The sequence below is a fragment of the Pongo abelii genome, chromosome 18 (genome assembly GCF_028885655.2).
Source record: "Pongo abelii isolate AG06213 chromosome 18, NHGRI_mPonAbe1-v2.0_pri, whole genome shotgun sequence".
Lineage (NCBI taxonomy): Eukaryota > Metazoa > Chordata > Mammalia > Primates > Hominidae > Pongo > Pongo abelii.
This window is the reverse complement of record NC_072003.2, coordinates 34744948-34817036: the sequence shown is the minus strand read 5'-3', so window position 1 is coordinate 34817036 and position 72089 is coordinate 34744948. Positions and strand designations below refer to the sequence as shown.

General features: G+C 42.0%; 1 protein-coding gene, 1 long non-coding RNA gene and 2 pseudogenes across 2 annotated transcripts; 3 read left to right on the top strand and 1 right to left on the bottom strand.

Annotated features, from left to right (window-relative positions):
• Positions 1-3626: 3626 nt before the first annotated feature.
• LOC100452151 (complement component 1 Q subcomponent-binding protein, mitochondrial-like) lies at positions 3627-5795 on the bottom strand (annotated as a pseudogene).
• Positions 5796-30364: 24569 nt separating this feature from the next.
• On the top strand, positions 30365-31282 carry PONPYGV1R1801 (vomeronasal 1 receptor ponPygV1R1801). The gene has a single exon (NM_001167377.1). The coding sequence runs from the start codon at positions 30521-30523 to the stop codon at positions 31280-31282; it is 762 nt and encodes a 253-aa protein (NP_001160849.1). The 5' UTR covers positions 30365-30520.
• An 8132-nt stretch (positions 31283-39414) lies between these two features.
• LOC134760440 (uncharacterized) lies at positions 39415-58302 on the top strand. The gene is made up of 7 exons (XR_010137878.1): positions 39415-39700; positions 40159-40245; positions 53156-53237; positions 55538-55710; positions 57356-57429; positions 57582-57722; positions 58233-58302. It is a non-coding gene; the product is annotated as an uncharacterized LOC134760440 (long non-coding RNA).
• On the top strand, positions 47872-48886 carry LOC100452897 (N-lysine methyltransferase KMT5A-like; annotated as a pseudogene).
• Positions 58303-72089: the final 13787 nt, after the last annotated feature.

Here is a 72089-nt window from a genome sequence, read left to right as displayed (position 1 = left end):
TCTCGACCTCCTGGGCTCAAGAGGCCCTTCAATGGCAGCCTCCCAAGTAGCTGGGACTACAGGCATGAATGACTATGCCTGGCTAATTTTTTGCATTGTTTTGTAGAGAAAGGATTTCACCATGTTGCCCAGACTGGTCTAGAACTCCTGGGCTCAAGCAATTTTACTGCCTCTACCATCCAAAGTGCTGGGATTACAGGCAAGAACCACCATGGCCCCATTTTTTAATTGGATTTGCTATTGAGTCGAGTTCCCTATATATTTGGAATATTAACTCTTTAGAGATGCATGGATTGCAAATATTTTCTCCCATCCTGTAGGTTGTCTCTTCACTCTGTGGATTATTTCCATTGCTGTGCAGAAGCTTTTTAGTTTCATGTCATCCCATTTTATTTTTCCTTTTGTTGCTTCTGCCTTTGAGATCCTATCCAAAAATTCAGTGTCCAGACCAGTGTCATGAAGCTTATTCCCTATGTTTTCTTCTAGTAGTTTCATAGTTTCAGGACATTCATGTAAGTCTATAATCTATTTTGAGTTGACTTTTGTGTATGATGTGAGATAAAGGTCTGATTTCATTCTTCCTCATGTGAATATCCAGTTTCCCCAACACCGTTTTTTTGAAGAAACTGTCCTTTCCCTGTTATGTGTTTTTGGCACCTTTGTAGAAAATCAGTGGGATATAAATACATAGATGTATTTGCTGGCTCTCTATTCTGTTGCATTGGCCTATGTGTCTGTTTGTATGCCAGTACCATGCTGTTTGGGTTACTATAGATTTATGATAAATTTTGAAGTGGTTTAGTGTGTTACCTCCAGCTTTATTCTTTTTGCTCAAGATTTCTTGGATTTTAGGAGTCTCTTTTTTTATTGTCTTGTTCCTTAGATCCAGGGACAGACTGGATATTCTGGATCTTTTGTGATTTCATATAAATTTTAGGATTGTTTTTTCTATTTCTGTAAAGCATGTAATTGTTTTTTTTTTTTTTTTGAAGACGGAGTCTCGCTCTGGCGCCAGCGTTCAGTGGTGCCATCTTGGCTTACTACAACCTCCTCCTCCCAGGTTCCAGCAATTCTCCTGCCTCAGCCTCTCAAGTAGCTGGGATTACAGGCAAGTGCCACCACGCCCGGCTATTTTTTTTTGTGTGTTTTTAGTAGAGACGCTGTTTCACTGTGTTAACCAGGATGATCTCGATCTCCTGACCTTGTGATCAACCCGCCTCGGTCTCCCAAAGTGCTGCGATTACAGGCTTAAGCACCACCCCCAGCCATATTTTTCTTTTTAGAGTCTCACTCTGTCTCACAGGCTGGAGTGTGGTGGCACAATCTCGCCTCACTGCAATCTCTGCCTCCTGGGTCGAAGTGATTCTTGTGCCTCAGCCTCCAAGAAGCTGGGACTACAGATGTGCACCACAACATCCAGATAATTCTTGTATTTTTAGTGGAGATGGGGTTTAACCATGATGGCCAGGCTGGTCTCAAACTCTGGCCTCAAGTGATCCACCCACCTCAACCTCCCAAAATGCTGGGATTACAGGCGTGAGCCACCTGGCCTCCTTGGTAATTTTTGTTTTTTGAGACAGAGTCTAACCCTGTTGCCCAGGTTGGAGTACAGTGTCATGATCACGGCTCACTGCAGCCTCAATCTCCAGGCTCAAGTGATCTTCCCTTAACAGCCTCTCAAGTAGCTGAGACCACAGTTGTGCACCACCACACCCAGCTAATTTTTTTTTTTTTTTTATAGAAATAATGTCTTACTATGTTGCTCCGGCTGGTCTTGAACTCTTGGGATCAAGAGATCATTTCCTCCTTGGCCCCCCAAAGTGCTGGGATTATAAGCCTAAGCCACTGCACCCGGCCATCACTGGTATTTTGATAGGGATTACACTGAACCTGTAGATTGCTTTGGTTGTATGACACATTTTATTTTCTTAGAAAGTTTGATCCTTTGAGGTCTTGTTTTCATGATTTGTTGAGTTCTCTATCCAATGACGTGTGAATTATGAGCATTTCTATTTGGCTGGCGAGATCAGCCACTGTTACCCACCCTGTGTGAGTGAATGCTCCGCACCATTTCCTACAATCCTTTCGGATGGTTCTTGCCCCAGCCTCAAGTAGTGTATTCACACATATGCAGTGATTGATACTCTGCTGAAGATGCTGGGAGGACCCTCTGCCAGTCTCTACGGTTCTCTGTCAGCAGCTTTCTCCTCTCTCATTCTCTGTCTTATGAACTCTAGCTGTGCTGGTCTCTGTGGACTCTCAGCTCTGTCTCAACTTGGGGAGGCTGCCAGGCTCTGCCTGGGTTCCCCTCCCTGAGCAGTGGGCTGGAAAATAGGTTAAGGCAAGGAACCTGGAAATTCCTAGGGCTTGTTATAGTAGATAATCAGGCAGACATGAGCAATAGGTAGTCAGGCAGACATGAGAGAGGCTCCCCACCCCCAGGAATGTCAGGTGACCATCAGGTGATGGTCAGGCCATTGTTACACTGTAAGAATTGGGTCAGGTGTGGTGGCTCACTCCTGTAATCCCAGCACTCTGGGAGGCTGAGACAGGCAGATCACCTCATGTCAGGAGTTCGAGACAAGCCTGGCCAACATGGCGAAACCCCATCCGTACTAAATATACAAAAATTAGCTGAGTGTGGTTGTGCATACCTATAATCTCAGCTACTCAGGAGGCTGAGGCAGGAGAATCTCTTGAATCCAGGAGACAGAGGTTGCGGTGAGCCGAAATCATGCCACTGCCCTACAGCCTGAGTGACAGAGCAAGACTCTGTCTCAAAACAAAACAAATAAAATAAAATAAAACTAAAGTAACAATTGGTCTCAGTGGGCCCACGGGAAAGGCAGTCTCCTCATAGATAGAAACACGTGAAGGCGGTGATCCGCAGCTTCCTGATAAGATCTCAGGAGTTGGGCAAATGGGCTCAAGCAAGTAGAGTAATGGAAAATGGCAGAATCAGGGGAGAAGAAACACAATTCCCCAGAAGCATGCCAATGTATAAAACCCCAAGTCAAAGGCTGAATGGTGCACTTGATCTCTCAAGTTGCCACCTGGCTTTCTTCCAAGTGTACTTTACTTCCTTTCACTCCTAATCTAAAACTTGTCTCGGTTTTTTTCTCTGCCTTATGCCCTTCGGTCAAATTCTTTATTCTGAGGAGGCAAGAATTAAGGTTGCTGCAGACCTGGACGGAGTGGCCACTGCTAACAGGCTCACCTCATTTGTATCCACTGCCCTTCATTTTCTGATGTTCATTGTTTTGAAAACTGTCATTGCATGTATTTTGCCTGGCTCTATTGTTTCAAGCAGGAGGTAAGTCTTGTCCTTGTTGCTCCACCTTGGCCACAAGCAGAAGTGCTTTTACACATGTACTTTACTGTTTCTCATTTCTTAAGATAGAAGCTTACTTGGCTCAGTAATTATTCAAACTTTTTGCCTTGATTTTTTTTTTGGAAGAGATAAACCAATTTTATTTTTTATTATGTTTTACAAAAATCTAGAAATAATGGATTTTTACAGAAAAAAAACAAATGATAATAAACGACAGTGCAAAAGAAATTATTTAAATTTGCTATTTTTTCTCCATGATATTAGGATAATCATTTCAAAGCACATGTGTCTGGCTTCAGAGTAGGATTCCTTCACTGGCTAACGCCTGCCATAATACTACAGTTTTCAGTGTTTGTCTGCTTTCCTGGCTCTTGACAAAACTTTTGAGGTCTTCAAGAAAAGTAATGTACTCCTGTTGCTCCAGGGCTGTGCTGAGCTCCACTAACTCATCTGCAAAAGTGTTGTCCACCCCTTGGTCCACAAGGAAATCCACCAGATGGTCATATAAGGCTCAGCCCAGGGAATCTGTGTTGTGTATTATTAGCGTCCTCCCATTCAGACTCGCCAGTGGACTGAAAGCTAACTTCTCTGAGAGAGAAAATGTCACTCTCAGCCTTCTCTTCTTGTCCAACCTCATCCTCTGGATAAGGACAGTCCAACACAAGGGCCTTCTTGCCATCATTCTCTATGACTTCAACCACAAAATTGGGAGTTGATGTCAGTTGAAGCTCCTGTTCTTCAACCTTCTGCCCTTGTGAGAGTTCCTTCTCACCGTCAAATGTTGATGGAATGCTGTGTTAATGAAAGTGACAGTAATCTTTTCCCCGGCAACTTTCCACACTAATTTAGCTTCTGTCCCATTCAATTCCAGCTCCCAGCCTCCAGACATCTTAGGGAGGGTCTTATGCTCCTGGATTTGCCTTTCCTTCTTAATTTCATCACTCAGGAAATCAACAAAAGCTTTGTCTCCTTTTGTGCGCAGCCACGCTGCAGCCACAGCCGCGAGGCCGCAGGAGACTGGACCGCCCTGCAGACCCTGCGCACGCTCTGAGCAGCCAGAAGTTCCAGGCCCGTGGCCCAGGCGCCGCTGCAAGAACTGCTGGAAAGGGTAGTTAGGCACGGCAGCGCGGAGGCAGGCCACGACTGAGCGCAGCACGCCGGGCACGCAGTGCGGCACAGGCGGCGTCGCTGAGGGGCCTGCAAACACTTGCAGAGCCAAAGGATGACCCGGGCCTAAGCCGCCTTGTTAAATTTCTAATCCTAGGTAGTAAGCGACAGGAACACGGATTGTAAAAACTCCACATGCATACATTTATTACTTTTAACCCTGTTGCATTTGCATAATTCTTTAAATCCAAAAATAGATAATCCATCCTGTGAAATGCTTATAGTTTTTTTGTTTGTTTGCGTGTGTGCTAACACAGACCTCATCATTTAAAAAGTTTCCTTAACTGGGCCGGGCGCGGTGGCTCACGCCTGTAATCCCAGGCGGGTGGATCACGAGGTCAGGAGATCGAGATCATCCTGGCTAACACGGTGAAACCCCGTCTCTACTAAAAATACAAAAAATTAGCCGGGCGTGGTGGCGGGTGCCTGTAGTCCCAGCTACTCGGGAGGCTGAAGCAGGAGAATGGCGTGAACCCGGGAGGCGGAGCTTGCAGTGAGCTGAGATCACGCCACTGCACTCCAGCCTGGGTGACAGAGGGAGACTCCAATTCAAAAAAAAAAAAAAGTTTCCTTAACTGGACAAAAATGGATCTCAACATGCGTATTTATACGTTTTTAAACTTTTTCTTGTTGCACCTTTTAAAAATTGCACATTCTTTCAGTGTAATAAGGAGATAGGGGAGAGAGAAATACAGAAATTAAAAAGAGATGACGGCAGATGAAAACAAGAAGGGGGAATAGAAAAGCAGGGAAAATGAGTAGTACATAGGTGACCTTTACAGAAATGGCGTGAACCCCTCACTATTTCTGGATCTTCAGTTAAAGTTTCACCAGCCACCCCGCTGATCTGATCACTGCCTGTGTTAGCTACCCTATAAAATGGTAAAACAATATGTAACAACACCATAGAAGAAACTTAAATGTAAATATAGCTTTTTGGTATTGTTAAAAATGAACAATGTTTGAAACCAGGGTTTCTGGGGACCGTCCAGTTTTTCTCCCGTTGCCATAGAAAATCTACGTCCTAACTCCTGAACAGCTCTAGAATCTTGCTTCCTTTTACCCTAGAACCTGACAACATTTTGGTGTTGGTTTTCTATAGCACTAACCTGGCTGAAGTTATTTTCTGCTTCTCTCTTTCCCAGGCAGTAGGCTTCTCTGTGCCCAGCTGGTAATGGGGCAGAGGCAGAGAGGGTTGTTCTCTTTCCAAAAGGAAATTGTTCTGAAACCAGCGAACTTTTTGTCCTTTTGGTAACACTACTACCTTTCCTGCCCCTCTCTCTAGCTTTAAGCTCATTTTTCCCCTTCCTTTCCCTTCCCTTCCCTTCCCTTCCCTTCCCTTCCCTTCCTTTCCCTTCCCTTCCCTCCCCTCCCCTCCCCTCCCCTCCCCTCCCTTCCCCTCCCCTCCCCTCCCCTCCTTTCCCTTCCCTTCCTTTCTGTTCCCTCCTCTTCCCTTTGACTTTGACTTTTTTTTTTTGGTAACAGGGTCTCACTCTGTGGTCCAGATTGCAGTGCAGTGGCATGAGCACGGCTCACTGCAGCTTCAGTCTCCCAGGATCAGGTGACCCATCCATCTCAGCCTCCTGAGCAGCTGGGAGTACAGGCATCCACCACCATGCCTGGCTGATTTTTGGATTTTTGTTAGAGACAGGGTCTAACCATGTTGCCCTGGCTGGTCTGGAACTCTTGGGCTTAAGCCATCCTCCCACCTTGGTCTCCCAAAGTGCTGAGATTACAAGCATAAGTCACAAAAATGCTTTAATAATTATTAAAAACTGTGCACTGCTCTAAACTCATAAAAGCAATAATATATATGGGACTTCAGAAATTACAAAGGGCTTTCAGGTAGATTCTCATTTGTCCTCTGTGATAACGCTCTGGGAAGTGGTATTGATCACTCTCATGTTACAGATGATAGAGCAGCTGCTCAGGAGGCTGGGCATCTTGCCCAAGTTCATGTAGGAAGTAGGGGTACCTTTAGCTAGATCTTCTCTCCAGAGCCACACCCTTTCTTATAACATGTGCCTAAAAGCAATTTTATCTGTTTACATAAAAGAAAACTACATTTCACTTTTCAGTTCTAATGAACATGATTATATGTAACCTTTAAAAAAAAAAGTAGAAAATGTGAGCCAGGCCTGGTGGCTCACGCCTGGAATCCCATGACTTTGGGTTGAGCAGGTGGATCACTTGAGCCCATGAGTTGGAGATCAGCCTAGGCAACATAGCAAGACCTCATCTCTACCAAAAAAAAAAAAAAAAAAGAAATTTAGCTAGGCGTGGTGGCATCCATCTGTGGTCCCAGCTACTTGGGAGGCTGAGCCAGGAGCATTGCTTGAGCCCAGTAGGTTCTAGGCTGCCATAAGCTGAGATGGTGCCACTGCACTCCATCCTGGGTGACTAAGACCCTGTCTCAAAAAATAAAAATAAATTAAAAATTGTAAAGAAAGGAAATGTATTGCTATCATACAAAGGAGTGAATTATGTGGGTAGGGTAAACTCTAAAAATCAGGTTATTCTAGATTAGCAGTCCCCAGCCTTTTTGGCACCAGGGACGGGTTTTATGAAAGATAATTTTTCCATGGACAGGGGCTGGGGAGGATGGTTTCAGGATGATTCAAGCACATTACATTTATTGTGTGCTTTATTTTCATTATTATTAATACATTGTAATATATAATGAAATAATTATACAACTCAGCATAAAGCAAAATCAGTGGGAGCCCTGAGCTTGTTTTCCTGCAACTAGACAGTCCTATCTGGGGGTGATGGGAGACAGTGACAGAGCATCAGGCATTAGATTCTCCTAAGGAGAACCTTCACAGTTCACAATAGAGTTGGTGCTCCTATGAGAATCTAACGCTGCCACCGATCTGACAGGAGGCAGAGTTCAGGCGGTAATGCTGGCTTACCCAATGCTCACCTCCTGCTGTGTTGCCAGGTTCCTAACAGGCCGTGAACCAGTACCAGTCTGCAGACTGGGGATGGGGGAGGGCGACCCCTGCTCTGGATCATCTCATTCCTTTGCTTTACCTCTTTCTACCCTGCCATGGCGGGATTAATGACATTTTAGTTTGTGAAGGGCTGTCTATCACAGGATGGGCAAGGCAGCAGATATTGCAAATTTGCTGGGTTTGCTACTTTATTAGTGGTTCTGGCATGAGGTTTGAAAGCAACCAGTTTAACAAAGCTAACTGACTTTATGATTTTTTTTTTTCAGATTTCAGCTATTTGTGGTAATTCTTCGTCTTTTTTTTTTTTTTTTTTTTGAGATGGTCTTTTGCTCTTTCACCCAGGCTACAGTGGCACAATCTCAGCTCACTGCAACCTCTGTACCCCAGGTTCAAGCAATTCTTCTGCCTCAGCCTCCCGAGTAGCTGGGGTTACAGGTGACCACCACCACACCTGGCTAATTTTTGTATTTTTAGTAGAGACAGGGTCTCGTTATGTTGGCCAGGCTAGTCTAGACCTCCTGACCTCGTGATCCACCCACCTCAGCCTCCCAAAATGCTAGGATTACCGGCATGAGCCACCACGCCTGGCCAGTCTTCATCCAGAATCGAAAAACTGGAGGTTGTTATTCTGTTGCTGAAGAAGACAGGGGACATCACCTGCATTGACTGGTACAGTGTACTTCTTCCATTACTCTATTTCTATCTTCCACAACCACCAAAGCCAAGGGCTGCCTCCCCATTTTTACAGCACATAGAAACACCAAAAGCCTCAGATTATGCTATTGTGGAAATAGCCAGTGTTTAGGTGAATCACTTTATTGACAAGAAAAGAAGCTAAAAAAGATTATTTTATGCATTTGGAGAATGAAGAATTTGTAATAATCATATTCCAAAGCTGTATCTCTTCCGATGTTAAAACTCAGCAGAAAGCTGCAACAGAAACTTGGGGATAATAGGCTAGGGAACTGCTCAGTAGCATCAGACCCCAGCAAGTAGGCTACTTTGATGGGATTGACTTTATTAAATAGATAATAAGGAAATGTATTCAGTGCATGTGTTACTTGCCGTTGACTACATCTGAAGCCCTAATTGCAGCAAAGGGATCTGAGCATGCAAGAAGAGTGCACTGAATCCACAGCTACTGTGTTCTCCACAGAGCTTTTTTCTTTTGAGACAGGGTCTCTCGCTCTGTTACCCAGGCATGATCATTGCTCACTGCAGCGTTGACCTGCTGGGCTTAAGCAGTTTTCACACCTCGGCCTCCCGAGTACCTAGGACTACAGACACATGCCACCAAACCTGGCTAATTTTTTATTTTTATAGAGACAAGACCTCCCCTGTCGCCCTGGCTGGTCTTGAACTCCTGGGCTCATGAAATCCTCCTACCTCAGCCTCCCAAAGTGCTGGGATTACAGGCGTGAGCTACCACGCCCAGCTAATGTTTGCATTTTTTGTAGAGATGGGGGTCTTGCTATGTTGCCCAGGCTGTTCTCAAATTCCTGGGCTCAAGTGATCTTCCTGCCTCAGCCTCCCAAAGTGCTGGGATTGCAGGTGTGAGCCACTGCACCATGCTCCAGAGAGCTTTTTGAGGAAAGAAGAGACGTCTTTAATTTCTTATTGGAATGCTGTGATGTTTCTTATTTTTTCACTCTTCTAACATTTGTTCTGCTCTCTGCCCCCACTTTTCCTCCAACAGTCTCTTGAGTAGGATTTGTGGAAAGTGTGTCTGGTTTTTCTGTTTTTTAAGTTAGAATTTTATGAGTATTCTCAAGAAATTAGGAGTTATGTGTGTATTTTGGAAGCACAATTTTAAAAACTACAGCTGTCAATAATCTCACTGTAAGTATAGCTTCAAAAAATACTTGCACTCTTAAAGCATTTAGATGAACAAATTAGAGATAAAGGAAAAATTCACATCCCAGAGCTCTGTAATGTCCTAAAAATGGTGCTTTATGTGTGATAGATATCATTCTCAAATGTCGCAGAGTCCTTTCTTGGTCTGAAGGTTGCATTTCCCAGGTATCTTTTTCTTTTCTTTTTTTCTTTTTTTTTTTTTTTTTTTTTTAGACGGAGTTTCGCTCTTGCTTCCCAGGCTGGAGTGCAATGTTGTGATCTTGGTTCACTGGAACCTCTGCCTCCTGGGTTCAAGCAATTCTCCTGCCTCAGCCTACTGAGTAGCTGGGATTACAGGCATGCACCACCACACCTGGCTAATTTTTGTATTTTCAGTAGAGACAGGGTTTCACCATGTTGGCTAGGCTGGTCTTGAACTCCTGACCTCAGGTGATCCGCCTGCCTCGGACTCCCAAAGTGCTGGGATTACAGGCATGAGCCACCACACCCTGCAGCTTGGTGTCTTTTTCATACCATCTTACCCTCAGGAAAAGGGGCACACTCGGGTTCTGGTCAGAACCCTCCTCCTAGCCTCCATTCTGGCCTTGACCTCATTCTCTACAGCTATAAAAGTAATAGGTTGAATAATACTCTGAACAGAGAGATCCTTCAGCTCTGAGTTTTCATGGTTCCAAGAGCACAAATGAAATAAGAGCATAACCTAAATGTTATAGGAACGTGACACTCGACTGTTGTCTAGCCTGTGTGTGTGCATGCGTGTTTTAGTATTCTGGGAAGATGAGAATTACAGTGAATGTGCTTCCAAGCAATGACAAACAATAAAACTGAGTGCAATATGGCTGGCCATCTCTACGGCAACCTCTGTTCACCTGTGTATGCATGTTTTACTTATTTTGGTACACCACACTTTAAAATATAAATGATCTTATGTTGATAATCATGCATTTGTGACCATCAGTTATTTGTGACCGTGCCAACTCTGCCATTATTTTTGCTCTGGAATCTTAAAAAAGCTGTGGAGGAGTTTGGGGGAGAAGACACCAGGAGAGGGATGCCTTATTTTAACTTTTTCTGGAACAAAGAGGTGACTACTTCAGAAAAAGATGACTTCAGTATCTACTTCCTCCCACCACCCCCGTGAGCTTTTCATGGTGATGTAGAAATACCTGAGTTGGCCCTGTCCTTTAAGCACTGACATTAGGCTGGCACTTCTGCTCTGTCACCCAGGCAGGAGCACCAGGGCACAATCACAGCTCACTGCAGCCTCCATCTCCCTGCAGCCTCCATCTCCCAGGCTTAAAGGATCCTCCCACCTCAGCCTCCTGAGTAGCTGGGACTGCAAGCATGCACCACCTTGCCTGGCCAATTTTTAAATATTTTATAGAGATGGAGTCTCACTACTTTGCCCAGGCTGGTCTTGAACGCTTGGGCTCAATTTTCCCACTTTCACCTCCCAAAATGCTAAGATTGCAGGCATGAGCCACTGCACCTGACCATCTTCTGTATTTAAATGAGTCTGGGGGAATCTTTTTGGTGAGAGGCTCTGCTGTCTTATGCTTATTTGGGACAACTCTTTGAAAGCCTCAATTGCTAATGTCTCATCATGATAATTTAAGAACTGCTATGCAGCATCTTCAACAGCAGTTTAATCATCATTAAACCAGACGGCCACGCAAACTCTGACTTGGCAAATCTGAGGCGTCATGAGGTCACAACTAAGACAGTGAGTTATGGATTTAGACTATGGCTGGGTGCCATGACTCATGACTGTAATCCTGATGATTTGGGAGACCAAGGTGGGTGGATCACTTGAGGCTGGGAGTTCAAGCCTTGCTATGTTAGCAAGACTCCATCTCAACAAATAATTTGTTTTAAAAATTAGCCAGGTGTGGTGACACTTACCTGTGGTCCCAGCTACTTAGGAGGCTGAAGTGGGAGAATTAATGCTTGAGCCCAGGAGGTTAATGCTGCAGTGAGACAAGGTTGCGCCACTGCACTCCAGCCTGGGTGACAGAGCAGGACTCTGTCTCTTAAAAAAAACATTAGATTCAGCCACAACATGTGCAAGGCACCAGCATTTGAGAAGTCACTTCTCTCCATGGTCTGGTATTGGTTTTCATCCTGGTGTTAGAAATGCATCAGTGCTCCCTAGGGAAGTAGCAAGCGTCACTGGCAACTGCCCCATGTGCTGTGAAAATGCACATTATAAGAAAGAGCCAGACAGGGCCCGAGTCACTCTGTGACCCATGGGCTGTGATAAAGGTGTCATGGTGGCCACAGGAAGCATGATTGTTTTCTCCTTGTACATTGCAGAGGACTGGAGGTTGAAGGCGTGACTTGTGCTGTTGTCCCAAAAGCTGGAGCTTTCTCAGGGGCTCTTTTCTTGTGATACCTGAACAACCACCCAGAAAATGTGAATTGGTTACTCTCCAAAACTCTTGTGAAAAAGCAATGCTTTGGGCTTGAATGCTCCATCACAGTTTTCATCTCATCAAGAAACCCTAGGCCAAGCTAGTACAACCTTTGGCTGGCAGGCCGCATGTAACCCAGAACAGCTTTAAGTGCAGCCCAATACAAATGTGTAAACTTTCTTAAACATCAGGAGATATTTTTGCATTTTTTTAAAGCTCATCAGCTATCATTAGTGTTAGTGTATTTTATTTGTGGACCAAGACAATTCTTCCAATGTGGCCCAGGAAAGCCAAAATATTGGCCAACCCTACCTAGGCTTTTCCAATTTAGCCCTTCCACATTTCCCACAGCAGGCCAGTCTGTCACACCAATCTCAATGGCCAGCAGGGCTTTTCCTCACAGACTGAGAGCTGTGGTCGCTAAAGTGTTCAAAAGTGATGTTAACATACTCAAGACTCTTTCTTAGGGCTTGAGGGTTCCAGCAAACATCTCTGCTATCTGTCTGCCTGCTTTCCCGCTGTTTCTATTACTCCTGAAATTCTGACATCATAACCCATGGTCAAAGCAACTGACTTCTGTGGCTACTAGAACTTTCTTTTTTCTTCTTCTTCTTTCTTTTCTTTTTTCTTCTCTCTCACTCTTTTTTTTTTTTGGTAGGACGGGGTTTCATCATGTTCCCCAGGCTTGTCTCGAACTCCTGAACTCAGGAAATCCACCTGCCTCAGCGTCCCAATGTTCTAGGGCTACAGGTGCAGGCCACTGAGCTTGGGCCACTACTAGAACTTTCTTCTTGCTTTTCCCACTCTGCATTTCATACTGCTATCGATGAAACTCAGCTTCTTATTTGTAGGCACTCTCAGAGTGAGAATCCATAGGAGGCTTTCATTCTCAGAGTGTATAACCCCATCTTTCCTCTGGTTCTGACATATTTTTCTGTGTTCTTGTTACTGTGGTTATACCCAGAGAAGCAGCATTATGTTTGCATTTGTAAAAATTCCTACTTTTCCCCACAAAGGGATTTCACCATAGTTGGCTATTTTAACAGACAACATGTAGTACATACCATACATTTGTTTTCTGAGTCCTTGAAAATAATTCTCAGCTTCTGATCTGCTATATTGTTCTTCCCAGCTACAGTTTTTGGAAGTATAGCAGAATAACTTGCTACTCTTTTGAAGGTCATAATAATAAAACAAAACACACCTTTTTCTTTCATCACCCAAAGATCCTTAATGCATGCAACAAAGATTGTGAAATGGTCAGGGAATAGTTTGTGATACACAAAGGATGTTTTTGTTTTGTGGCAAAAAGCTGGAACATGAACACATACAACACAACAGGATTGTGACCTACCTACCTTCCTTCCTTCCTTCCTTCCTTCCTTCCCTCCCTTTCTTCATTTCTTCTCTCCCACCCTCCCTCCCTCTTTCCCTCTTTCCTTCCTCTCTCTCTCTATGTGTCTCTCTTCTCCCCCCGCCCCCAGGCTGGAGTGTAGTGGCGCGATCTCGGCTCACTGCAACCTTTGCTCCCAGGTTCAAGCAATTCTCCTGCCTCAGCCTTTTGAGTAGCTGAGACTGCAGGTGTGTGTCACCAAAACTGGCTAATTTTTGTATTTTTAGCAGAGACAGGGTTTCACCATGTTGGCCAGGCTGGTCTCGAACTCCTGACCTCAGGTGATCCACCCACCTCGGTCTCCCAAAGTGCTGGGATTATAGGCATGAGCCACTGCGCCCAGCCTTGACCTGCTTTCTTAATGTGAAACAGTTTAAATTACTTTCAACTTTAGTGTTAAATGGATTTTTTTGAAAAGTTAACAATCCAAGTGTGGTGTGAATGGTATTATTTTAGTAGTTAGATGAATGAGCTACCAGATCCAAGTATTTCCCACTTTACCAAATAAAAGGGCATCCTGTGGAATTCAGCTAAACCAAGACAGACCTTTCAACTGAGCAATAGCGACAAAGGTGTCTAAATATGTGAACTAGTGGCATTTAAAAAATTTAATAATATTATAATAGAAAGATGGTCCCTCTACATTGCCCAGCCTGGTCTTGAACTCCTGGCCTCAAGTAATCCTTCACCCTTGGCCTCTCAAAATGCTGGGATTATAGGTGTGAGCTACCATGACCGAAGGTGGCATTTTTGTCTTCTTCAAGGAAAACATTGAAAGATGAGTTGGATCACTTTGTGAAAGTTTTTGTTCCTTAATGACTAATTTGAAAGTATTTTAGGGAGAGATTGAATGACTTCCCGTGAAATGCCAAGACCGGCTGCTCTGAGAGATGATGAGAGAGAGGCCACTAAGGAAAGTCAGGAAAACAGATGGACACCTGCGGGATTACAACCCTCATCTGCCGGGCATTAATCAAATCTGCAGTGAATATGATTTACCTTATTAGCGTTACAGGGCAGCTGCAACATTTTTATAAATGTTTAGGCTGGACTTTTGAACATTTAGATTTCATTAAGCAGTACAGTATATTAAAATGATTTGGCCAGGCATAGTGGCTCCCGCCTATAATTCCAGCACTTTTGAGGCTGAGGCTGACGGATCGCTTGAGCCTAGGAGTTTGAGACCAGCCTTGGCAACATGGCGAAACCCCATCTCTACTAAAAATAGAAAAATTATTCAGGTGTGATGGTCCTTGCCTATAGTTCCAGCTGCTCAGGAGGCTGAGCTGGGAGAATCACTTGAGCCAGGGAGACTGAGTCTACAGTGAGCCAAGATTATGCCCCTTCACTGTAGCCAGTGAAAAGAGCGAGACCGTATTTTAATATTTCCTTATAAATTGCATTTTCAGGATCAATTCTACATATTACAATTGCTCCAAACATTTTCTTGGGGAAAATGGTGTGAGATGTGTTATATGGCTTCTGTACTTCCATGTATAGACCTATATTGCTAAGTGTATAGATATTTTCTGAAAGTCTGCGGTTCCTAGAAATCTAAGTTTTAGGAAAGCATTTGTGCTCCATTTCTTCTTTATGTTTGCTTATGGAATTAGGATTTTCTTGCTGCAAGTAACATAATATTTGACCTGCAGTGTCCAAGATAATAGAAGTTTGTTTTTTTCAATATCAAGGATTCCAGTGTTGTTTTAATGGCTCAACAATGTCAAGATTCTGGGCCCATTTTGTAAGGATTTTCTTAGCTTACACCTGGTGCCTGAGAGCTTTGATGCTGGATTACCAATGACAGTGTCCATTGCAGCAACAGTGGAGTGAAGATTTATCCAGAAGAAGAGTTTATCCCAAAAATGCCCTGGCAGACACTTTCCTGTATGTCTCACTGGCCGTGATTGGGCCACATGCCCATGTCCTAACAATTACTGGTTGGCTTGCAAAGTGAGTCTCTGTTGCTTAAAGCTTTTGTAATAGAAAGACAGCTGCACCAGCAAGGAAGAAAGGAGAGGAAAGGGCTTCATAAGAAGCCCACTCTCGCATCTTGTGCTCTCATTTGAGCACGTTATTTTTGGGATTAGGAGAGTGGTTATGCACTATTGCATAATCAGTGGCTCAAATGCAGATTTCTCTCCATCAAAGAGCATCTTTTTACTCTCACAGAGATAAGAAATGCTGTGTATAAGTGATGTACTGAGAGAAAAAAAGAGAAAAAGCATGTGTCATTTATAAAATGAATACCAGCATGCTAGAAAGCATTTCTAGGAAAGTAGTGGTATAACTTTGTGCCCCATGCTTCTGAGAGAGTATGTTCTGTGTTGAGTGAACTCATGTTTGCTTTTCTCCTTTCCTTCTTGTTTACCTGGGTGCCCTATACCTTTCTAGCAGTGGCCTTTGAATAGCTCTGGTAGGACACACTCTCACTTGAGTTGTAGACACGGCCCTTCCTAAAGAGGTTTTCCCCCACTGAGTCCACTGCACACACCCATTACCTTCTGGTAGCATCTGTGTGTGGCAGGGGCACTGGACATTAGTTGAAGCATGTCTCATGTCATTTCCCCCAGAGAGATATCCATTTGTGTAGAATAAAATGATTTCACCAACCCTTTCAGGGAAAGGGGTTCTGGGCTGGGAGAGACAGGAAGTCTCTAGGGGCTCCAGTCCTTCTGCTCATTCCTGGCATCACAGGGATTAAGATCGTGCCTGTTATGTTCCCTCCAGAGATGAAGTCTGGTGAGTCTTCATCAGCTAGTCTCTGGGTCAGTCTGAAAATGTTGGAAGACTTATTTCTTGCTATTAGACTCTACCTTTCTTGCCTGCTATAGCCATGGCTAGTTTCCCAATGACCAAGTTTGGGCTAAATTATAAATCACTTAGAATAGGTAAATATAGAGTAGTGGAAGATTTTTTTAAAAACACAAGCTCCACTTAATCACCTTGCAGGCTCAGGTGGCTTGTGCCCCTGCCTGAGGCACCTGGTGGGATGGGCACTCACCACTGGGGCTTCTCTCCTGGTATCTTATCTTGCAAGGTTGAGTTTCCCAACAGGTGTGCTGTGCATTCATCCTGAGCCAGCTGTTTTTATGCCAAACCTATTTATGGCACTGCCACTTGTCATTATAGTTATGTGGTAAAATGAAATATTCTAAAAATGAATGAAAATATTTTAAAAGAGTTAGTGTCACTATAGAATAATAGCAAAAAATGAAAATCACAGCCAAATTAGCTGTAAGCAAGATGACCGTAAATAGTGTGGGTTTTTGTTTTGTTTTGTTTTGTTTTTTGTTTTTTGTTTCTGGAGTAGAAGGATCATGCACAAAGATAGCCTTCATGGGTATTAAGTTCTTGCCTTATTCTATAGTAATCAAAACTTTGAAGTTTCAGATGATCATTAAGAGTTGTTTTTTGCCAGAAAAGTCTCTGTTGCCTGTAGAACAGGACTCAAAAGTGAGAGTTTTAGCTCTACAGCTAAAGCTTGGAAATTAATATATATTTCATTTTTTTGAATTAAAATAAACTGGTTAAAAAGCACTTTTTGAATTGTTTTCCTCTTTAACTGATATTTTTAAATTAAATTTTAAAAGTTGAGAGTTTTTCCTGTATCCTTTTCTTATACCTGGCATTTTTCTCTTTGAGGATGCCTTGGGATCTGGCAGCGAATGCCAGACAAGATGCTCCCTGGCTGAACTGTGTAGAGACCAGCTCCTGTCTCCCAGTTCATTGCAGAGAAGGCAGGTCCAGGTGTGGGTGGGAGCAGGTAATGTGTTCTAAGGATCCTGGACACCATGGCAACCCTGGGTCAACTGGTAGGCCCAGTGGGAACACCCAGTCTGATTCTGTTCAGTTCAAGGCCTGGAGCACTTCATCACCTGCAGAGGTGCCAGTGTGTCCCCATGCTTGCTCTGACCAAAAACTCAGCCAGTCTTGCTTAGGCTTAGGATTTCACAAATGGAACTCCCTCACCCAGCAAATCAAAGGCTGACCTGTTTTGAAAAAGATATGGAAGGGCTTTGAGTTTGTAAACAAATTTTTCATCTCCGAAACTCTCCGTATAGTTATGAACATTTCCTATTTGTAAGTTCTCCTAACAGTGAGGATTTAGTTTTGTTTCCTTTTGATTTTTAAAAGCTCCTGTATACCCAATTCCTATACCATTTTTCCTTATGCACTCCGGCATGTGTACACCAACATGCACTTTACACTTTACATATCTACTATTTTTACTCGGTCTAAAACTAACTGATTTTAACCTGACACCAAACTTTTCAAACTCTACTATGAATTATTACATAATTTTATAAATGTATTTCAATTATACCTACATTTTGGCTAACAATATAACTTTAAATAAGTCCCTGCAAATCATGGTTTTCATACAATTCAGTCAAACTGAGGGTAAATGCTACAATACTGTTGGGAAGGATGTGTTCAGTGATGTGTGTATCAGTGTCGGGGGTCCTGTGAAGATGAAGGGCAGTAACATTGTTTCTTGACAACACTCACTACTCTAATAAAAACGAGACATTATTACAGTGATTTCTGCCTAACTAGATGTTATATACTTGGCCTCTCCAAGCAGTGACATTTGCTTTGCACATCAATGATCCAAGTTCAAATCATATTTTCTATGTGACAACAGTAGGCTGTCATGGATGAAATGAAACTTGTCAGTTTCAGGCACAAGAGCAAGTGCTGATTTTTAACACTGACATTGTCATAATTAAGACTGTCATTTCTGGGAATGAGAATGAAAATAAATATATAATTAAATCTGTCAAATACGTGACACAGGTTATTAAATTTGTGTGACCAGTTAGAGATACATTATTTTTGGGACCCTAGTGTGTAACAGCAATGAGAGGTGGCCCATCTTTTGCTGGAGTCCTCATTCCTCAAAAGAGGCTTCTACAGTGGCTGGGACTTAGGCTGTGAAAAGCTGGCTCTTACCAAGCTTTGTGGTCTAAAGGAGGAATGATTTAGAGTCCTCATAACTTTATTTTTTTCAAGCCATCCCTAACTTATCTACTTGATATCTATGAGACAATATAAAAATAAAAAACCTATAGAAATAACTGTAATTTAAAATATGTATATTTAATTTATATATTTAAAAATATATGCAACTTTGCAAAATATGAATTTACAGGATTTTCAATTTTTTCTTTACTTTTTTTTTTGAGATGGAGTCTCACTCTGTCACCCGGACTGGAGTGCAATGGTGTGATCTCAGCTCACTGTAACCTCCGCCTGCTGGGTTCAAGCGATTCTCCTGCCTCAGCCTCCTGCGTAGTTGGGATTACAGGCACACACCACCATGCCTGGCTAATTTTTGTATTTTTAGTAGAGACGAGGTTTCACCATGTTGGTCAGGCTGGTCTCAAACTCCTGACCTCATGATCCACCCACCTTGGCCTCCCAAAGTGCTGGGATTACAGGTGTGAGCCACTGCGCCCGGCCAGGGTTTTCAATTAATAAAGTATATGTATGGAGGAGTGAATCATGACATTGATGAATGAGTCTTTACTGAGTGCTGTTTTCTGATAGAAAACATTTATGTCTTTCATTGGGTTTTAATATAATTTGAGTGTTATTAATAGTTCCAAGGATGCTAATTATACTTTCAAGCAGTCACAAAAGGATAGGGGACCTTCAATCTTCAGTGGTTCATTTATTCATTCATTAAGTATGTATTGAGTGCCAGCTATGTGCGTGCTCTCTTCTCGGTTCTGGGAATACAGTAGTGAGCAAAACAAAGTCTTGCTCTCAGGGACTTTATATTCCGGTGTGTTTGGGAGGGAGACAGGAACAAACAAGTCAACGTACATGTGGTGCTAGTAAATGCTCTGAAGTAAAATAGAGCAGATGAAAAGGACAATGAGTGCCAGGGTAGGAGTGGCCATTCTAGTATTCTACATATGGTGGCCAACAAAGACCTCATTACTACCATGACATTGGAGGAGAGACCTGGAAAAACTGAGAGGCCAGCTATGCAGATAAGTTGAGGAAGAGTATTCCAGAAAGGGAAGTCAGAACCTGCACAGACCCTGAGGCATTATATGTTTAGCAAATTCAAGGTACCCCATGAAGGGCCATAGCTTCAGCGTTGTGAATGAAGGGGAGACAGAAGACAGAGGTGTGTGGGGTTGGGGACTAGACCTTGTATTGTCTTATGAATCAATGTAAGGATTTAGGCTTTTACTCAAGATGAAATGGAATCATTTGAGGTGTTTGGAACCAAGTAGTGGTACGATCTGTCTTATGTCTTTAAAGGATTATGCTGGCTGTGTTGAGAATACACTCTAGGCAACAGGGACAAGGGAGAAATGTCATAGAAAGACCAGCAAGGAAGCTACTGCTCTAATACAGACAAGATAATGGCAGAGAAAGATGGTGATAAATGGCTGTTGTATGCACATATCTTGAATGTGGAACTCACGGGATATTCTGATGGGTAAGCTGTAGGATGAAAAGAGTCAAGGTTGACTTCAAGGATTTTCATCTGAGGAAGTAAAGGACAAACCTGTTTGCTGGAGAGAAATATGGTGGGTGAAGCATGCTTGCAAGATCAAAGTGGTAGAGACCAGAAGTCTGAGAAGATGTTAGATATTCAGAAAGAGATGTTACATAGTCCGTGGGATATAAGAGTTTCACATACAGGGGAGAGGTTAGGATTGGGGATGGTACAACTGATGTTTGAAGCCATGAGAAAGGAATAATGGGGAGGAACCTCTTTAGAAAAAAAATCACATCTATGGGTTAGAAATGACGACGTGGTCTTCTAATTGAGTCTTTAATGCCGTTTCTATGTAAAGCCAACACTGAGAATTTACCACTTCAAACAGTTCTAGTAGAGTGATGGTAGTGTGCTCTTAAATGTCTGCTGTCAGGAACTCAATCCATTCATGGCAAGCATCACATGTACTTAGAATAACTAGCAATATACAATCTGTAATAATGGAACAGAATCAAGGAAAGAGGCCTGAGTAGAGATTGAAGAGTCATTAGCTCCTGTTCCCACCAGCTAAGCTTGATTTAGTCCAAATGCACAGTCAGTTCTTTGATGACTTTTCCTGTTTATACTTTTTTTGTTCTTTTTGTCATGTCATAATTTGCCTCAATTAAAGCATGGTAACACTTGTAAATAAAGGTATACTCATCTTCCTAATTCAACTTGAAATGTGTTTATTCTTTTTTAACCTCTCTTAGCATTTAACATTATTTCTTAAAAATAAGAAAACATGATATTAAGCTACATACACCATGCACAAAGCACCTGGCTAGATGGTATTCAACAAAATGTGCACATAGGTTAAAAACTGAGAAAACATCTACAAGATATTCCAAAATCTGACAATTTACACAGTGTGTAATAAGAACACAATTTAGTATTAGTGATTTTAATATTATGGATGGTGAGATGGTTGGCTCTGTGTCCCCACCCAAATCTCATCTTGAATTCTAATCCCTGTAATCCCCATAATCCCCACATGTCAACGGAGAGACATGTGGAGGTAATTGAACCATGGGGGCAGTTTCCCTCATGCTGTTCTTGTGGTAGTGAGTTACTTCTCACGACATCTGATGGTTTTATAAAAGGCTCTCCCCACTTCGTTCAGCACTTCTCCTTTCTGCTGCCTTGTAAAGAAGGTGCCTTGATTCCCTTTCGCCTTCTGCCATGATTGTAAGTTTCCTAAGGGCTTCCCAACCATGCTGAACTGTGAGTCAATTAAACCTCTTTATAAATTACCCAGTCTCTGGCAGTTCTTTATAGCAGTATGAAAATGAACTAATAAAGATGGATTTTAAAATCTGTGTAATAAGTGGACATTTTGATTTTCTCTAACAGTCGATTACATGCAAGTAGATTTGTAAGAGTTTTATGTTTTTTTCTTGGTACTCTAAGATTAAGATTAAGTTCCAGGTTCAGCTTTATGTTGCAGAAGAACATATAAAGCAGGGGAAATACTGAAAGACTTACGGTGTCAACACAAATATGCCATTGCCTAAAATGTGTTTGTGTAGACTAAAGGTTGCATTGTAAACTGGATGTTACAGTACTCCTGTTGAATTGCTGAGCAACGCAGGGTGCCAGAGGGAAACCAGAAAAAAAACCCTGGGTTTTAAATGTTGTCCTTCCATTGACAAACTCTATGACCTTGGACATCTTATACCTTAAAAGCTGGACACAAAGAGAATCTCAAACATCATGCACAGGGCAGGGTACATAATGGGTTCTATTAAAAAAATAGCTGTTATTACTGGGCGAGGTGGCTCATGCCTGTAATCCCAGCACTTTGAGAGGCTGAGGCAGATGGATCACCTAATGTCAGGCATTTAAGACAAGCCTGACCAACATGGCGAAACCCCGTCTCTAGTAAAAATTCAAAAATTAGCCAGTCATGGTGACACACGCCTGTAATCCCATTTACTTGGGAGGCTGAGGCAGGAGAATTGGTTGAGTTCGGGAGGCGGAGGTGGTAGTGAGCCGAGATTGTACCATTGCACTCCAGCCTGGGCAATGCAGTAGATGCCGTCTCACAAAAAAAAAAAATAAATAAATAAATAAATAAATAAAAGCTGTTATTACAGTTGGTCATTTAAATTGAAAGCACCAGGTAACAGAGACTGCTGAATTGAGTCACACATGGTAACAACATGAGACAACAAATAGAAATGTCATGTTCTAAGAGGGGTGCCCCATAAAGACAGATTTTAAATATGATGCATACCGGTCACATTATGTCTTGGGTGCACAGACATGAACAATGTAACTTCTATAAATGATCAACCATTTTTTTACACCATTTTTCCATAGCATTTGTTATAGACATATGTTTCTAAGTAAAGTCAGTTTGTCTTAGATCTAAAGAAACTTGTTCTAGGGAAAGTCATTAAAATTTTTTCTAAAATCAAAACAAACTTCCAAAATAATTTTCCATGCTCTGAAACAAAAGGCCAAGTAAATCATGCAACAACTTTTCAGCAGCTCCAAACTCTCAATAGTCACTGCACTGTGTTAAAGCCATCCTGTCCCTCACAGTGGTATTCAGGTATTAAATGGTATTGAGGTATTCAGGTATTAAAATCTGAATCGGAGTTGCCTCCTTAGTGCAGGAGACAGCGCATCAGTCTCATAAAATCTTAATTTGAAAATTTCTTTGTCATAACCACAATATTGTTTAACATTGCAACAACTATTATTTCAGGAAGGCAATTTGCAGGACACATTTGAAATATATTACTCTAGAGAAAAGAGGAAATAATTTGGGGAATGGCAAAGTAAAAGTAAAATGATTTCTTTAATATATGGTGAGAAGAGTCGTATACAGACATACATGCTTCTAATATATGATAGAGAAGTATCTAATTTAATCTGGAAGCATAGTAAAGTGGCAGGTTCTGTTCTTAGGAGACACCTCCTGCCTGTAGGTGGAAGACATCAGTCCATCTGTCCTCCATCTCCAACCATGGAGGTATGTCTGGTTCATTGATTGGCTGCACAACAAATAAGAATCTGATCTGCCTCATCAATAATTCCTGCTGTTTACGGCAGGTGTCAGTGCTTTATGAAGTGACACATGCTTCTTTCAAACAAAACAAACAATAATTTGTTTTGAAGTAATTCCAAACTTACAGAATAGTTACAAGGATAGTTACAAAATGTACAAAGTACCTTTATTAGATTCACCAACATTATACATTTTGCCATATTTACTCTTCCAATCTGTGTGTGTGTGTATGTATCCCTCTTTCTCTCTCTGTATATCCCTCTTTCTCTCTCTGTGTCTCACTCTTTCTCTCTCTCACTCTCTCTCTATCCCTTTCTGTCTCCCTCTCTCTGTCTCTCTCCAACCAATACTTTAATGTTATTTTCTCAGAAGAAAATCAATCTCTTACAATAACTATACTACAACTTTCAAATTCACAAAATGTGATTTAATGCCTTAATCACATGGCAGCCTACCACATTTCAAATGTTGCCAGAGGTTCCAACATGCTGAATTTCTCTTTATGCTGCGTTCCTCTCTATGCTATATTTTTCTTGATGCTACATTTATTTTTATGCTATATCTCTCTTTATGTTATATTTTTCTTTATGCTATATTTCTCTCTAAGCTATGTTTACCTTAATGCGATATTTCTCTCTATGCCATATTTATTTTTCTCCTGGCCAAGGATCCATCCCAGGCTCACACATGGAATTGGGTGGTTCTGCCACCCTGGTCTTCTTTGATCTGGGATGTTATTTATCTCTTCTTTATCTTTCACAGCATGAATATTTGTGAAGAGTGCAGGCTATCGCATGTGCCTCTTGAATGGAAGTTGCACCCCAGGACAATGTTATCCCACAACTTTAAATTCCTATGATTTATTCCTCCCTGGGAATTTCATTGCCATAACAAGGGCTGGACTCTCTACTTCAACCTTACAAAAGAAAAGCTGTGTTGATTCTTAAGAAGCACAAAAAGTGGCAGGAGAGAGCTGCTGAGATGTTTCAAAAATGCATGTCTGGCCCTTGAATTTGGAGATAGTTATGGAGAGAATGATGCATAATTGTGGAGGTTAATTTTTTTTTTGTATCAGCCTTACCCAAGTCTACCCATCAAAGCAATGGGCACAAGCATGCATGCCCCGAATTAGGCCAGAGAGGAATGAAGCCAGCCCGTGGGGAAGAGGCAGAGGAATGAAGGCAGGGCCAGATCAATGAGGGAGGATGGATGTCCCTGGTGGTTATCCATGGAAGACATCCCCTCCAGCCTCAGAGGAAGTGCTAATGTCTAGTCAAAAGCACTGTTTAGGAGTGCTGGCCAGGCACAGTGGCTCTGCCTGTTATCCCAGTACTTTGGGAGGCCGAGGAGGATGGATGACTTGTGGTCGGGAGTTTGAGACCAGCCTGGCCAAGATGGTGAAACCCCGTCTCTACTAAAAATATAAAAATTAGCCAGTCGTGGTGATGGGCACCTGTAATCCCAGTTACTCAGGAGGCTGAGGTAGGAGAATCACTTGAACCTGGGAGGCAGAGGTTACAGTGAGCTGAGATCGCACCACTGCACTCCTGCCTGTGCAACAGAGCGAGACTCTGTCTCAAAAAAAAAAAAAAAAAAAAAAAAAAGAAGAAGGTACACCTTTGGCAGGAACTAAGAAAGTTACTCATTTTTAGTGGCTCCCTGACTGCTACTTTGGGCGGTTCTACTGAGGATCAGGGAAACAAACTTGTGCATTATGAATGGTCCTTTCCCTCAGAATGCCAAGGATGAAACTGCCAAATTTTTATTTACATTTCAAAAGGAAATGATTATTATCTTAATAGGTACAATGTTTCCTTATTTTCAAACAAGGTTCTTAATGTTGAATTAAAATAGATTTTATGATAATTTCTTATTACAAAGCAATACATGCACAGAAAAAGTTGGAAAAGGCAAATAAAAATTTGGAATATATTTTAACATCTATATTTTAATATATTTACTATATTCTATATTTCTACAACTCAAAAAATTTACAGTTAACATCTCAGCGTATCACCTTTCTTTTTCTACATACATGTGAATGTAATTTTTATTCAAATATGACAAAATACTGTATCACTGTTTTTGTTCGCTTTTTTCATTTTACATATTCTGAATTTTTTTTCTACATTAATAAACATTCTTCAGAATGCTTTTCCTGGCTGAAGAGTTTTCTATTTTGTAACTCTGCCACAATTAACTTAATCTGTTTTTTTTTTGTTGGGAATTTAGGATATTTCTAGATTTTGTTAATGGTATAACAGAAATTGCAATAAATATAATATAACTAGTGTTTTCTAAATCCCTGTAATTATTTTTATGGTACTTTTGACAATAGAATTTATAAGTCAAGAGTTAAAGGAAAACATTTAGAAGATCATAATATTTATATCTAACTTGACCTATGTATATAAAAACATTTTAAACAATGGAGTTATTCTTCTTGTAGGCCAACATCATTTTAATAGACATCTTTGTTTTGGTATGTTTTCGTATTTTTCTTAACTTTTCTTAAAATAACCTAACTTTTGTCTCCAGATGCCAGCAACTTCTGTGTGCCTTGCAGAGCCAAATAAAATTCTTTCAAAGGCAATGGCCTAGTCTGTACTGTCTCAATAACTCCCTGTGATTTCTACAAATGCAGAAGGCTGACTCTTTCCATGATGTCTTCCGCAGCTCCACCTCTGACCACACAGCCTCCCCCATTTCTTCCACTTCCCCACTTGCAGTAAGTAAATGTCCCCTTTGTGATTTGCTGTCTTTCCCCTTCCTCTGAAACCAGAAGGTACACAGATACTTGAAGGTCAGCTTCAGCCTCAATCTGGATAATCACAGTGTTTTTCTCAATTAGGATAGGTCCTTGCTCAGGACGTTTCAATTGCAGCTGCTGAGAGAACACAGTTATGGGCCTGGAGGGAAACAAACTGGCAGCATTTCTTTCTTACAACCATGTCTCAGGGACCACAATCCACATGAACAGAATCACTCCAAGACTCAGCTGCTGAGTATCTGCTTCTCCTTCACTACTAGTGAGTGCTCAAGACCCAGGTGAATGGTCAGAAGAGGTAGGATTTTCTTCATAGTGTCTGTGATTCTCTCATAATTTTATTTGTACTTCTCACTGAATTATGACTAATTAGTAAGAATTTCCAGATGAAATATAAATGTTATTAATATTACCAGCACACAAATTTACATACTCATGTAATGAAATTTGTGATTTTATATCATCTTTGAATTGAAATTTGACTAGGCTATTTTTGATTACAATAAATTAGTATAACAAAGTATTTTATGTATTTATGAAGAATTCTATCTTTCAACATACAACAAATGGAACTAATTTAGAATAATTTAATCATATATCTTTTTTACAGTTTAGAGATACTTCAATATATTTTAATACTTTAGCACTATTTAAATAATGATGTCACAACATAAAATATTTTCAACATTTCACAATACCAATAATTTAGCAGATGACCCTAAAAAACATTATGTTTTATTGGATTATAGTAATTGCTAACAGAAGGATTTTTTTTCTTGATAATACAAACTATCTGGCACCATCATTTTTTTGTTATATATTAAAACTCAATAGTGTGAGTGACCAACTTACATGAATAGAGGCTGGTAATATCCAGTACAATTTCAAATATTTGTTTAAATTTAGTGTGATATTTAGATTTTCTAAATGATCTAAAACATATAAGATGTGTGTATTCACTTGTATAAGATTAGTTAGGAGAGAATAATAATTTGTGAAGTGAATAATTTAGCATTACCTTATTACTAGAAAATCTTCTAAATTTAGTATCTCTTTTTATTCTTCTGAAAAGTTTAAATTGTAGGTAGCCCTATTAAACATATAGTCACAAAAAGTGATGAGTAATTTTTAACTCAATGGTTGAAATTCACAAGTTAACATTTTCTGTATTTAATAAGGTTAATGCCTTTTAGTGTCTATGTTTCTTTAAAATGAAAGACAGAGAGAATGAAACCAAGACACTGTTGCAAACAGAAGAAACAAAACGACAATGACAGAAATTGTCCATTTTTTACTCACAAGGGCATGAAAGCCTTAAGAAATTTGATCAGTAGCAAACTTTTCTATATCTGTATCATGAGAGAATTTTAAGTTTTTCTTAAATGAGTTCATGTTAAAAGCCCTGTACTTCATGTAGGAGAGGGAAGATGTCTGAAATGATGGGTCTTAATGGACCCTAATCATTCCTGATCAGGGTACCTGAGCAGAAAGACATGCCCTCCATTTTCCTTCTTAGTACAATATTTGACACAGCTAATATGAGTATAATTTTTCTGTTACTCTGATGCACAGGGATATGATGGTAAAATACCTTGAAAGCATTTAGGAAAAAAGTCCTATATTTTGCTCAAAATTTTAGAGTTTGGTAATCAGAAAAAAATGCACTGGCAGACATAATTTTATGATTTCCAAAAAGTTATAGCTCAGAATTAGTGATCAAGCCCCGCCAGGGTGGTTTTTTTTTGTTGTTGTTTCCTACCTCTGCAGTGACACTTTCTTTTCCCATGTTTTTTTCTCAGATGAGGTGAAAATAAAATGTCTTGAGATTGTGAATATCTGCACTTGTGAGCATTGTGCTACCATCTGCACTCTTGGCTAAGCTAAATTACAATAGAATAGTAGATGCATTCCAGTTTCATTTCTCAATGGTATCTGGAACTTGCCAGAATCATTCTTTTGAATGTACATTTGTACATTACACAAATGATGGTTACTAAAAATTGTTTTAGCTGGAAAAGGTGACTCCCTTTTCTGATGTTGCCAGCAGTGTTTGTCAGTTTACCAAATATTGCCAGTGAATAAAAAGACCTACTGCCCTGCCAACTAGGTCATGTGCAATTCTCATAATCACTTCATTCTTTATAATCATAGTTGATGGCCAGTAATATGTTTTAGGACACTGTTCATAGAATATGGTGAAATTGATGAGAATTATTAAACTAGTAAAAATAAAACAAGGTGTTATTTATTTTCTGATATGGATTTTTAAGCATAAATATATGTCAGGAAGAATGTAAAAAAACTATTAAAACATATCATTAAAAAATACAATTCTAAATAGTAAATATTATTATAATAATGAAAAAAATGAAAAAATAGATTTAATCAAACTTTATCTTGTCCAAAACAACATATTCTGTAATGCAAAACAGTGACAGGTTTGTGAATAGCTTCTTTCTCTCATGACAATCTTTTCTTCTGATGTCTGATCAAGGCCGTTGACCTTATAATCAGCCTTTGGTTACTGGTCCATTGAAAACTGTTGTTTTCCCTAACATCCACGATTGTGCATTTCCTTTGGGGCTTACAGTATTAAGAATATCCTGAGATGAAAGTGAGAATAATGACGATGAACTTTATCTGTATTATCTGTCTTCTGAGAGTGCTCAGGGGCTTCACCATCAACCCAAAGGCAAGCTGGTTGCCAGATCTCATAGTGAGTGCTGAGATTTGCATTTAGATTTCTAAGTGTGTACTGCATCATATAGGACCCGATTCCTACACTCAGATCAACCTATATGACCTCATGGATTTTTTTCTTCTGTTTAATTTCTCTCAGTGGCATACCATGTTTTCAGATCTCATGATTATTTTATGTTGCAATTGCCAGACTCAGCAAATAAAAATACAGAGCATACAGTTAAGTTTAATATTCAGAAAGAAAACAAGTAACTTTTTAATATGACTATAAAATATTTAAACATTTGCATGTAGTATTCCTACGCATAACTATTATTATATATTACATACATATACTCACTTTTTTACTTATGTGAAATTCATATTTAATACTCTTATACTTTATCTGTTGATCTCAATCCATAAGAATCATAGTCCTCCTCGGTGTCCGGGCTCAGCACCAATGACCTAGAGTCCCATTGAGTAGAAGGTCACATGAGAGTCATTTACAGAGTAGGGGCATGAATGAAAAATGGTGAGAGGGATGTCTTTGGGGTAAAAAGAGAAAATATTAAAATTATTATTTATGTTACTTTTTCTATTACATTTATTCTCTCTCTTTGTTAGATAATCTACAATACCTGAAGAATAATAATAAAAAGATTCTGGTCCATAGTTATTAAATAATTCCATGTATGTTAGTGATTCATACTCAAATTTTGCTTTACTTGTACTGGATTGTGAACCTTATAATGTGAAGATCATTAAGACTTTCTGTCGATATTCTTCCGGTGTTTCTCCTGAATACAATATGGCAACAGATTCCAACTGAGCTGAGGGTGCAAATGTATATTGTTGAGAACTATCAATTGGTTGTTTCTGTAAGTTGAAATAAATATGTCCCTGTAATAGATTAAGTGCTTGGATAAAAAGTAAAAATTATTTGCTGCAATTTTTTTGGTAAACTCATATGCATCAAGTGGTCTTAGAGCAATGTCTACCTCAACCATTATTTTCTGAGTATGAGCCAAAAACACAGACTATCACATAATCTGCACTGCCTTACGTATTTACACTTAGGGACCAGTGTAGTTTTAAGTGACCTTGAAAACAATTGAACACTTTTACATCTCAGAAGAAAAATAGAGTGCCTACAGATTTTGTTTCAGTATTATACAGCTGAATTGTTCTACACCAGTATTAAATTGATTTAATAAAATAATAATGCCAGCATCCAGAGCAAATAACAAGAGAACAATTTTCAAATTTTTCAGTAAAATTTCAGAAAAATTATTTTGATACAGAGATCTTTCAATTAACATATGATGAAAATTCCCTTTACTATTGAAGAGCAAAGTGTTTTTGAAGGCATGGGAGGGTATTTATGTATTAAGTGAAGGCTCAAGAAAAAGATCTTCACATAAACATTTTAATGTAAAATTATGGACGCCATAAACTTGAGAAATGTGTTGTTCGTTCTCTTGAAAATTGAAAGCAGGGTTTTTAGTAATTCCTTTCTGAGATGATGAGGGTTTAGATAAGGAGTACCATATTAAAACTAAGCTTCAAGAGAACCAGGACCATTTTGAAAAGATACAGTTAGTACAGCAATGTTCACATCCTAAACCCCAGATCCTGTGAATATCTTAGCTAATATGACAAAGGAAAATTAAGTACAGATGGTGTCAAGGTTAATAAGCATCTGACTTCATGATAGATTATCTTCATCATTAGCAGAAGCCTTATCTAATTAGAAGGGTACTTAAATATGATACAGGGAGGCAATAAGAAAAGCATTAGAGTGATGGGATATTGGATCGATTCACTGCAACTTTTTTCAAAAAATTTTTGGTGATTCTTTTTCCATTAGCACAAAGTTTACCTCAATTCAGTTGTAAAAGCATCCATGATTTATTTTATATGCATGTTATTATGGGTGGTGAAAATTAAACAAAAAATACAGAAAGTAAAGAAATGCTTTTTGAGGAGTGAGCCACAGGTACTATATGAGTATAGATAATGTGCACCCTACATAGGTGTGATGGTGGATGTGTTGATATTTGATATATATATGAGTTATTTGTTACAAAATATAATACTCAGACTGCATTTAAAAATTTTATATGAGATAGTCAGGGTTAATCAAGATAAATGGGTAAAATTAAAATGATAAGGTTGGTAATAATTTTGACTATACAATAACTAACATTGATGATAAGAGGTCTATTGCTTTTTTTCAGATATATAAAATATAATTCCCCTTCATCATTAAAAGGACCATGTTCCACTTAAGGTACTACTAACAATCGCCCTTCTTTTTCAAGCTGGTATTGGACTCACAGACAACAACTTCCTCCTATTCTTCCGAATCTTCTCACTCCTTCAGGATCAGAGGCCTAAGCCCACTGACCTCATCACCCGTCAACTGGCCCTTGTCCACTTAGTGATGCTCCTCATTGTGGTCTTCTTGGCATCTCCAGACCTGTTTGAGTCACTGTATTTTCAGAGTGACTTCAAGTGTAAGGCATTCTTCTACATGCACAGGGTGATGAGGAGCCTCTCCATCTGCACCACCTGCCTCCTGAGCATGCTCCAGGCTGTCGCCATCAGCCCTGGCACCTCCTGGTCTGCAACAATTAAACAGAAGTTCACAGGTTACATCTTTCACTCCTTCTTCTTCCTATGGGTTCTCAGTTTGTCTCTCAGTAGTAACCTGCTCTCCTCCATTGTGGCTTCTTCTAATGGGACCAAGACCGATGTGCTAAGTATCAGCAAATACAACTCACTGTCTTCCATAAGCTACATTATCAGGAGCCTGTCTTTCATGCTGCCACTGCTTATGAATGTCTTCTTTGTAGCAATCATACTGCTCTCAAGTGCATACATGGTAATTCTCTTGTCCAGGCATCAGAGACGATCCCAATACCTTCATAGAACCAACCTGTCTCCAAAATCCTCCCCAGAGAAAATGGCCACCCAGACCATCCTGCTGCTGGTGAGTTGCTTTGTGGTCATGTACTGGGTGGACCTTATTATCTCATCCTCCTCAGCTCTATTATTGGCTTATGACTCAGTCATTGTCAGTGTCCAGAGGCTTGTGGGCAGTTTCTATTCCACTGTCAGCCCTTTTACACTTATTAGTTCAGATAAAAGAATAATCAAAATTTTGCATAATGTGCGATATAAATATAAATTTTTCATAAATTAATTATAAAAAGTCTGAAAAATAGATTATTTTGACATTAGTTAAATTATCCAAGAAGTAGATGGCTTGATATATAATTTAATGACACTTTTAATCTATCTAAATTCTTTTGAAACCTATGCTGCCAAAGACTTAGTGGTTTCTTGAATTCAATGTCCACCCTTAGAGTCTCCTGTGTCTACAAGTTCTTTATCTTTAATATTGATTCTCTAATTTTTCTATAAGACAACTTTTCTACCTTCTTGAAGTGTACACTCAAGAAGCTCCTGTTGGTAAATACAATCTCTCTCCCTTTCTCCCTCTCTCTTTCTTTTTTTTTTTTTACTTTTTAAGATAATTTAGTTTACCTTTATTTATTAAAAATATGCTAACTATGTATCCAATTATGGGTTGAACAATAACTTTTTTTCAGAACTCTTAATATATATTTCTCAGTTTTCTGGGTCTATACGGGCTGTGGAGATTTTACTCTCACCTTGTAGGTTATCTCTCCTTCTCATGGCTTTTAATTGTCTTCATTCTATTTGGTGTTATGCAGTTTGACTGTTATTTTGTAAAATATCTTCCTTTATTGCTCTCTTTTAGACACAACACACTTCTGCATTTATGAGTTTATGTCTGGTTTTTAATTTTAGAAATTTGAAAATAATTATTTTATTAGTGTGATTTATTATTTATATGGACTTAAGTAAAATAATTGTGCTTTGTTTCTTCTCATTCTGTTACTTATATACGTATAATTACATCCATATTGCTATTATTTTGTTTCTCTTACTGTATGGCTACATTCATTCTGTTCGATGGTCCAATTCACTAATCCAGTTCACTAATCCTCTCGTCATCAACTCAGTCTAATTTAATATTTAACTCATACATTGTATATTAATATGTATTTAAATTATTCCATTTCTATTTGACAAAATAGTATGGCTTGGCTTGTAATTTTTGTTAAAAGCAGTAGTATATGTTGTATAAAACAGTATATTGGGGGTAAATAGTTTTTAGGTTATTGATGAGCAGTTTTCCCTCAGATAGGCCTTAGAGTAGGGGTTTGTGGTCATGTAGATGAGAGGTAGACTGGGACTGAAATTTGTTATGGCAGTAATAACCTTCTGAGCACCAGGGAATTCAAATCCTTTTCAGGATACTTTGCCAATATCTCCCAGGTTTGCTGTGCCTTCCTTTTGTGCCTTTTATCAGAGATGGTCTCATGCACAGCTGTATTTTACTGTCATTTTTACTCCTTTTTTTTTTTTTTTTTTTGAGATGGAGTCTTGCTCTTGTCATCCAGGCTGAAGTGCAATGGCACAATCTCACCTTACTGCAACCTCCCCCTCCCAGGTTCAAGCGATTCTCCTGCCTCAGTTTCAGAGTAACTGGCATTACAGGCACCCACCACCACACTCGGCTACTTTTTGTATTTTTAGTAGAGATGGGGTTTCACCACGTTGGCCAGGCTGGTCTTGAACTCCAGATCTTAGGTGATTCACCTGCCTCGGCCTGCCAGAGTGCTGGGATTACAGGCGTGAGCCACTGTGCCCAGCCAACTCCATGTTTTTTAACTTGGTGGCAGGGGTTGAGGGAGTGAGGATCTCTCTGTTGTTCTGAAGCCTCAGACAGCACTGTCAACTGGGGTGTGTGGTTACTGATGTTTAAAGATTTTCCTGCCCGTCTGTAGATGCAATGCAGGGACACAAGCACATTTCCGATTCTCCCCCAGTAGTAGAGAGGCTCCTAGTCCATGTTTCTAACTCCCAGTGGAAGTGGGTCTGCAACAGTGCCCGGTAAATTAACGGTTTAGTTTATTTGTTGTTGTTGTTTTGAGACAGGGTCTCACTTTGTCGCCCAGGCTGGAGTGCAGTGGCGCAATCTCGGCTTACTGCAGTCTCGACCTTCTGGGCTTAAGCGATCCTGCAGCCTCAGCCCCCCAAGTAGCTGAGACTACAGGCATGTGCCACCATGCCCAGTTATTTTTTGTATTTTTTGTAGAGACAAGGTTTCACCATATTGCTGGTCTTGAACTCCTGGGCTCAATTAATCTGCCCGCCTCGGCCTCTCAGAGTGCTAGAATTATAGGCATAAGCCCCGCGCCTGGCTAGGCTTCAGTTTCTTTATGGAAGATGCATCCGTGCGGAGATGTGGATATTGGCCTTGTTTCTCCACCATCAGCTGCTGTGAGTTTTTTCACGGTTCCCTCTGGCTTATGTTTGGATGCTCTCACACTGCACACTGGGCCTTGTATTCTATAGGAGAGGTGGGAGAGCTATGTCTCCAGAGTTGTAGCAGTGGGTGGGATAGTGGTCCCTCCCCATCAGCATTGTTGGGGAAGCATTCTCAGGATTCTACCTCATCCTCCCTGACAGGCCTTGTAGGGTTGCTAGAAAGACTCTAACAAAGCTGTAAACCTTATGTCTGTAGACTCCAGGGTTTCACCTTCTCTTTCACCCACACACACACAGACACCAGGTACTACTTCAAAAGTTTTGGTTTAATTTTACCAGTGTACATGGTCTTTCTGGTGCACATAAAAGCCTGGGGCCTCCATTACCTGCAGGCTTCTGCATCCCCTGATGTTGGGTTTGTTGTCTTCCCTGTGAATTCAGGTCTCTAAATGACACAGAACAAGCCATTCATTCATTTGCAGTTTCTCCAGATTTTTTGTTTGTGTAGTGTAGGAGCAACTCTTTGTCAGGTGTCTACATCTACAAACTTAACTCAGAAGTGAATATTTTTAAATACATTTCTTTTCTATCATACTTTTAGTACTTCTGTACAATTACCTATGCTAATTGTTCTTCAGTATTTTTTATATTTGTAGTCTTTATCTATTTTAATTATTTAATTATTTATTTATTTATTTTTTGAGATGGAGTCTCACTCCATTGCCCAGACTGGAGTGCAGTGGCATGATCTTGGCTCACTGCAACCTCCACCTCCCAGGTTCAAGTGATTCTCCTGCCTTAGCCTCCCCAGTAGCTGGGATTACAGGCATGCACCACCACGCTTGGTTAATTTTTGTATTTTTTTAGTAGAGACAGGGTTTTGCCATGTTGGCCAGGCTGGTCTCAAACTCCTGAACTCAGGTGATCCACCAGCCTCCTCCTCCCAAAGTGCTGAGATTACAGATGTGAGCCACCATGCCTGACCTAGTTAGAAGTAATCTTATTTGTTTATTTTTAGTTTTGTTCCCTGGAATTTTGAGGTTAAATTCAAAATCTCATTGCTCAGACCAATGTCATGGGACTTCCACCCATGATTTTTTGATTTTTTGTTTTGTTTTGTTTTGTTTGGCAGCAGTTTCAGAGTGTCAGGTCTTACATTTAAGTTTTTAATAAATTATGAGTTAATTTTTATATATGGTGTAAAATGAAGGTGTTATTTTATTGTTCTCTGTGTGAATACCCAGTTTTCCCAACACTATTTATTGAAGAGACTGTCATTCTTTATGTGTATTTTTGTTACCTTCATCTAAAATCAATTAGCTATAAATGCATGAATTTCTGAGCTTTTTATTTTGCTTCATTGAACTATGTGTCTGTTTTTATGCCCATACCATACTGTTTTGGATACTATAGCTTTGTACCATGTTTCATTGTCAAGTAATTTAATGTTTGCACTTTTTTTTTTTTTAGCTGATATTACCCTGACTCTTCAGGGCCTTTATTGTATCATATAAATTATGGAATTTTTATCTTATGTCTGTAAAGTATGTCACTGATATTTTGATAAGAATTACATTAAATCTGTAGATTATCTTGTGTAATACAGACATTAAAACAATATTAATTCTAGAAATTCATGAATAAGGGACATCTTTCCATTTGTTTTTATTTAATTTTTGACCTCAATTTTTAAAGCTTTTTTTAGCTTTTAATGTAGAGATTTTAACTTTTTGATTCAATTTATTTCTGAGTATACTTTTTGTATGTATTATAGATGGAATTGTTTTCTTGATTTCTTTTTCAAATACTTTTACATAGTTTCTTGTTAGTGTATAAAAACCCTATTGACTTTTGTATGTTGATTTTATCTCTTGCAAGTTTACTACATTTCTACATTAGATCTAACAGTTTTTTAGTGGAGTTTTAAAGGTTTTCTATATAAAATTCTGTGGTCTGCAAAGAGTGACAAGTTAACTTCGTTTCCAATCTGTATGCCTTCGATTTTGTTCTCTAATTTCTCTGGCTTGGATATAGAGTATTGTATTGAATAAGATTGATGAAAGTGGGCATTCTTGTTGTGTTCCATGTCTTATAGAAAAAGCTTGCAACTTTGTCTCATTTAATATATTATTAGCTGTTTATTTGTAATACATGACCTTTAATTGGTTTAGGTGAATTTATTCTATACCTAATTTGTTGAGAGTTTTTTTCATGAAGGGATGTTACTTTGAAAAAAATTTATTCATATATTTAAACGTTATACTTGGTCCTGTGGTGTGTCTTTCTGATCAGAAGCTGAGACGTGCATCCATACCTACAGGAGGGTATAAGGGCATCATATCTCACATTCGGTCAAAATGACCTGCTTACAGTCTACTGTGGGTGTCTGACTCCATAAAATAAATTGAGGCCCAGGAACTGTCATCTGCTTTCTTCATTGAATTATGCCAAGTGTCTGAAAAAGTGCTTAATATGTACGTGATGAATACATAAGCCCTAACTCCCACCTCTTTAGATATATCTGACTGTGACTTTCTCAGCACCCAGGGATATCCATTCTCTCTGGGTCAAGGACAAAGTCCAGCTAAAATGAAGCTCAATTGTCCTTTACAAATGTAAGAACAAGTTTGTCTTCTCTATGCTTTTCCAATTATAGAGGGACATGAATCATTGAGACATGAGAAAAAGCCTCTTGGGTGAAAGAACAGAAAAAAATATATAAATATGAATAACCAGAGCATGCCCAGAATCCTTTCCACTAAGCCAGGCACTAGGGATCCTCTTTTCATGTTCTATGTCATTCATTCCTCACAAAAACCATATGAGGTTCATTGTACAATTCTCTTCAGAGATGGAAACTGAGGCTGATAGAGATGCATTGTTATTCTGAGACACAGTAGCTGGCAGAGTCACCACTGTGCCTTGGAGAAAACAAATGCTTGCCTACTGAAACTGTGGAGGGGTGGTGAAGTCCTGGTAAAAGTTCAAGAAAATGGTAAAGAAGAAGATAGTTTGACCCCGGAAGGCTGCTGCCAGGGACTGCATCAGCTTCTCTCTTGGGCCTGGCTTGGGGGTCAGCTTCATTCAAATCTCTAGATTCGGGATAGACTCATATTTTTACTTGGGTGGCTGTGTAGGGGGGACAAGAAGGAACATACAGTCAGTGATGAGACCATGAAACACCAGAGGACTGGAATGTGTGGCTCAGACCAGGAGGTCCCCATCCTTTGGAGACTTGTACATGTGGAGGATATAGATGTCCATGGTGAAGAATTTTTTAGGTTTCCAATGTCGAATTTGATGTGGAGGTAAAGAATAATTAATCCATCAATAACTTCAAGGCATCTTCATCATACTGTATCAGCTGTAGAACAATAGCACTCTCCTGTATTAATAATCTTTATGGAGAGCACTATTCCAGAGAGTTCCCAAAAATCATTCTCAATGTAGAAATAAGAAAACACAGGCTTTGTGATATCAAATGGCTGCTCCAAAACACATGGGTCAGAATGAGAATCTTCCACGGTGAGGGTTGCATGAAATTTCTTCTAAGCTACCTGAGGCTCAGTCTGTTCCTGACATAAAGGGGAAGGGCATGGGGAAGCCACATTTTCTCTCTGTTTTAAAGACAGGGCACAGGGCAAGAAACCCTAGCACAACCCTTTGGACTTAAAGCAACATAACTGGGTTTTCTAACCTCAAAGGGAGAGAAACAGCTACAGCAACCCCACACCTGGCAAAAGTGTCCATGATGGAAAACTCCAGGGTTGGAGAAAGCCCATCAGAGGGCCAAGGATCTGAGGAGATAACTCAGTAAACAGAAAACCCAAATAAGAATAAAACAACTGAAAGGTAACTCAAACATACCAGTTGGAAAAGTGGAAATAGAAACATAATTTTCTTTGCCACAATGATACCAGCTTGTCAAATAATTCAAAGAAGGTTTACATCCAGGGGAGTCTGGATCCAAAATGGCAGATACATTCAGAAACTCCTGTTGGCAGTGTACCTGTCACAGCCCTTCTGGAACACAATCCAGCTTTAGCTATTCACACTTTACACATGCCTATTCTTTCACTGAGTCATTTCTTTCCTGGGAGACTGTCATCTACCAGGGATTAGTACATGTTATGAGCTAAATTGTGTTCCCTTCCCAAAATTTATACTTTCATGTTTTAACACCTAGTGCCTCAGAATGTGACTATATTTGAACATATAGTCTCTGCAAATGTAAGGTTAAGTGAATTCATTGGGACGCATCCTAATTCAACATGACTGGGGCCCTCATTGGAAGAGGAGTCAGGGCACAGAAAAGCACAAGAGAAGATCTTATGGACACAGAGATAGAAGATGATCATCTGCAAGCCAAGGACAGGCTTCAGAGAAAACACCTAGCCACCAGCTTCAGGTTGGATTTCTAGCCTCCAGAACTGTGAGAAACTCAATTTTTGTTGTTAAAGCACTTCAGCCTGTGCTACTGTATTATGGAAGCCATAGCAAACTCTCATAGCCTATTATTAGGACACACGTAAGATGTTCCCTGAAGCATAAGTGAAATGGAAATAGAATTTATTATGTCAGACTCCATCAGCATTAAAAAGCTAAATTACTGAGAAAAAGGCTCTCTCTTATGAAATATTATGAAGACATATGAGGGCACAGCTCCTGCCCTGATGGGGCCACAGGGATGAGTTCTGTGAGATGACTAATGCATAGAGTAACATAAGACCCTTTCTGTTTAAGCTCCGCTATTTGGATAAAACCCTTCTCTAGTAACAGTGTACATTTTTAAATCTTAGAAAAGTTCTGGCAGAGAAGGCATTGAAGCTGCCTGCTGCAGGAGGTATCTGGGGTGGGTAGTTAAAACAACAAACATAGTAGCAACCTGCAAAGACACTTGTGGCCTAGTGTAAAGTAAAAACAGCACAAAAGTGTTTTCTTTGATATTCCTACAAGTATATGACTGGTGACTGGGCACCTAAGTTGCTATTATGGACTAATGGACGCCAGATTCCTTTGGGAAGGAATTGTGGGACACTTAATTGAAAAAGCTGTAAAACATTTTCCAGGGAGTCCTCATATTTGGGTCTGGATCTTGGGCCTTCTATGGTCTTTTGGGTCTCTTTGGAGACCCCACTGTGCCCACTTTCACCCCAGACCAGCTCTGCCCATGGTTGTTGGCATGGTGCATCTATCTGCTCTTTGTCCAATGAGATAAAGTAGCTGGACTCATCAAACAGCTCCTCATGGATCTCCTGCATGGAGCTCAGCAAAGAGAGTGCCTAGAAGCCTGGCCAAGAGTTGTCAGTGGCATGCCTGGCTTTCCCCACAGGGGACACCCCTGTTAGAAATTCTGCCCCCTAGATCAGGCACAAAGGAACATTTGCATTGACCTCCTGCCAGGGAGAAAACCAGATGACAGCTTAAAGTTTTTGAATAAACATCTGAACAGATAAAGGTGGTCCCCAGCACTCAACTTTCTATCCTGCCAGCCATAACCTGGGGTATAAATTTGACAGACGTGTTAGCTTCTCAACAGCTGGAAACCTGCTCCTGTCAGAAAAGGACCCATTATCTCTTTCTTTCCCACAAGACATGGTGCTGAGGAGAGGTGTAGGGCTGCCCAGATGATATCAAAGGTGGGGCCTGACCTGGATGGGCCTGCCCTGCATGGCCTTCTGTTACCTGTGGGTGCCCCTTTCCAGAAGAGCCAGGGATGACGAATGAGCCAATGTCTACGTCATAAGAAAATGCTGTCAGTTCAAGCCTCCCTGAGGTGAGAGCCTCAGAAATCCACAGCAGGAAAACATCTTGCTGTCTTCAGAGTCTTCTTACTAAACACAGGGATATCTCTAAAATGAGGGTCCCAGTTTACCAGAGTTCTAAATTCTCTTGGAGTCTGTAACTAAGGAAGTGAGGTCACTTCAAGATTCCATCACCTGGGCTCCTTCCTTCAACAAGACCGACCCACAGGCCCTGCTGGGCCCCTGACTGCTCACCCTCCTTTCCCATGTAAACTCCTCACCTGTTCACAATTATGAGAACCCAGCCCCTAGTCCCTTTCTCAGCTTCCTGAGAAGAGCTGGATGTGGTCGAGGACCCAGGTTTGAGACAGACCTGGGTCAGAGCATCTTGTCTTACTATTTCTGTGACCTTAGACAAGTCAGTGTGTGTTTCAGGACCTTCTCTGTCACCCAACATGCATAATGGTAACAATGCTAGAATCTTCTTCCTGGGAAACTCATCAGGTTTATATGAGGTAAAACTTATAAAACCCATGGTATGGCATCACAAGTAGATAATGCGCAAACTTAAAGATGCAAAAATCACCATAAGGGATGGGAGGTGGCATGATATATAATTTAAACAGGCCTGGGGCCCAGCAGTGTGATCTTGGGAGAGTCATTTTCTCTCTGTGCCTTATTTTTAATTTTGTGCCATGAGATGTTGAAATTAAATGAAATTCAAATATTGCCATTTTCTGACATTAAGCCTTCTGGTGTTTTCTCCTTATATTTAGAATTAGACCCATGTGCCTCACCTTGATATATAAGGTGAGCAGCTGCATAAAATCTCCCAGCATGAAGACGTTAGTGACTCACTTCTGACCAACAAAATATAAGATAAATGGTAGGATAACACCTCAAACTTCAGGCTGCCATAGCAAAGAACCATAGACTGTATGGCTGAAAAGCAATGAAATTTTATTTCTTATAGTTGCAGAGTCTGGAAGTTGAATATCAGGATGTCACTATGGTCAGCCTTTGGTGAGAGCTCTTCTGAATTGCCGACTGCAAACTTCAGGTTGTACCTCACCTGGTAGAGAGAACGATAAATCTCTCTGAGATTCCTTTTATAAAGCCAGTAATCTTATTCATGAGGACTTCATCCTCAGGACCTAATTATCTCCTACTTCCTAATATCATTACATTAAGGGTTACAATTTCAAGATATAAATGTGGGAGAAAATAGACCATCAGTCTCTCACGACTCCCAGGATTATATAAGAAAACGTTGTAATTTTTCTTCTACTCATGCTGTCTTGTGTTTGCTCCCTCAGTCTCTGTTCCTGTCTCTGTATCTCTCTGGGTCTCTCTGTTGTATTCCTCACAATGCAGAAGCAAGCTCCAATGTTGATGCTATGAGTTGCCCATAGGGGTGTATGGGTCCAGATGGCAGAGAACTGAAGGAGTGACAAGGCCAATAGACAAAGAAAAATAGGCTCTCAGTCTACACTGAATTCTGCCAATAGCCACATGAATGAGCTTGAAAACAAATTCTCCCTCAGTTCAGCTTCAGCCTCATGAAAGACCCTGAGTCAGAGACACCCAACAAAGCTGTGCCCCTATTCCAGTTCCAACAAATTGTGAGATATTAATAATTTATTGTTTAAAGGTGCTGTATTTTGGGGCACTGTTTTCAGGGAAGGCCAGATTACTAACCTCATCTTTCAGGCCCCAGGATCCTCCCTCTCTCTGTTTCCCTTTTCCCAAGGCTCCCTGCAGTGAAACTGGCCTTTTGCTATACAAAATGCCTATTTTTGGTATATAGAAGAAAACAGTCAGTTGTTTAGCCCAGATAGTTGAGATAAATGTCCAAAGTTACAGCAAAATTAAATCCATTTTATTTGTTCACCTTTATTCATGGGAACCATGATTTCTTCCTGTCCAGGCCCAGTACTGATTCCCTCAAAAGCCTCATTGAATAAATACAAAAATGATAATCCAGAAAATCTAGTTTTTTCCAGCATGTAATCATCATGTTTAAAGTAAGGAGCATGAATCAATGAGAATGGGTTCAATATCTGCTTGAGGTAAAACAAGAAAATGCTAAAATTATTATCCATTATTTAATCAAATTTTTTGAACTATCTGGTTTTGACGTTTAGCTTGTCATGTATGCAGTATATTAATAAGATTAAATAGACATTCAGTTAATAAATGATTGGACATTTTTTAGTTCCTGCCAGAACACTTTTTTTACTAATACTGTAACAAGTAAAAGTTTTTCATACTTTGTGCACATGTGTCTTTTTCATATAATGACTTCTTTTCTTTTGGGTAGGTACCCATAGAGGGATTGCTGGATCAAATGGTAGTTCTATTTTTAGATCTTTAAGAAATTTTCATACCGTTTTCCATAGTGGTTGTACCAGATTACATTCCCACCAGTAGTGTAAAAGTGTTCCCTCTTCATCACAACCACGCCAACATTTATTTTTATTTATTTTTTATTTTTTAATTATGGCCATTCTTGCAGGACTAAAGTGATCTCTCATTGTGGTTTTAATTTGCATTTCCCTGATAATTAGTAATGCTTAGCTTTTTTATATATGTTTGTTGGCTCTTTGTATATCTTTTTTTGAGAATTGTCTATTCATCTACTTTTTGATGAGATTATTTGTTTTTTTCTTGCTAATTTTTGGGGGTTCCTTATAGATTCTGGATATTAGTTCTTTGTCAGATGTATAGTTTGCAAATATTTTCTTTAACTTTGTTTATTGTCTGTTGACTATGCTGATTATTTCTTTTGCTATTCAGAAGGTTTTTAGTTTAATTAGGTTCCATTTACTTATTTTTGTTTTGGTTGTGTTTGCTTTTGGGGTCTCAGTCATAAATTATTTGCTTAAACCAATTTCCAAAAGAGCTTTTCTGAAGTTATCCTCTAGAATTTTTATGGTTTCTGGTCTTAGAGTTAAGTCTTTGAACCATCTTGAGTTGATTTTTGTATATGGTAATAGATGAGTGTCCAGTATGGGGCAGTTTGGGTCATTGATGAGAGGCTGTGGATCTCTAAGGCCAGACCAGGTACAAAAAGTTTTATCGCCTCTGTTTTCTGAAGTTTAGCAATTGCAAGAACGTATAGAACTTGAATGGAAGTCCTCCAATGATACTTGGTCCCCAGGGCTCTGGACATTCCACCCCAACCCAGAAACAGCCAGCCACTTCTTTGTCACTTCAACAACAGCAGGAGCATAGCTATTTCCAAACAATTTCTATAACTCTCCTCTCAACACACAATCTATATCCCTTAGATGCCGGGTACTTGGTATTGCACGGTAAATCAGCAACATCCCATCCTTGAGCCCTAGAGGCCCCAACACATACCCTGAAATGACTGAAGCACTGAGACCCCATTTCCTGACACCCCAAACCAAGAGAAAAAGGCTGTTTATGTCCTACGTTTCTACCAGCTACCCCAAGGCCACATGATTCACAAGTGCACTTCATGGTTCAAACCACCAGTTCCTGCCCCACCCATGGCAGAGTAGACCTTTTTTTCTCCACGCTTGCAGGGCAGTTACAGACCACGGAGAAAAAACAGTCATAACTTTTGGCCCCACTGTGAAATCTAAGTCTACCCACTAGACCCAAGGAACCATGTACATGATAAAGGGTCAAGCCTTTCTGTTTGCTCATCAGAACTGCTAACAAAAAAAAAAAAAAAAAAAGTGTGGTCCTGTTGGCACTCCATCAGGTAATGCATGTTCTTGCGGAGCCTGGTGTTAACCCTTCAGAGACAAACTGTTCCTGGGTAGAGGTTTCCTACATAGTAGAGCAGCTCCCTCACTCTGATATATTTATTGAAATCATTGTCGTAAGTGTTTGTCCCACAGTACTCAAGGGCGCTCCTAAAGTTCATACTTTTTTTGGAGGTGGGTAGAGTTTCTCTCTTGTTGCCCAGGCTGGAATGCAATGGTGCGATCTCGGCTCACTGCAACCTCCACCTCCCCAGTTCAAGTGGTTTTCCTGCCTCAGCCTCCCAAGTAGCTGGGATTACAGACGCACACCACCATGCCTGGCTAATTTTTTCATTTTTAGTAGAAACGGAGTTTCACCATGTTGGCCAGGCTGGTCTCAAACTCCTGACCTCAGGTGATCCACCCTCCTGGGACTCCCAAAGTGCTGGGATTATAGGCATAAGCCATCGCACCCAGCCAAGGTTCATCCTTTCTTTCTTTCTCCACCCTGTGTGGGGAACAATGTTCATCACTGTCCTGCTGTGAATCCTGCAGTATTGATGCGATAGTTTACCTGTGCCAGCAGAGTGGACTGGAGGCCCCACCTACCCTGTGGGCTTTTGAAGGTGACCAATGCACCCCAAGGCTAGGGGACAGGGGGTGTCTTGCCTCTACTCCACTTTCCTTGGGCTTGCTTACTGGCTGGAATGGATTTTGGAAGTGGTTGGAGCTGCCATCCCACCCCTGTTTTAGGGGTGGCCACAGGCCAGGTAATAGTGAGTATGAGTGGGTCTGGAAGGCTTCCTCTGTCCATGCTTAGATCCCTTCTCTATGATGGAGGAGAGAAGGTCAGACCTGAGCCTCCCTAGAGATGCTCCTCTTTGCCCAGTCCAGGTCAACCAACATGAGGTGTGGTGGGCTACCACTGGCGGGCAGCAGATGTAACCACTCCAGGAAGTTATCAAATGGATTATATGAGTGCCATGGCTACTATGTTTTCTCAGAAGGTCAACCAGATATTAGGTCTAGGGGTGGAGGGGAGAGAGGGCCCACACCAGCAGGTGGGCAGCCATAGGTCCATAGGTGAAATTCATCTCTAAGGTGGAATGTGGAGGGGTCCAGAGGTTTATGCCAAAAGTAACATGCCATAAAGTTACTAAAAGTAAATTATAGAACATTGTCAATTATAAATATATAAACTAAACATCAACAATTACAATTACTGTTGTTATTCATCATTACTATCGTTATTACCACTATTAGAAGCAGTAGTTGTTGTTGCTGCTGCTGTTGCTGTAGGAATGGTAATAAAAACACTAGCAAAGCTCTACCACCTCCTTACTGGCTTGCTAGTTTGCTAGTCTGGCACAGACTTAGGACCTCTAAGGAGGGAGGAAGGGAAGGGAAGTAAGGAAGTAAAGAAACAAAACTGAATCCTAAATAGTTTTCCTTCCAATTCCGGCGACTTGTTTTTTAAGTCAACTTCTTGTTTAAAATGAAAACAAAGAATCAAGTTTTTCTAGCCTCCATGTGTGTCTGTTTGACGGAAGACAACAGAAGAGAGGCTTAAGTTCATGAAAAATGTTTAATCCTTTCCGAAGCCCGTGCCTGCTTAAGAGCCCCCTACAGGGAGCCTCACAGGAAATTTTGTGAAGCTGAAGCTTTCAGGCTCCACTGGGGCCAAGGAAATGTTTGAATCAAGACTGAGGACAGGCGGGGCACGGTGGCTCACGCCTGTAATCCTGGCACTTTGGGAGGCGGAGGTGGGCGGATCACGAGGTCAGATGATCGAGACCATCCTGGCTAACACGGTGAAACCCCGTCTCTATTAAAAATACAAAAAATTAACCAGGCATGGTGGCAGGCACATGTAGTCCCAGCTACTCAAGGGAGGCTGAGGCAGGAGAATGGCGTGAACCTGGGAGGCGGAGCTTGCAGTGAGCCGAGATTGTGCCCCTGCACTCCCGTCTGGGTAACAGACAGAACAAGACTCTGTCTCAAAAAACAAACAAACAAACAAACAAACAAACCAAACTAAGGACAATGATCCTGTGTATTTGAAGGTAGCAGGTAGGATGGTGCTGGACTGCAGCTGAAAGGAAGGAGGCACATATCACTTAGTGAATTAGTGGAAGCCTACATTGAATGACAGGGTTTGTTCATGAGAAAGACCAGATTCCAGTTTTATGAGCAGCAATCAGTAAAACAGACACACCTGCACAGCTGGAAATGGGGAACAAAGATAGAATGTATGTGTTCCAGCAGCAGACAAGGTGTCTACTAAGAACACACCTGCTACTTTACCTTAGAACTCTGTCCCCACAGACCAAGAAGACATTCTCATGTGAAAAACACTATATGGTTCCATCATAACCTGATTGGTAGAGACTGGTAGAGTATCCTTCTCTCTATCCTTTGCTTTCTCCTTCCCCATTTCTCTCTCTCTTTCTTTTCTTTCTCTCTGCCTCTCTCTCTTTCTCTCTCTCTTTCTTTCTTCTAATTTTTTTTTTTTTTTAGAGGAGTCTGGCTCTGTCGCCCAGGCTGGAGTGCAGTGGCACCATCTTGGCTCACTGCAACCTCCACCTCCGGGATTCAAGCGATTCTCCTGCCTAAGCCTCTGGAGTAGTAGCTGGGATTACAGATGTGTACCACCACACCCAGCTGATTTTTGTATTTTTAGTAGAGACAGGGTTTCGCCATGTTGGCCAGGCTGGTCTCGAACTCCTGACCTCAGGGGATCTGCCCGCCTCGGTCCTCCAAAGTGCTGGGATTGCAAGCATGAGCCGCCACACTCGACCCCCATTTCTTTACTGTTCAGAAAGTATCTGATGTAGGTGTACAAGCATACTGCAGTTTCTGTGTGCCTGCTTGTTTTTACTAAATGGTGTGTGTTGATTGACATCCAGTGGAGATAGAGTGGGAACAGAGTCCCTTTCTTCAGTGGCTCCTCACTCAGCCCTTACCCTCATCTACTAGTAATTACTTTGCCCTCACTGATGTTAGAAACAAGTGCTTGGTGCCACAAAGAAAACCAGCACTTAGAAAACTTCTCAGCAGGATACATTTACTTCTGCAGAAGGGTGCTGCCTGCTTCCTTCTGATTGCAATGGAATGAGACCACCACTTCTGTTGTCCTTCCCAGCTTCTCCCCAACCTCCCCTTTTCCCTAGTTTATAAGACGGGAGAAAGCAGTAAGTTGGAAAGAAACAGAAGTAAGATAAATAGCTAAACGACCTTGGCGCCACCACCTGGCCCTGGTGGTTGAAATAATAATAATAATAATAATAATAATATTAACCCCTGACCAAAACTACTGGTGTTATCTGTAAATTCCAGACATTGTATGAGAAAGCACTATAAAACTTTTTGTTCTGTTAGCTGATGTATGTAGTCCCCAGTCACGTTCCTCACGCTTACTTGATCTATTATGACCCTTTCACGTGAACCCCTTAGAGTTGTAAGCCCTTAAAGGGGCTAGGAATTTCTTTTTCTGGGAGCTGGGCTCTTAAGATGCAAGTCTGCCGACGCTCCCGGCCAAATAAAAACCTCTTCCTTCTTTAATCAGGTGTCTGAGGAGTTTTGTCTGCGACTCGTCCTGCTACAGCAAGAGCACATCTAGCGGGGTAGGGTAGGGGTTTTTATCCCTAATGCAATTCCTGTTTCTGTGTCCTTTCCCCATTAGCTGGAGTCGGACTGCACAGTCTAAGCTAACCCTATTGGCTACTGTTTGAAATTGAGTATGGCTAATTAGGCGGGAAGGGAGAGGCTGTACTTTGCTAAGCTGGAAGGGTTGTTTACAGAAGAAGTACAAGGCATGTCTGGGCACGGGGAAAGGTTGTTTACAGAGTAAGAGTAAGAGGTTTGCTAGTTACAGATTAAGCAGAGAAACAAGTGCTCCTTAACAGATTAAGCAGGAAGGGCTGTGTACAGAGCAAGAAAGACTAAGGAAGCTTTGAAGAGGAACTTAATTGGTCTTAACCAAAACAAGCACAAATAAAAAAACAAAAATCTGCAACAATGTAAAAACTTTTGCATACGTTTTTACACTGGACAATTTTAATGCTTTTTATTATAAATTCAAATAAATTTTGTAACTAATCTTTCTGCATATCTGTTCCATATATGACAGTCTGTCTCTAGGTAGGGAAAGGTGTTTCTAAAAAGAAGAAGAAGAAGGAGGAGGAGGAGGAAGAGGAGGAGAAAAGAAAAGATGAAAGAAAGGAAGGAAGGAAGGAAAGAAAGAAAGAAAAGAGAAAAAAGGGGAGGAGAGGGGGGAGGGAAAAAGGAGGGAGGAAGGGAAGGGAAGTAAGGAAGTAAAGAAAAAAACTGAATCCTGAATAGTTTTCCCTCCAATTCCGGCGACTTGTTTTTTAAGTCAACTTCTCGTTTAAAATGAAAACAAAGAATCAAGTTTTTCTGGCCTCCATGCTTGTCCATCTGACGGAAGACAACAGAAGAGAGGCTTAGGTTCATGAAAACTGTTTAATCCTTCCAGAAGCCAGCGCCTGCTTAGGAGCCCCATGCAGGGAGCCTCGCAGGAAATTTTCAAGTCTTACTTAGCCCAGAAGGTGCCTGGGAGGTGAGGGGTTTCTGTCCTGTACCCCCATAGACGTCTCTTTATGGTAAGATTTCTGTTTCTTTAGTATATATCCAATAATAGGATTGCTGAGTCTAACGGTACTTCCGTTTTAAGTTATTTGTGAAATCCCCACTTTGCTTTCCACAGTAGCTGAACTGAGCCCCCTCCCCGGGCCAGGCGCCGGATGGTGGGCAATGGCAGTGGAGAGTGGGCGGGGCCGCAGAGGACAGGGCTCTGCGCCTCCCTCCCTGTGTCTTGTGCTCAGGGCCGCCCCGCCCGGACCCGGGGGAGGGGGAGCCGCGGGGGCACTAGTGACGGCGGCATCAGCTGCCACAGCGGCGGTGGCGACTCCTGAGAGAGCGCGGGGTTCCTCCGAGGGCCAGGCGGGGCTATGGGCAAAAAGACGCCCAAGCCCCGCGCGGTGGAGGCGGCGATGGTAGCGACGGCGCGGGCTGGAGATGGTGGAGTGGAGGGACCCGGGGAGCCCCGCACGGACGGGGAGAATATATTCACCGGGCAATCAAAGATCTATTCCTACCTGAGCCCCAACAAATGCTCTGGAATGCGTTCCCCGCTTCGGGAAGAGAGCTCAGTTACACATCACCGAGTCAAATGCCAAGGAAACCATTAGCCGGAATCTCGAAGAAAGGAGAAGAGAAAGGAAATGAAATAAGGAGCACCAGGAAGTCCGCGGAACAGAAGATCAGACATGCCAGAAGTCCCCTGGCACCTTTTCCAAACCAATAATCTGAAACAGCAGAACCTCCCAAAACTCTAACCTCGTTTTGTGATTCCACCAATGCAGCATCGCCAAGCAAGCTCTGAGAAAGCCCTTCAAGGGCACAGAGCCCCACCATCCCCCACTCCGGAAAAAAGCTCAAGGAAAAACGCAACAGACTCGCAAACTCTCGGATTTCTACCCTGTACGAAGCAGCTCCAGGAAGAGCAAAGGTGAGCTGCAGTCTGAAGAAAGGAAAATACCAGATGATTTGATTGCAGATGGGAAGAAAGAAGGAATGAAGATTGACCTCGTTGATGGCAAAGGCAGGGATGCGATCGCCATCAAGCAGTTCTCCCAGAGTGACTGTGGTGAAATAACCACGAGGCCTCATCAAGATCGCGACGCCAAGATGCAGGAGGCTTCTTACGCACAGGAGCCTCTGTGAGCTGCTACATCTACCGTTTTCAGTATCTGAGCAAAACCTGCTGGATGCAACTAGAGACACAAATCCCTTAGGAAGACTGATCAATCACAGCAAATGTGGGAATTGCCAAACCAAACTGCAGGACATCGACAGCTACCTCATGTCATCCTCATCACCTCCTGAGACAGTGAGGCCTGGGAGGAGCCCCTGTATTACTGTGGGGACCGCCCCAAGGCTCCCTGGAAGCCAACCGGTGCCTGAAGCATTAACCCTGGGCCGGGCGCCCTCTGTACCCCACCTTCCCTTCTTCAAAGGACAAAGTGCCCTCAAAGGGAATCAATGTTTTTTTACACACTTAATCTTAGCAGATTACTTCAGATGCTTTTAAAAAGTATATTAAGATGCCTTTTCACTGTAGTATTTAAATATATGTTACAGGTTTCAAAGGTGGACTTGAAGAGATGAACTTATATTACCAAAACTTTTCTAGTTGTTTTTGGACTTTTTTTGCATGAAGTCAAACGTTTGTGCTTCCAGGCATGCAGTCAAAGACACAGCACAGGTTTTAGAAGAAAGTCAAACATGAACATGATCTCCTTTCTCCAGTGGAAGAACCAGGACTGTCCACCGACACCCCAACGTCCAAGGACAGGGTGTGAGGAAGACGCTGCCTCTCAACTGCCTGGATGGGGTGTTTCCAGGCCCATGTTCTCCTAAAGTCTGAACAGGCACTCACGGAAGCCTGTGAATATGTTTTTAAAAGGTTTCACAGTAAGCTAGACTTCCCCTCTGGCTTTCTGCAAAGGTTACTGAGCCTGTGGCCCTGAGCACTGGCCAGACATAGATTTACTCTTCCAAGCTGCTGCTTTTCTGAACATCTTGAAGCATCAGGGTGCATAATGAAACTAGACGTGCGCAGGGAAACTGTTGTTTACCTTCCCTGCTGCAACAGGGTTTCCTGAAACTGGGTTAATTCTTTATAGAAATGCAAACTGTCCCTACAAAGGGGTGGGGGGAGGGGGGAGAGGGGAGGGATAGCATTAGGAGATATACCTAATATTAAATGTCGAGTTAATGGGTGCAGCACACCAATATGGCACATGTATACATATGTAACAAACCTGCACATTGTGCACATGTACCCTAAAACTTAAAGTATAATTAAAAAAATAAATAAATAAAAAAGAAATGCAAACAGTAAGTTTATTTTAATAAAATAAATAAAAAACACAGAAAACAACTTACAGATGTCTTCAAGTGAGTGAAGTGGCTGTGGGTTTTGAGAGCTTTCTTTTTTGCTGTAGATTTTTATATATAAGGAAGGGATCCAGTTTCAATCTTATGTATATGGCTAGCCAGTTTTCCCAGTGCCATTTATTGTATAGGGAGCTTTCTCCCAAATTACTTATGTTTGTTAAATTTGTCAAAGATCAGATTGTCGTAGGTTTGTGGCTTTATTTCCAGGCTCTCTATTCTGGTCCATTGGTCTATGTGTCTGTTTTTGTATCGGTACCATACTCTTTTGGTTACCATAGCTTTGTAGTATGGTTGGAAATTGGGTAACTTGATGCTTCTGGCTTTGTTCCTTTTGCTTGGAATTGCCTTGGCTATTTGGGCTCTTTTTTGATTCCATACAATTGTGAAATAGCTTTTCTTCTAACTCTGTGAAGAATATAATTGGTAGTTTGATAGGAATAGCTTTAAATCTGTAAGTTGCTTTGGGCAGTATGGCCACTTAAAATATTGATTCTTTCTGTTTATGATGATAGAATATTTTTTTCATTTGTTTTTATCATATCTGATTTCTTTGAGCAATGTTTTGTAATTCTCATTTTAGAGATCTTTCACCACCTTGGTATGCTGTATTTTTAGTTTTTTTGTGTGTGTGTGGCTATTGTGAATAAGACTGCAATCTTGATTTGGCTCACAGCTTTGATTTTGTTTGTGTATAAGAATGCTACTGATTTTTTCACATTGATTTTGCATCCTGAAACTTTGCTGAAATTGTTTATCTTTGGAGCTTTGGGGCAGAGACTATGGAGTTTTCTAGGTTTGGAATCATATTGTCTCCAAACAGAGATAGTTTGATTGCCTCTCTTTCCATTTGGATGTCTTTTATTTTCATCTCTTTCATGATTGCTCTGGTTAGGATTTTTAGTACTCATTCAGTATGTTGAATAGGAGTGGTTAGAGAGAGCATCCTTGTCTTTTTCTGGTTCTCAAGTAAAATGCTTCCAGCTTTTGTCCGTTCAGTAGGATGTTTTCTGTGATTTTGTCATTGATGGCTATTATTAAGTTATGTTTCTTCAATGCCTAATTTGTTGAGGATTTTTAACGTGAAGGAATGTTGAATTTTATGAAAAACTTTTACTTATGGCTGGATCCATATATGACAGTCAAAATTTCAACTGTGGACTGCATCCATGAGAGATTCAGGACCTCAGCAGTGGGCATTGTCCATATGTGAGGGTGACAAACTTAACTTTTGACTGGATATACATATGAGTCACAATTTAAATTGTAGGCCAAGCCTTGTTTTGACATATTCTGTACCATCTGAGGGAATTATACCAAATGCTAGAATTTCATAGTCCTCTGAGACTTCTGTGCAGTCAGGAAACCCAGGACATTACTGATTGCCCCAAGCCTAGCTATGGTCAATATCTTCTTTTGGCTTGGTCTAGGTACAGTAGTCAACATTGTGCTTGTGACATGGATGCAGAAATTAGTCAACATCCAGCCTATTGCCAGATCCACATATGACAGTCACAATTCCAACAGTGGGCTGCACTCCACTGCACTTCACATGGATTGTGTGAAGGTGACAATCCTAATTGTTGACTGTATGTGCCTATGAGAGTCACATTCTCACCTGTCCGCTGGGCCCTGCTTTCACTCTTCATACAACCCGAAGGCTTTATAAAATATGTGTGAGTACTGTAATCTTCTGTGACCTTTTTAAAATTAGGAGACCAAGGACCTTACTTGTTGCACTAAGTCTACCTATGAAAGTCAAAATTTATCCTATTGGCTAACTCCATGTAAGAAAGTCTTTATTATGACTGTTGCGTGGGCCTAGGTATAGGTCACAATCCCACCTGTTGGTAGGACGAGAGAGGAAAGTCACAACACCTGAATGCTGGGCCAGGGAAATGTCAATATTTCTCCGCAAACAGGGCTCATGCAGGAAAGTCACATCACCTTTGTCCTGAGGTCAGTAATATGTCACAATTAGAAAGGAAGGAAAGAAGGAAGGAAGGAAAGAAGGAAAGGAAGGAAGAAAGGAAAGAAGGAAGGAAGGAAAGAAAGAAAGGGAAAAGAGCAGTTTCTAAGATGTTTATCGGGAATATACATTAAAACATATAAGCTATCGATTGGCTACATATCGTTCTTTGTATAAGAGATTCCAGGAACCTGAAGATAATGCATGAGGCAGCTAGTCAGGAACAAAATGTCTTTAAACTAGGAATGGGCAAGGGCCTTGGCTGAAGCCCCATACTCATGCTCTCAGGGCCTGATAAGCTTTGCAGACCTCACAGAGCTCAGACTGCCCTGAGATTTTCTTCTTTTCTTACCCTCGTGTTCAGAACACAGGAACACTTAACAAGAAGCAAGTTCAAGCAAGAAACTTGCTGAGCCACAAGGAAAATAGCCTGGCAGTGCCCTCCAGGAAGCTGGCCATCACCCTTCTTCCCCACCTTGACCTCAGCTTCCAATACCCACATACCCTGGATCACAAGACCAGCAAATCCACTTAACAAACTGAGGAGACAGAAGCCACAGAGGGCCCTGGAACCACTGCAGGACCCGTTGGATCACCCTAGGATACACTCACAGCTGTTCTCAGCATTAAGGGGCCATTTATTCCCATCTTCACACAACACCAAAGAATTTTAAACAGTGACAGGGTAGACTAGCTGAAACCTGGAGCTTGGGACAGCTCAGCACTGTAGTCCCTGGCACACATCTGCCCACCTGCCACCCAAGTGAAGATGCTATTGTCAAGAAATCAGAGTCGCTGCAATGGTGGCACATCAACCTATGGTGCAACAGCAACCAGCCAGTGAAGACTCAACTAAGATCCCTTTCATTATCAACTGATCGGTTTAAACTTCACAGGATAAAATAAGATATTTTTATTAGCAATTAATATGGGTTAATAGAAAACAAATACAGAAATAACTAACTCTACATTTTTCAGAATAGCCCATCCTGTTTCATATACCTCCTACTGTAATTCAAATAGGCTTTGTCCTACAACTTTTAGTGGATGTTAAGATAATATCATATTTGTTAAGTATGTGAAGATAAGCTTACCATGGAGTTCTTCACTCAGTGTGATAACTTAGAGAACACAACGTTGCAGAGAAAAAAGCAGATGTTTTTGAAAGAATTATGAGGGACACATTTTTATGTATTGAAATGTGTATTCTTACATCAGGAAAGTGTGCATCTTATTTTGGACTTTGGTTCATAGTAGGTGCTACTGTACATCTGCTGATGCTGCTGAACTGGTTCTCCACCCTGCAGGTGCAGTGGACATAACCTGAGGTTACCACACTCTCCGTGACTAGGCTCCACTGCTCGTGGTATAGCAGTAAGAAGATGTCAGGTGAGAGAACTGGACCACAGGCCCTGCCCTGCTGCCCACAGGTTCCACCCCTACCTCCAGGCACACCTTGTTGCCCTGATGTGGTGCTCTCTGAGGAAGACTTGCAGCTCTTCCACCCAGAGATGGAGGAAGTGGGGTTGCCAATGGCCAGGCAGCAAAAAGCAAATGGGCTGGGTGGCTGGCATGGCAGCAGCTTCCTGTCCATTAATTGGGGTTGAGTCCATTAGGGGCACTTCTGGCAAAGCTGCACAGGAAGGCCATGGCAGAGGTGGGGAGCAGAGGCCCATCCAGCCCAACCCCCTTCCAAGGCTGCCCCTGCCTACCATCCAGCCTCAGTTTACCCTACTCTGTAGGGAGAATGTTGGCCTTTCAAGCATCTCTGCCTGGACTTGATAAGCCTCCCAGGAGCTCAACACAAAGTCCCCCAACCCCAACCCTCAGAGCTGGGCCATGCATCTTCTCTCCTTTGCCTCTTCTTCCTCCAAATGGCCGCTCCTGCTGAGGCCCAGGGTGCTCCAGCTGGGCCTGGGAGCCTTCAGGGCAAAGGGGCATTGTAGGGGGAGCCCCCACCTACTTAGAGAGGCACACTGTGGCAGGCCCACCAAGTGGGAGACCCAGAACTCATCAGGCAGCCCAGCTGTGTGAGTGAGCCAGGAGAGGCCTTGAAAGCAGTTAACCAAGAGACACTCCCAGACACCTGCAGAACCAGGAGCCTCAGAGGCAGCCAGGTGGCATCAGTCCACACTGGAATTCGAGACCCTGCACCACCTTCTGCAGAGCTCCAGGCCCTGGCAGGCAACGGGTGAGGATAGCGCCTGAAGCCCTACCTCCTCCTCTTCCTGAAGTCCAGGGCTGCCTCCACCCCCACCCTCACAGCCCAATGTTGTTTCCCCCCTAGGGACTAAGGTGGGACCCATCTCCCTGTTTTGTCTCATGGGGAGTCTGGAGTGCCATCCCCCAGGATGGAGGCATTAGGGCCCCAAGACAGGGGAGAGGTAGCCTCCTCCTGACAATGACCTCATGCCATCCACCCTCAGAGATATGCCCACCTTTAAGAGGGGGCTGCCAAAGCACAGGTGGATATAATGTGGACAGACACTAGGAAGAGGCACCTCCCAGAGCTCTGATCTACCCTCTCAGGACTCCCAGGCTGGGGGTCGGAGATCCCTGGGGTGACGGAGAGAGCCCAGCAGGCTCTGGCAGGGTGTTTCTCAGGACTGGAAGACCACAGTGACTCAATGCTGCCCACTGCCAGACAGTGTCTTCTGACAGGGGGCCCTCCAGTGACCCGCACAGCCTGAGCCCACCAGGACAGAAACACCTAACACCTGCCTGGGATGGCCGGGTGGGCAGGGGCAAGCAGGGACTCAGGGCAATGGCACCAGGGTGTGTGGTGGGGGCAGGAGCTGCACAGGCAGCTGAACTGGATAAATGTTTATCCTAACCCAGATCTGATCCTTTCCTGGGATCTACTACCCTGGGTTTCCCCCAAGATCTGTCTCTTTGGCTGGTTCCTCTTACCTCCTTGCCTGCTGCACCCCAGAGGGCTCAGGCCATACACCATCTGTCCCCAAGATGTAACTATCCCCACACATCTGTCCCACAAGGACCATCAACAGCACTTGCTTATCTCTTAGCATTTCCAGTATCAGAACTCCACATCCCAACTGTCTCCACTATGGCTGGGCAAAGTCCACCCGCGACTGTTCCAAGCCAAAATGGCTGGGCATGGTTCCCCTGAGCGCTCTCTCACACCCACAGCCCATCTGCTGAGAAGTGCTGCAGCATCCTCCGTACAGCCCCCACAGCCACCCTCCCCTCCTGCTGGACTGTGACAGTTGTCTCCTGCTTCCCTTAACTGTTCACTCTAGCCACCCCGTAGCAGCCACCTGAGCCCCCATGCCTGGTTGTACTCACCCCTGTGGTGGCCCACCTCACCCGGAGCCAACATCAAAGTCCCCACAGGCCAGCGCTGGCCTCCTCATGACTCTTGGAAGCCTTGGAGCCCTGTGCCTCAGTCTCTCCATCTGCAGCATGGGAGTCCCCTGCCGCCCACCCCCAGCCTGCCTTCCAGAGCCCAGGGCCAGGCATCAGAGCCATCCCAGCGGCCCGGCCCCTCCTTCACCCTGAGGAGACCCCTACCCTTGGTGTGACCCCAGGAAGTTTGTCCCCCAGTCCTCAGTCCCTTATTGGCCTCTTGGGGGAAGGGCTTGGTGGGTGGAAGGCAGGCCCCACCCCAGCCAGCCTGTGTGCCTGAAATGTAGCCTCACTGTGCTCTCTCATCTTCCTCACCTCCCGAGGATGGTGCATCTGCAATGCAGGAGACGGTGTGAGTGGCTGGTGGCCTCATGACAGCCCATGTCCAGGCACATGCAGCATCTCAGCTAGGGGACAGAGTCTTTCTTTCCCAGGGCGCAGTCTCTGACCTGCCCCAGGAGGATTCCAGGTGCCCCTCACGCAGGCAGTATCTCCTGTGAGTACCCTCCTTTCTACCAATTATTAGAGAAACTCTGGGGTTGGGGTGCTACAGCCACACCTCTTGAGACCCCGGCAATTCCCCGGAGTGCTGGGCCAGGCAGCTACTCCCTCCCCAAGCAGATGCTGGCAGTGTGCTAGGACCACACCTCCCAGCTGATCTCCATTCAGGTGGTCGGTGGCCAGAACCTTCCTCCTCTCAGCCAGAATCTTCTTCTTTTCCCACTCAGTCTGCCTCTTTCCACTTTTTCTGTCTGAAGAAGTGGCAAGTTGGAGGAATTAGCTAGAATGACCCATATCCCTCCCCAAATTCCCCGTTGGTGGGGGAGATGGAGCGAGGCCTGCAGAAAGACTAGCTTCTTATGCTCTTGTTGCTGCAACACCTTGCACTGTCAACTACCTGGATTCCCTGGGGAATCTCAGGCAAGGGCACGGGGAATCCCAGCAGCCCCGCCCTTCTTTGCCTAACCAGTCCGTTCCACCTCTCTTCAGGCTCATTCTCCTCACCCAGCCCAATCTCTGCACTCCTACCCTCCAGCAAAATGCCTTCCGCTCCCAGGGACTTTTCCAAAACTACAGGGAGGAAGAAGGTCTGAGGTTTTGTTGCCCACCTGGGCCTGATAAACCAGGAAACCATGAGAGAGAGCCCCAGAAAGAAAGACCAAGACTACAAAAGAGGCACAGAGAGAAGGCAGAGAACACAAAGGCAAAGAGAGACACAGAACAAAAAAGAAGATAATTCAGACACTTACTATTGGCAGCCTGGTTAACTAGGACTTGAGTGTGGTAGTTAGGGCTGGGAGTATTTTGATAGCTGGGTGATGCCAAAGGCTTGGTTAGTACAGTAACCATAGGGGCAGAGACAGGGACTCTAGCCTAGCTCTAAGCCAGCAACTTTAGAAATCTAAGAAAATGTTTTGTTGCTTTCACTAAATAGATAAAATGAATTGGACATAAACCCTTCTACCTTGAGAATGGAGGATCTCAGAGGAGTGGGGGACAAAAATCAGGGATTGAGAGTGAGTTCCCAGGGACAAACAACCTCACAGCTGTGTAGCACATAGACATGATCCATCTTGGCTCATTTGAGCTTCTTAAAGCAGCAGGGAAGGCAATATTCATCTCAGATGAGGTAACTGAGTCTCAGAGGTTGCATAAAGCCACACATCTCTATGTGGCAAAGCTGGGTCTTTAAACCCAGAGCTCTGACTCTAGACACAGAGACCTTCCAGCTCCACCAGCCCCCTGGGAAGCTCCTGAGCACTGCTGGAGGCAGGGATGGGGTGCTGCAGGGATGACCAGATGCTCCAGGCTCTGCCTGCAGCCCCTTACCCCAGCAAGCCCCTCCTAGTGAAACAGAGGCTGAGCACCAGCTCAGGGTTTGGGCATGAGGAGGTCTCAGTTTTACAACAACAGCAGCTGGGAATATCTGTCTGGAATCCAACAAAAGTCTGCCTGCTGCAGTGGACACCTAATTCCTCACAAATATGCCAGGACTTCCTGGGAATCCCTGCTGCTCCCCTTCCTCCTGGATGTATTCTCCAAAATGCATCATGTTTGACAAAGCCTTCTTTTTAGGGTGTCCTCCTCAAATTTCCTCCTATTCTCCTCCTTTCACTGAACCCCGTCTTTCTGATTTTCAGAAAGGGGAAAGACAGCAAATGAATGACAAGGACAGGAATCCCTGATTCTTGGCTGAAGCTGGTGGTCTTTATGGGTAAGTTCACCTTTCTTCCCACTGGGCAATGAGTTTGCTGAGTGTATACTTACAGCACAAGGCTGGCACACAGGAGTCTATTGAATGAATGAAAAATGAGCAAATGAATCAGATCCAGATTCTTGAGTGTCAGTTTCCATCATCCCCTCCAGCTGGGAGCTACCCAAGAAGGCCTGTTACTGTGATGTCTTCAGTAGTTGCACAAGAAGAAAGCTTCACAGGAAAAGAGCTGGATTCAGGAAGTCCCTCTGAAATGGGAAGAAGTCTGTGGGTATGCAAAGTGCCACCTGCTGGTAGGTTTAGCATGATCAGAAGGGAAGTGCTCCTGGTCCCCTATCTCCACAACACCCACTGCCTCTGGGTGGGCCTCACATGTGTGTCAACCAGCCACCCTGCTCTGCCCCTTTTTGGCTTTCTGAAGCTGCCATGCCCAGGCTGGTAGAGTTTCATTTCTTTTTTTTTTTGAGATGGAGTCTCGCTCTGTCACCCAGGCTGGAGTGCAGTGGTTGTGATCTCAGCTCACTGCAAGCTCTGCCTCCCTGGTTCACGCCATTCCCTTGCCTCAGCCTCCTGAGTAGCTGGGACTACAGGTGCCCGCCAACATGCCTGGCTAATTTTTTTGTATTTTTAGTAGAGATGGGGTTTCACCATGTTAGCCAGGATGGTTTCGATCTCCTGACCTCGTGATCTGCCTGCCTCGGCCTCCCAAAGTGCTGGGATTACAGGCGTGAGCCACCGTGCCTGGCCGAGTTTCATTTCTTGACTACCACAAATTTGCTTCCTGTTTTTCCCACTTGCTACAGGGTCTCTCTATGTCCCATGAAGCCTAGACTGGGGAAGAGATGAGGGCTGGAGAGTCTCTTAAAATACCAGGTTTGTAACGGCAGGAGATGGGAGCCTGAGGGGCTCTGTGGGCCTGGGCTTGAGGGTCACTCCCAGCCAGGCAGTTCTGCTGTTCCTGCTTCCACTCATTCCAGATGCGCAGCTGCTTGGCCCGCTGGGCCTGCCATTTTGCCTATGGAGAAGAGGCAAAGCCCACCCAGGTGTGCATGGGGAATAGGTGGCATCGCAGGTGCCAGACCCTGACAGAGCCACAAGAGAACTCATGGGGAATTTTCCTTCCCAGAGTCTTAGGACAGTGGCGCTCTTCCTCCAAGTCCTTCAGCTTTCAGCAGGAGACAGCCCCACAGCAGGTGGGCCTCACAGAGAGTGCCCTGGCTAGATAAGGACTGCCCACAGCAGGGCACTTGCAGATGCCACATCCAACCTTACTAATGGCGAGACTGCCTGCAATGGTTTGGGAAATGTCAGGCAGGCTCCTTCTGAGCTCTGCCACTGTCCCTGCCCCTTCCCCACCCTGTCCTGCCATCTGCTTTGTGCTCTGTGCTCAGACAGGTGGCTAGGTCATTCAAGCCAGAGGAGCACAGCTGTGGAAAGGCAAGCTTGGTAAAGAGAAACAAAAGGAATCACAGCAACCTTCACGCTCAGCAGTAGAATAATATAAGATTTTGCAGGTCACACTCAAGTTCACCTCATAGGTTGGGGAGGAGGACGCAAGGAGAAGAGTGGACAACAGGCATGTGACCAGTCATTCCATTGCCAGGTCCTGAGTCAGGCCTTGTGGTGGCCTGGAAACTGATCAGACTGAGCTCTTAATGTCAAGGAGCATCCAGTCTGGTGGGGAGAAAAGGCAGAGACCAAAGAAGACTCAGCCAGGGCTGCAGGAGCAGCTCAGAGTACTGCAGGGCTCCTGAAGGAGAGCCCACCTTGAGCAGGGTTTGGAGATCCAGGGAAGGCTGTTTGGAGGAGGTGGGGCCAAACAAAAGGGATAGAGAACAGGCTGGGACCTGAGGCAACATTAGATGGGGAGACTCGATGCCTACAATCTTGTCTTTAAGAGAACTGAGCTCCCTCTCCTCCTACTTCCTGTTCTCAAAGTGAGCTTCGATCAGCTTCAGCAGCTCACTCAGGTCCTTCTTCATGTGCTTCTGGTGGATGTCCTCTGGGTGGATAGCTGGGGCACAAAGTCTGCTACGCTGATGAGTCCAGAGGAAAAATGGGTGGGCTAGATACCCACCACCTCAATGCAAAAGGCCTCTGGAAGGGTTGGCCCTGGCCAAGAATATAAGTCCGTTCTCATAATGCTTTAAGAAAATATCTGAGACTGGGTGATTTATAAAGAAAAGAGGTTTAATTGGATCATGGTTCTGCAGGTTATACAGAAACCTTAGCAGCTTCTGCTTCTGGGGAGGCCTCAGAAAGCTCTGATCATGGTGCAAGGTGAACAGGGAACAGCAATTCACATGGCCGGAGAAGGAGGAAAACAGAAAGGGGAGGTGCTGCACAGTTTTAGACAACCAGATCTATCTCATGGGAACTCACTCACTATGTGGTACCAAGTGGAGAGGGTGGGGGATTGCTAAACTATTCATGAAAATGCCACCCCATAATTCTATTACCTCCTACTGAGTCCCACCTCCAACACTGGGGGTCACAATTCTACATGAGACTTGGTGGGGACACAGATCCAAACCATATCACAAACGAAAGGGCAACTGCAGCCTGAAACCAGGACCATGCTCAAGGGCTGGCACAAAGCCTGGCCTGAGCTAAACATCACCCCGCCTGCAACCTGCCCTAACTTGAGGTCACAAAGTCTCACTCTTTGGGGGCCCTTGGGATTACCCCAAGCTCAGGCCTGCTCTGCCCGCTCACATCAAATCTACTCTCTCAATTGGGGATCTTGGGTGGCACCAAGTTGGCCAGGAATGGCCCCTTGGAGGGAGGAATAATCAGTGATCTTCAACCCCACTCTGGACTCAGAAGCTAGGTGTAGGGAACAGGCGTGGCCCTGCTCCTTCCTGCAGCATTCTCCACCACTGCCTTAACCAGCCACAACCATGATATTGACACTGACATCAACAACAGCAGTCCTCCGCCTTGCTTAGCACCTGGAAGCATGCAAAGCTCTTTCACACATGTCATTTCATTTTGTACCCATCTTATCCTTCATATGCCCATGAAGTAAGTACCATCAGTGTGATTTAGGAAAACTGACGCTCATAGAGGTAGACTGACTTGCTTAACGACACACAACTAGGAAGCAAACAGGCTGTGACAAGATGACACACTTGTCTGACTCCAATTCCTGCTGGTTGACCCCGCAGAATCTCCTGATGAACCCAAGAGTCCTGCAGTTTGGTCCCGGTCCTAACACATACGTAGTGTGTTACCCCCTGGCCCAGGGAGGTCACCGGCCCCTGATTTCCACATCTGCCCTCTGGTGTGTGGAGGTGAAATGAGATACTGTAGTGTACAAGCAGCCAGGAAAGGAAAGGGCGCAAGGGAAATGAATAGAACTGGGAGGCCTGGGCTGGGCTGGGCTGGTTTCCCAAGTCCCCACTGAGGTGGGAAGAAGCCTGTGGGAATGTGCGGCACCATCTGCTGGTAGGTTTAGCGTGATCAGAAGGGAAGCGCTCCCTGTTCCCATGCCCACCAAACCCACCGCCTCTGGGTGGGCTTCACAGGTGTGGCAAGCAGCCACCCTGCCCTGCCCCTTTTTGGCTGTCTGAAGCTGTCATACCTAGGCTGGCAGAGTTTCACTCCTTGGCTACCCCAAATTTGCTTCCCTTTTATCCCAGGTTCCAGCTCAACCGTAAAGGGTGTTCTGACCATCCTGTGAGATAAGAGTGTCTCTCCAGGGCTGTGACTCATCCATCCCCTTCCTCTAGATGAATATAGCTCCATCTGTGCTGGGATGCACAATTAATAATGAAATATAGGGTGGAATTCAGCCTCTCCTTTCCACCTCGGGAAGAGGCCTCTGTTTAGTTGTGCACTAAACACAACTGTGTTTGTTGCACAGTTTGTTGCAGAGTGGGTGGTTTGTGCCCAGCACACTCCCAGTCCATGCCCACTGCTCCACACTGCACTCCTGTTCCACCATCATCTTCCCTCACGGAGCCTCTGCTCCAGGTATTACCACAGGTGCATCCCACTCACCTGGGCTTGGGTTTGGACTCCCCCACTGGGCAGTTTAGAAGAGAGAAAAGAACACAGCCACTTCCACAGGGTCAGAGGGCTCCAGATCCAGTCGCAGCTCTGCTTCTGATGAGCTGGGCCTCTGTGGGCCTCCATTTCCCCTTCTGCACAGTGAGTCCTTTCCATCCCTGGGTATCCCTGATTCCAGGAGCATCAACAAAAATTAAGGCAGCTGGGGTTGCAAATCCCACACTCTGTCTCCCATAGCAGCCCAGTGGGGGATATTTCAAGGAATGGCTGAGTCCTTCAGGGCACACAAAAGCTCAATGTGAACTTTAAACAAAGCCTCTCTCGCTCATCCATTCTGGGCAAAGCAGCTTGGCTTCTCTCGGCCTTCACAGTGAGGAGGGGTTCTTTGAAAAGGGCCCAGTATTCCTGGCCCTAGACTCCCTTCCCACGTTTTTGCCTCCATGATTGTCCTGGATTTCCTGGTGGCCACAGAGCAGAAGCTGATGGACATGATTTCAAGCCCCAGCTGGCTGTTTCCTCCCTTCTGGAGGCATGGCTGGGCCCACCTGGAACCCTCCTAGATGCTGCAGCGTGACAATGACCACAGCAGTGACCTAAGGCATGGACCACCCCTGCATGAGATTTTAACCTACAGGCACCTCACCCTGCATGTTACCTCACCTAAGCTCCAGGAGCTTCAGGTGTGGATGTGACTTTTGGGCCCAATTCCACTGCCCAGACCAGGGGCCTGAACTTGTGTTCCCTCTCCCACTGAGCACCACCAGTGCAGCTTCTGTGGGATGAGGAGGGGCAAATGTTTAGAGCTCAACATCTAAAACCCTGCAAGTGCTACCAAGTTCTGTCCTTTCCTTCTTCAAACCCTCTTGCCCCTGCTACCTGGAAAGAGCCCTGTGACATTCTCCCCCAAAGCTGCTCTGAGGGGTTGCCTTGCCACTCTGAAACCTCTCTCCTGATGCCCAACAGTCTCCTTAGCTTCAACTTCTTGTCCATCTTCTAAACAAAACATGAGGCATCGATAAAAGTCCTTGTTCTGAATTCAAGCTCTCCCCAGAAGCAGCCTCTCCCATAGACAGGTCCTTATCAAGGTGCACCCTGTGGGCCTAGGGGGTCAGCAAGCTGTCTTTCACACACCTGTGCTCCTGGGTCCCAGACTCTGCCTTACTCAGAAGAAGCAAACCAGTGCCAGATCAACGTTTGTCGATCAGGCCATCAAGAGATGAATCTCCGTACAGACAGGAGGAGCGGATGCACATGGGAGAGCGTGTTCCTGGTGGGTTTCCTGCTGCCAGAGGTATGGCCGGATTCTCACCACCCCTTTAAGCCCCGTGTACCCTCACCAAAGCCTTACCTTCTGCCTCCTTGACCTCAGCTTCTGCCTCAGCCCCATCGTCAGCCTCCTCTTCCACTGCCTCCTCCCACTCCGCAGAAGTGAAGCAGACACAGTAAACAACCGGGTCCCACTCATGCTATCAAGCAGAACCCAGAACAGAGAGCAGGCGGAGAGTAGTGGGGATGGGGTCAAGATGTCTAGATTCAGATGAAATTTGGGGTGACCGATGTGAATGATGGGGGGCTGTTCTGTTCCTGGTTTAGACTGTATGTACCTAGCTGCATCTGCCCAGTCTATCTTCCCTTGTCCCAGCAACCTCCCTGATGTTGTAACTCCACCCCATTCCCTGCCTTCTAGCCCAGGGGTTCCACCCAGTGCCTGGCACCATGGGATCTTCCCTTCTTAAGGTGCACTGTTGGGAAGGCTTCTGTCCTGAATAAAATTTAAAATTACATATGTGATTCTCGTTGACATTTTCATTGAACAGCACTGCTTTAGAGAATTCATCCATTCACCTTTTTCCTGTTCATTGGAATATTTTACATCTTATCATCAGATTTGTTTGAAGAACTTCTCAACTATTTTGATCTATTTTCACTTTTAAGGGCTTCATGACTATTTTCTTTCTTTGAAATTATTGAGTTATTCTTTCCATGCACTAAATTATTCTCAAACATCACAGATCTTAAATCTAGAATTTTTGTAAAAAAAATTTATTCATAGCCTCAGAGAATCTGATTAATTATGTCATAGAGCTCAGGCTTCTTTGTTTTTAATGACCACTCACTGATTAAGTATATAAAGTATATATAACATACAGTCCTACTCTGCTTTTTCTCAAGTATCTCTGTTCATTTGGGATACATCAAATCATCATCTTACTTTATTTACTAAGCCATGGTTTTCAGTGTGAGGCTCTGTTTATCACCCTTTTTTATTAGATTTGTGTTATTATTTATTGTTTGCCCATTGCTATATAGGTATTGAAAACTGTCCTGTTACTGATGCCTTCCTGGTGACTTTCTTATGTGGTCTAGGACCTTCAACATCATTGTATGTCAAAAGCACTAGTTCTAAAATTACTATGGTATTTAGATAGATTTGACTTGCATTAAATGTGTTAAGATAATTCTACTTAAAAATCATTATTTAAAATACACAATAAATTATGTCTTTTGCAACCATTTATACTTACATAAGAATATTTAGATATTAACCCAAGAATGTAAAATGAATGTTAATAATTTTAAAACATGTTTATGGGGTGCAGGGAAAAAACATGTTCTACAGTAAAATTCGTCAAATTTTCTCTGCGTGTTTTGTTTTTCTCCAGCTTATTCTCTTCAATAGAAATTTCTTTTGAAGACGTCAAATAAGATGTGGGTTCATATGTCATGAACTGTATGCCATGATGACATTCCTGACTCACCATTCCTATGATTTAGAAATCTCAATTATATTCTTTGATTTGTGTATACATGAATATGTGTGTGTATATGTATGTATGTATATATGTGTGTATATGTATACACACAGAAATATGTATGTGTGTGTGTGTCTATATATGTTTTGTACATATATAGATATACATGAGAGAGAGAGAGAGATCTATGTAGGCCTGTCTCTCAAGCTACTCACTTGCCACATATTACTTTTTCCTCCAAAATCGCAACCTTCATAGGGAAAAATGATGAAAGCAGTTCACCACCCCACAGTCCTACAAGGCTGCAAATCCTTCAGGTTTCTCAATAGGATTTCATAGTCCCTCTAGAAGTTTGCCAAGTCTCCTCCTTGGAAATTTTCTATTCTCTGATTCCTGCCAGATGCAGCACGATATTGTTTTCTTTATGAAAGGTGCACCCTTACTCATATAGATGTGTTTATATATCTATGCACATGAAAATATGTAATTTAACTTGCAAATTTATAGAATTTCAAAATATGAGTATATAAAGAGAATTAAAGAGTATATATATGTCCATATAGCTATGTGTATATAATTATTTATCTATCTAATCTATTTATGCAATATCTTTTCACAACATTATATTCCTTTACTTAGAAAATTATTTCAAATATTTTCTGTGTATGTAAATTCAAATGCACATGCATTTAGTTCAGGTATTTTTCTACAACTGGGAGCACAGTATATTTTCTGTTGATACATCTTTTTATTCTTTTTAAAATTTGTTTATTATTTTACTTTTTTAAGTTCTGGGATACATGTGCAGGATATGCAGGTTTGTTACATAGGTAAATGTGTGCCATAGTCATTTGCTGTCCCTGCCAACCCATTACCTAGGTATTAAGCCCAGCATACATTAGCTCTTTTCCCTAATGCTCTCCCCACCCCTGCCCAACCCCGATAGGCCCCCGCGTGTATTGTTTCCCTCCCTGCGTTCATGTGTTCTCATTGCTCAGCTCCCACTTCTAAGTAAGAACTTGGCGATGTTTGGTTTTCCGTACCTGCATTAGTTTGCTGAAGATAATGACCTCCAGCTTCATCCATGTCCCTGCAATGATCTCATTCCTTTTTATGGCTGCATAATATTCCATGGTGTGTATGTACCATATTTTCTTTATCCAGTTTATCATTGATGGACATTTGGGTTGATTCCATGTCTTTGCTATTGTGAATAGTGCAGGAATGAACATACACGTGTATGTATCTTTATGATAGAATGATTTATATTTCTTTGGGTATATACTCAGTAATAGAATTGCTGGGTCAAATGGTATTTCTGGCTCTAAATCTTTGAGGAATTGCCACACTGTCTTTCACAATGGTTGAACTAATTTACATTCCCACCAACAGTGTAAAAGCATTCCTATTTCTCTGCAACCTAGCCAGCATCTGTTGTTTCTTGACTTTTTAATAATTGCCATTCTGAATAGCATGAGAAGGTATCTCATTTTGGTATTGATTTGTATTTCTCTAAGGAACAGTGATGTTGAGCTTTTTTCATATGTTTGCTATTCACGTATTTTTATTTTTCTGGAAAAGTATCTGTTCATTTTGTTGCCCACTTTTTAATGGGGTTGTTTGTTTTTATTTTCTTGTAAATTTGTTTAAGTTCCTTGTAGATTCTGAATATTAGACCTTTGTCAGATAGATAGCAAAAATTTTCTCCCATTCTGTAGGTTGTCTGCTCTGATGATAGTTTCTTTTGCTGTGCAGAAGCTCTTTAGTTTAATTAGAACCATTTGTCAATTTTTACTTTTGTTGCAGTTGCTTTTGGCAATTTCGTCATAAAAACTGCCCATGCTTATATCCTGAATAGTATTGCCTAGATTTTCTTCTAGGGTTTTTATAGTTTTGGGTTTTACATTTAAGTATTTAATCCATCTTGACTTAATTTTTGTATAAGGTGTAAGAAAGGGGTCCAGTTTCAATTTTCTGCATATGGCTAGCCAGTTCTCCCAAAACCATTTGTTAAACAGGGAATCCTTTCCCCATTGCTGGTTTTTATCAAATTTATTGAAGATCAATTGTTGTAGATATGTGGTTTTGTTTCTGAGTTCTCTATTTTGTTCCATTCGTCTATGTGCCTGTGTTTGTACCAGTACCATGCTGTTTTGGTTACTGTAGTCTTGTATTACAGTTTGAAGTTGGGTAGCATGATGCTTTCTTCTTTTTGGTTAGGATTGCCCTGGCTATATGAGCTCTTTTTTGGTTCCCCATGAATTTTAAAATAGTTTTTTTCTAATTCTGTGAAGAATGTCAATGGTCATTTAATGGGAATAGCACTGAATCTATAAATTGCTTTAAATGGTATGGCCATTTTCATGATATTGATTCTTCCTATCCATGAATATGAAACGTTTTTCCATCTACTTGTATCCTCTAATTACCTTGAGCAGTGTTTTGTAGTTCTCCTTGTTATTCTTAACTATAACAAAGTACAAAGTACCATACTATATTTAACCATGCCCTATTGATTGCCATGTGGGAGGTTCTTAACATCACAAACAATGCTGTGAACAACATTCTTGTGGATATATTGTTGTGTTCATATTTTAATTATTTCTCAAAAATAGATTTCTGTAAGTGGGATTACTTGGTCAATGATTTCACATTTTTACCTGTAGTTGATACTGTATTCTAAAGAAAACCATTCTATATTACATTCAGATAATAATAAAAGAAATACGTGTTTTCTTACACCTTCATAAGAAATACATATAACCAAATTTAAAATTAATGCCAACCAGATAGGGAAAGAATAAATTGTTGTAGATACTTTAAGCTGACATTTCTGACTTCTGGAACATTACTCTGTGAGAGGCGGCATGTCCTTAAATTGAGTTTCAGGAGCAGTGAGGTACTTTTCTTTCTCTCCTAAGCCACATTTATCTGTTCAGGATTATTTGCGTATGGCTTTTGATTCCTCTCTGACTCCTAAGAAAAACATATTTTCCAGTTTTCCTTTTGGATCATTTCCACTTTTCTAGTTGTTTCATCTTTCTTGACAAACAGTATAGAGAAATCTCCCTCAGGCCTGCCTGCCTTCACCTCAGCACAGCTGGCTCATCTACCATACACAGTTAAATATTGCTTCTGAAAAGAACATAACAGAAGCACACCCTGAAGGGCCAAAGGAATAATCACCTCACCCTCTGTTCCTCTTGCTCTTGGTTAGTTTCTATCACCTCATTATTAAGGATTGGAAAAGCTGTTTTCTTCATTATATTAAAGTAGTGCTTTTGAAATTTTTCTACTAAATTTTTCCTATAAGAGAAGAATTAACTTGCAAACAATGATTTGTTTATCTTATTCCAGACTTCTCAGTAAATTTAAAGGAACAGGAACACTTATGATTTTCTTCTGTCAGTTCTTTTACTCTCTGACGCAGACTATTTTGGTTAAGAGGCATTTTAATAAGATGCATGAAGATCAAAATCATGATAAATTCAACTCAATTCGATTTCACAAAAATGTATATATTGCATGCTGAAGTTCAACTTAGCAATTATAGTTGTCCCTCAGCATCCATGAAGGATTGATTCCATGACCCTCTGTGGTTACCAAAGTCCATAGATTTTCATGTACCTTATATAAAATGGTTTAGTATTTTCACATAACTTACACACGTTCTCCTGTATAAGTGAGCAGAATCATTATTGGGCTGTCCTTTTGTTACGTCTTCCTTGTAAGATCTATTGATCTGTGAGAATTTCAAGAACAAAGAGAGAACCAGGGATGAAGTTCTTCCTAAGAGTATGATTAATGTACAAATTCCTGTAGTTAATTATTTTACTTTGGTAGATGTGCAATATGCACAGTTTGCTAAAATCTAAGAGGTTTCTATATTTGAAATCCTCATTGATAAATATTTATGTTAGTATTAGTTACATTGTTGAAACTTTTTGTTTTTAAAAATAAAACAGAATCTCTAATAAGTTTAAGTAGTTTTAATATTAATGGAGACAGAGGGAGATAAGTTCTGACTTTTATTATTATTATTAAATCAGAAAGGAATTAGAATGCATTGTAGGCCTAAATTTATTTTAGTGATAAATTGGCTCTTATTAAAATTAACACAGCTAATCTGCAGAAGTACTCTTAAATAAAATGTAAAAGTAATCCATGGATTAGAAGGTAATATTCACAATACATGTACCTGACAAATGATTTATCCATAATACATAAACACAGTAAGAAGAAAACAACCCAATTAGAAAATAAGCAAAAAATTCAGGCAGACATTTCACAGAAGAAAACACATGAAATGGGGACAGTGGCAGTGCACCTGTAATCCCAACTACTTGGTAGGCTGAGGGGGGAGGATCACTTGAACCCAGATGTGTGAGACTAGCCTGGGTAACATAATGAGATCTGATCTCTCTCTCTCTTACACACACACACACACACACACACACACACACACACGAAGGCTAATAAGTACATACAAAGGTTTGCAACATTGTTAGTCGTCAGGAAAATGCAATTTAGAACCACATGCTATACAGATACATACCTACAAGAATGGCTAAAATTAAAAAATCTCCTATGTTGTTGGTAGAAATGTGAAATAGTCTGGCAATTTCTTATAAAACTAAATACATATGCACCTCAGTAGATCAAGCCATTCCACTTCTAGGTATTTACTCAAGGAACAATGAAAGCATATGAGCATATGACCACATACAAATAGTCATATATATATATATATATATACACATATTTGTAATAGTTCAAAACTACAAATGATACAAATGTCCACAGACTAGTGAATGAACAAAATATAATATTAATGATATAGCTTACATAAAAGTGAAATACTACTCACCAATAAAAATAAACTAATATACACAATTGTATAAATAAATATCAAAAAATTATGCTGAGTTAAGCTAGACACAAAACAATGAACACTTTATGCTTTTATTTAATTAAAATTCTAGAACAGGCAAAACTAATCTATAGTGATGGAAAGCAAAATAATGGTTGCCTGGGGTTGGGAGGTAGAGAAAGAGACCAGGATAACTTCTGAGGGTGTTGGAAGTCTTCTGTAACATAAGGATGACAATGATCACACAGGGTTGAATTCATTTGTCAACATGCATTAAACTTACATTGAAAATAAACACTTTTTATTGCATGTAAATAGTTGTCAATTTAAAGTACATAAGTATAGGACATAATCGTTACAGAAGTTTAGAGTTGAGAGAGATCATCAAGGGCTGGCAGTGTAGAATGTAGAAATGTCAGTTCTGGTTGAATGATATGAAAAGCAGCTGAAGGCAGCGGGAAAATCACACTGGCCTGAGAGTCAGATAATCCAGCTTTGGGGATGATTTCTCTAATTCAAATTTTAGTACAGAATAGAAGGGGCTGAAAGATGCTTCTCTGCATGCTTAAGATCAGAGCATAATGCAGAGCCAGACAGGAAGAGAACTTGTATATAGTCAGAAGGCGACTTATAAAAACTTTCTATTAGGCTCAAACAGACTCTTAGTGGATGCTCAGAAATGCTGCTTTGAAATGCCATCAGAGGTTGCCCAGTCTAAGAAACACTGCAGAGTGGGTCTGAGGATTTCTTTCCCTTCAGCTGGGGAAACAGTCGGATATAGCCTCAAAGCCTAAGGTTAAAGCTAAAGGTGTATGCTGCTGTTTTTTATTTCTTTGAGTTTTGCCCAAAGTGGCCTTCATTTCTAGTGTAATTTACAGCAGTATAATTGTTTGATTTTTTCTGCATACTTTTGTCAGGTAGTTAAATAGACATTAGCAGCTGGAGGAGTGAGGGAAGAAAACAGAAGGGCTGTCATGAAGACAAGCACTGGCCCACCTCAGTTCAGCCCCAAGACCTTCCTAACTCCACCCAAATGGATGAAGTTTATGGAAAAGTCTGTGGTCAGCACATTTTGGAGAAAGAACTGAGCATGGATAAAAACCCCCTGCAGTGGTACATGCCCAGTTTACCTAGGCCATTACCCAGGGTTACCCCATCTTCATTATTCAGTCATTATAATAAAATTTCCATGTGGTTTGCCCCCACTGAGTGAGCTTTTCTTAACAAATTATGGGTAAAAACACACTCAGTTTAACTTCAGTTATATAGCCGTAAACTGTCAATCAAATGACATCATCTTGTCACTCAAACACAGCCAAAGCCCCAAGTCCTGCCCAAAAACTCCATAGAAGGACCCTGAGCTCTATAAAGAGGGGCAGATTTCACTTTGAAGAAATGAGCCTACTCTCCCTCTGAGAGTGTATTACTGTGCTTCAGTGAATTTGCTTTGAGCTGGCCTTTTGGTGTTAGTTTGCATTTCTTTGCTCACTATCTCAAGAACCGAGATTGCTGGCCCAGAGTTCCAGCTCTGTTGATCTCCCTGATTGAAAGATCCACACCAACACAGGATCCCCAGTAACACTTTCCCTGTTTAGAGCATACAGTTGTTCAGATTATCTCAGTAATCCACTGGGAAGCTACTCATTTTCTGTGTATTATTTATTTTACTTTTTATTTTGAGATAATTGAGTTGCACATGCAGTTATTAGAAATAATACAGGGGTGGGCATGGTGATTCATGCCTTTAATCCCAGCCGTTTGGGAGACTGAGGCAGATGGATTATTTGAACACAGGAGTTCGAGACCAGGCTGTGCAAAACAGTGAGATTCTATCTCTCCAAAAAATACAAAATTAGACGGGAAAGATGGGAAACACCTGAGATTCCAGCTACTTAAAAGGCTGAGGCAACAGAATTCTTTGAGCACAGGAGGTTAAGGCTGCAGTGAGCCATGATTGCATCACTACACTCTAGCCTGGGCAATAGAGTGAGAAACTGTCTAAAAAAAGAATTATCCAAAAATATTATTGGATGGTTATCAAATCATCCAGTTTCTCCCAGTATTAATATTTTGTGTAATTCTAGTATAATATCACAACTGGAAAATAGACATTGATTATAATTCAGATATCACTTTATTCAGATGTCACCAGTTTTACCTCCATTCATTTGGGGGAGAGAGAGAGACAGAGAGTATTTTTAGTTCTATGCAATGTTATCACATGTATAGACTCATATGGCAATCAGCAGAGTCAAGATACAGAATAATCCCATCACCATAAATATCCCCTATGTCACACTCATATAACTGCACTCCCTTCCTTCCCTTTCACCTATACCTCTGTGCATACCCTCTGAAAAACACTTCCCCATTTCTATAATCTTATCACTTAATACATATTACAGAAATTGAATCATACAATATGCAATGTCCTGGGACTAGATTCTTTTTTCCCTCAGCATAATTCCCTGGAGATAGATCCAAGTTGTTGTGAGTGTCAATAGTTCATTTGTTTTTATTGCTAAGTTTTATTTCATGATGTAGATAGATAGATAGATAGATCCCGGTTTGTTTAACAATTCATCCATTATGGGATACCTAGGATGTTTGTAATTACTGACTACTATATAAAATACTATTATGGACATTTATGTATAGGTTTTTGTGTAAATATAAATTTCTATTTCTCTCAGATAAATGCTGAAGTGTAGAATTGTTGGGCTGTATGGTAACTCTATTTTTAGTTTTTAAAGAAAACAGTTAAACTGGTTTTCCAGTGTGGCTGTACCACTGTACAGTTTTACCAGCAATGCATGAGTGATTCAACTTCTTTACATCCTGTCCAACATTTGTTTGGTGTTATCACTAGTTTTTTTTTTTTTTATTTCAACCATTCCGATACATATATAGTTTTAGCAAACTGTCATTTAATTCATATTTCCCTAATGGTTTATAAAGTTAAAATCTTTTTATGTGCACATTTGCCATCTACATATCCTCTTTAGTGACATATACATTTATGCCAA

What these genes read in the sequence shown, in the direction of transcription:
- PONPYGV1R1801 (NM_001167377.1), top strand. Translation starts at nt 30,521, where the DNA reads ATGCTCCTCATTGTGGTCTTCTTGGCATCTCCAGACCTGTTTGAGTCA.